Below are 72,089 nucleotides of genomic sequence, written 5' to 3'. Positions count from 1 at the left end.
TTCCGTCCATTCGTACTCATACTGATTTATGGACAACCCTGAAGCATTCATGGCATCAGTTCCCTCCAGCATTACTTCAGACATTAGTCAAGTCCATGCCACGTCGTGTTGCGGCACTTCTGAGTACTCGCGGTTGCCATACACAATATTAGGCACGTGTACCAGTTTCTTTCGCCCGCATCTCGTGGTCGTGCGGTAGCGTTCTCGCTTTCCACGCCCGGGTTCCCGGGTTCGATTCCCGGCGGGGTCAGGGATTTTCTCTCCCTCGTGATGGCTGGGTGTTGTGTGATGTCCTTAGGTTAGTTAGGTTTAAGTAGTTCTAAGTTCAAGGGGACTGATGGCCATAGATGTTGAGTCCCATAGTGCTCAGAGCCATTTGAACCAGTTTCTTTGACTCTTCAATGCAATATCATCTGAATTAAAAGCATATATACCAGTTTCTTTGGCTCTTCAGTGCAATATATATATATATATATATATATATATATATATATATATATATATATATGCTTTTAATTCAGATGATATTGCACTGAAGAGCCAAAGAAACTGGTTCATATATATATATATATATAATAGTTAAAACGGTTTTTCTGAGGGACAAAATTTCTGGGGGTACATTAAAAGCTCGAATGTGGCAAGATGTTTTGATTTAAAAGTGTTTGAAGCTTCCCAACACATCGAAAAGCTAGTTCCCTTCTTTTACCTTCATAAATCTGCCCAGAACATATTTTGTGCTATGAGATTGCTGATAAACATTAACATTATGCCATTAAAACAATATTTTCAGTAATCTCCGATTTTTCAATTCAGTAGATCGTGCAAACAGTTGACCATAGAGAAAAATAAAGAAAGGACCTTTTTGTATCAAATATAATGTACTTCAGTTCTGAATTGGGACGCGTTTTCGCTAGAAGCCGTTGTTTTGATGTTATTAAAGGGAAACGTAGAAAAGTGAACTGAAAATGCATCGCCACCCAATTGCTCATTCCTGTTGGTCAGGATTTTTTGTGTGTTGTTCGTGGCACTGTCCGCTACCACTAAAGAAAAATTAACGTTTGCAGTACTTATTTTTCCTATTCGTCCTTTGCTGACTTCGTTTACTGGGCTAATAGGATAAGTGGCATAAACGAGTGTGCAGAAAAAAGAATTAGTAAGACTAGTTGATAGGGACGGAGGTTACAAGCTCAGTACGGAGCGGAATCCCGTCACAATGACTGCACAGTGATAACGCGTCCAGGGTATGACGTCACGCGCGTTGGCTCATACATGTCCGCTTGCACGTTCTGCTAGCCCCGCCGTGGTGCTCCGTCGTCCCTTGTCTTGGAGAGTGGGCGGTCGTCTCTCTTGTAGAAATAAGAGGATTTACGCAGTGTCTGACCACTTCTCCAGAAGATGACGTGTTTCGGAATTTCAGTGCTCCCACGCCGCCAGAAGTTCGAAAGCTTTTCTACTTACCGGCAATTTGCGTTCCATGAAGTAGCTTGGTGTCTCGTACTATATGTTGTCGTAGATCTATTGTTCTCTTATTGATATGTATCTATTCAGAATTCTGTGTATTACATATCCAAGGTTGCAGTGACTGTTCCACGGCAGAGTCTTTGTGCTTCACATGCTTCCAGGGAAAGTAAGGGTAAAATTGTCTTGCAATACATAAAGGAAGAGAAAATAAGATGACCACCGATATGTTAGCCAGGTGGAAACGAAAAAAAGTCTTCAGGTATTTGCCATATCTCAGTAGAATTTTTTTTCCGTCCAAGGAATCCATAATGAATTAGCGTGGAACACGGAAACAGTAGAAGACGTGTATTTTATGGATGAAAAAATCCGTCGATTGTATATCAATGTTTCAAGGTTTTAAGACAGATATGTATTTTGGAGCGAAAGCTGCGTCGCAGGGATTTCTAAGATTCAAATCAGTCTTTCCGTCATGATCTGATGAAAGAATTGGACACTATAGTATCGATACCAAAAAATATGGTCTCTCGTAAAAGTGATCTACAGTGCTATTAAACAATTGCATACTGTGAGAGGCCGTTCACTGATGACCCATTGCAAAATCCCTCCAAGTTATCTAAATTCCATTGCGCATAAATTGTCAACAAACATATGTATGAATATAATGACAATAAACGATCTACGTGACCAAATGTTTTTTTAAGGGAAATCTAGCCTATAGACCTGATACATGGGAGAAAATAGACTACGGTTGAAGACGAGAAACTACATATATCATAGTGTAAGTGGTCGTACATAATTTTTTGTAATCAGTTAATTTTCGAAGGCGTAAAAGAAGATAAGCTAATATAAGAGTAAGCCCTAATTGCTCGACAACATTGAGAACTCTGATAACTGTTTTTTGGATAATATGTGCTTTCGCAGCACAGTTTTATGGCTAGTAGTTTTGTGGCTTTCGTTCTGTATATGTAGGATCTATGAGTCATTTTGAATAATGTCAGCAATGTGTTGAGTTTCAAGCAAGTGGGCAGCTACCACAGTTTTGTTTGATTTTTGGAAGTAAAACGCGGCAAGATATTCGTTAAACCTGATTCTAACACTCCTGGGATTTCGACCTGTGTAGAAATGGTCGTAGTTGTGGCACTTCATCTTACACATTCCTAAATGTGCTAACTTGTCCGTTTCTTTTGGTTTGTTTAGTGTCCGAAATGATAAATTTTTATGTAAAAAAATGCGTACTGAGTTCTTTGGAAATATTTGCCTTTTTTATATTACAAGTCTTTGTTGTTAACATTGTGCAACTCTTTTACACATTTTTTTTTTATAAAGGAAATGTATTTTGTCTGAAGTGTACCCATTACTTTGTGCAATTTGATAACAGTGTTTAATTCACATTTAAAAACTGTTGAACATGACTATAATTCGATAACCCTTTATATCATGGATCTGAAAACAGCAAGTTTATTTCAATCGGGATGGCATCTTGTGTTATTTGTAACAACTTGTATGCATCGACGCACTATCTGTTAACTCTATTTCTAATATTGGGACAGAAGGAATTAATTGTCTATTTATATTCCTATCCTTCTATAAATTTAATTTTCTCATATTGGGAACTGAGCAACTTGCATTATTTTAGTGACTTCTTCTGTCCCTTGTGAAAGCATTGCTGTGTAATCAATATAGCTACGGTAATACACAGTATTTTTAGTCAGAGGATAGATAAAAGAACTTAAGGTTATAGGTCTCTAAGGAAACAACATGCTATACTAACAAGTTGGATAAGCTACAGACCATGGCTAGACCATTAGTTACACTTACATTCTAACATTAAATTTAACTTAATTATGTTTTAGTTCTAATACGGAGAGATCAAGTAGTTCTGTAATTTCAGCACCAGATTTTTTTATGTTTGTAGACATTTTAATTTATAATTGATGTAGTGACAGTAGGAAGTCTTTGTAAAACGGTGAAGACTCTAATGAAAATGTGACCTGGAACTAGGGAATCAGTGTGAAACTGAATTTTTCTATAGGGCATAACTAATGAGAGTGTTATTTAACAAATTTCACCGTATTCAAAGATAGATTACAGTTACAGCTTATTTATAATTACATCTGAATATCAGATGTTCTACTAACGACGATATAGTAGTTCATGACTGAATATGAATTTAGATTTTCAACGACATACACCTCCGCGTTACGTTTGGAAACAAAGTATTAGTGTAATAACCATAACTATGTTAGTTATCTCACTGAAAAAAGATTTTTAATGATGTCACGGGAAATACCAAATAATATTAGAGAGAAAATTGCAATTGACAAAAAGTTAGGAGTAACTGAAATTTCTGGTGACAGGTAGGTCTTTTGAATGATGTTTAGTGCTGTAATATCAACAAACAGAAGCAGTATAATTGCATGAAAAGCTGCAGAGCACTTATATCTGTCGTGCAGTAATGTCTTTAGTTACTTAATGAAAAGTATGAAATTTCTTTAGTGTTTTGTGATCGTTATTTCACATGTGCGAAGAATAATGCTACTGTAGAGAAATACGCAAATAGAAAAAGTAGGGATAAAGGTCTGAAGCGTGTAAAGATATAGATTCTGATCAGCATATAATTAACTGTAGCTGTAGATGTGTGTCCAGATTCCTTAACCATTTGTGATAATTTTTTGAGACAGGTGTGCGTTTTGTAGACTAGTAGTTATTATATAAACATCCATAGAGGTGCCAGTTTTCCGTAGCTGCAGTGTCAAATAATGCTCTGATTTAAATCGACAAGACAATTTCGTGTTTTAATATTTAAAATGACAGGAATACCTCAGAGAATAGTTTATAAACCCCATTTCGAAGTGTTAAACGTAATTAATTGTATAAACTTATGCTCTCTAAGAATCTTGTATTTAAATATATTCAAACCATTTAATCTAGGAATTAGGTTTGTATTTTTTATTAAATGTCTACCAAAGACATGCATGGATGCATTTACCGCTATTTCAGGCGTATTTTAATACCAAAAAATGCTTTCTGCTTGTCTGTAGATCAGAAAACATGGACTATTATTTTAATAATGTCTCTAAGAACTATGCAACCAATCTGCTTAGGCCATCAGTCACCTAGAACTTAGAACTACTTAAACCTAACTAACGTAAGGACATCACACACATCCATTCCCGAGGCTGGATTCGAACCTGCGACCGTAGCGCTCACTCGGTTGCAGACTGTAGCGCCTAGAACCGCACGGCCACTCCGGCAGGCCATTGCGCTGTACCTCTGTGTATAGGGTGTACCCAAAATGAGTGAGACGCTATACACAACATTAGAAAGCAAGCGGTAAATAACGTGAAGAAATCTGAGCCAATCTACCTTAATGGTAAACATGTTACGTTAATCAGAAATGCAAAGAAAAGAAATGAGTTTTGGGGACTTGGTTGATAGCAAGCAACTGTGTGATGAATTAAGTATAAATATATCAAAGAAAACTGATGGAATTCCCTTTAAGACTAGTGATTTGAAGTTCTTACGTTTTGAGGAGTAAATAACCGTTAAACTGGAAAACTGGCCACTTTAAACCAAAAAATGGCGTTCTGCAGTTAATAACTAGGAAGTTAAAATTTTACAAACCAAAACAAATATTTGAAGAGCCTGATTTCTAATAATATGGTTCCTGAACTCTATAGCAGTTTTATTTCAATAATCTTCGTTAGTTTGGTTTGCAGATTAACGACTTTCAGCTGATTTGTGAATTTCACGTATTTTTGTTTAGTAGATGTATTTAGATTTATAACTCATATTTTAATTCCTCGCTGTAAGTTTTTAAAACGATATTATTCCCTTTTGCAGTAAATTCTAATGAACAAAGAATTAACATTACTGTTCCCGCAATTTTAATCCTTCTCCTTATCATTTAATATGTACCGCCTGACAGAAATTAAATGCTAATTGACATTTAATTTTTACAGAAACAGTTACTGAAATCAGTCTGATAATTAGTACCTCATTCCCCCTTAATTTTAATGCGTCAAATAGAATTACACGTTTCAGCACTATTTAGCACGTTGGACGTGTGGCCAGCGCTGCAACCTATAGTTCAGTTTGAGTCCCAAGAATTGTGTGTCTTTTAATTCTTTGTTTCTCTCGCGGATTTTGACGATGATTATATCCTATCATACGTGGATTGCCATGTGCTGCCCGGGCTCGTCTTCTGACTGCATTTTGGAGATGCATTAGTGATGATGCACGGTTCGAATCGGAAGCCCATCTGTCGCTTAACCAAAAGTTTTATCAAGAGACGACATGTTTTTAACCGCACTTATACCTTGGAATTTGTGGCATATGAAGTATTAGCGTTATGTTTCTTGAAGATATACCCCCAGGGAATGAAACCGGTCATCATAGTGAAAACACCATAAACAGCTATTGGCGATTTGAACTTTCACTCAGTTTTAATATTGAAAAAATGGTTCAAATGGCTCTGAGCACTATGGGACTCAACTGCTGTGGTCATTAGTCCCCTAGAACTTAGAACTACTTAAACCTAACTAACCTAAGGACATCACACACACCCATGCATGAGGCAGGATTCGAACCTGCGACCATAGCAGTCCCACGGTTCCGGATTTAATATTGACTGCTTTACCATGTCTTGCTTTAAATTCTTTGATTGTCCTTAAAGTTATGTATAAGTTTTTTAGATGTGGCTGCCCGACCTATAATGTTATTTGTACTTTAAGAACTGTTGCTGCTTTTAATAGAATAACTTACTTCGAGTGCTCCACGGGAGACACACTCAGAATGGTATCTGGTTGAATCCCCCGAATAAGATGATGCTAAGCCTACCATTTTTCCCCATTAAAATACGAGACAACTGAAAAGGCTGTGATCAACTGATCAACAATTTCAGAAATACTGTGGTAACAGAACTGTAGAGCCAGGGCATCAGAAGACCACTTCCTGTCACCAGGTTTGTAGGAGATTACTTTGAGTCAGAGGGTACGTAGTTGAGAGCCACATCATCACCAGTTCACATTTTATTTGTAAGCCGCAACTGGGGGCTCGTCCGGGATTTGTGTCCTGAAAAGTGGTAATTCCTTTGCTCTCTGTTATTCAGTGTACTATGCGAAGTGTAAAAACCTTTGCAAAACCAGTAGAGATGTGTGTAGAGTGGACCCCTCACTAAACACAGTGTGACATCGTTTTTTTACGCTAGTCGGTTTCTGGAAATAGTGAAATTACGCAGTAATTTTCACAATTAACACATGCCATCGATAGAGGTCGTAGTCTATCTAGTTAAAGACAATTTGAGTGGGGGCTCAGAGTCTAAGTAAGTTGACTGCAGGGAACGGTAGCGATTAGCGCGTTTAATGGACAGCGGTATCGGAGGCGGTTGGAACACGCAGCAACGGATGGCAGCTACGGTAACATCAGTCGACTTCTCCAGTGGCGGACGCAGATCAACAATAGTACGACGGCAGATTCTTCGAGTACTCCAGGGCAGCCTTCAATGTCGACTTACATTACAACTGCCGGCATAACCATGGCAGAGGGAACCATCTCAGATCAGATAAGTGGCTGCGCAAATAGTGAGATAGTGTTCGGCTCTGAAGTTCAAGCTCCACTTATAGATCTCGCGAATATAAAACAGTCAGCTGAAAGCGGAAGTGAGCCGGTCAGTCCGAAATCAGAGCGCGAGAGCGTGACTAGTAGGAATGTAGGCAAGGGAAATGAATGTGGGGGAGATATGATGTATCAGCTAATGCAAATGATCCATGGAATGGCAAATAATATCAGTACAATTCTAAGAGATATGGGTACAATGCGAATTGAAATAGGTTCTTCTGTGAAAGAGGAAGATGAAAAAATTATGGGTAACCTTGAAAAAGCAACTGATGATAAATAAAAATGTGTCCAAGTGGATATGAGGAAAATTACAGATGAAGTTGTAATAGTAAAATCTAAAATCGAATCAGTGGTAAAAGCTCTTGGGAAAAAAAATGGATGAGATACCGACAGAACTTGGGGGCAAGGTAACCGACTGTATAAAAGGGCAAGATGCTCATAAAACAATATAAATTTAGCAATTACTGACATTGCCAATCTTGTAAGTGAGGGAGAGAAAGAAGTGGGCAAAATTAAAGATAGCATAGAGTCCAGTATCACAAATGAAAATGAATTTAAAGGACAGATGCAACAGATAAAAAGTGATTTAAATTGGTCGCCTCCCAACAGGCCACGGTGGTTTTAAATATCCCTTGGGCAAATACCGGATCTGTGAAATGTTACACAAATGACAAAAGATATCACCCAGTAAATTTCTTGGCTGCATTAGGACGCTTTTGTTCAAAGCACGTCGGACGAAGCGAAAATAAAATACGTTATTCGTCATTTGGAGGGAGACCCACAGTCTTGGGCGAATGTTAAATATAGTGCGTGCGAATCGTACGAAGAGTTAGAAAAGTGTTTTTGAATAAATTTTGGATCGAGGATCAAAAATGTATTCTTAAAAAGGCCGAGTTACAGGTACGGTAATGCGACGATAGATTTTTGCAAGCGCGAACTTGGCAAGTTTATGCATGTGAAAAATCCGTTGGGGGTTTTGACGGAAGTCACCAGGTTAAAAAGGCGAATACCCCGAGATTTGCAGTGGGATCTTGCCCATAGTCCATGTGATTCCGTGGACGAATTTCTAGAATTTGTAGAAAAGTTAGAGAGGGCTTTGAAGTTCAAACATCAGGGCAATCCTGGTGGTAATTATCCAAATGGGAATCCAAATGATCGCCACCAAAATCATATTCATGAGAGAAATCAAAGGAATTCTCAGGGAGATAGTAGCTAGAATGAGCAGAACGGTCGGAGAAATAACAGGCGTGGTAACTTCAGTGAACCGGATCCGCGTAAAGAACGCAGATTTGAGGGGAGAAATTCGGGTGAAGTGCAGTTGCGTAACAACCGGTCGGGAAACTGATGTTTGCAACATCTCAGGTCTGGGGATGGCGATCTAAACAGGCGATGAAAAGGACTGGAGACAATGGTAATGGTAGAAATGTTGATTGGTTTGGAGAAAGGCAACAAATATGTAATATGGAATATGCGAAAGAGGAAGGCTATACAGGGTGTTACAAAAAGGTATGGTTGTATGCCCCCCCCCCCCCCCCCCCCCCAATGGGTAAACAGAAAGCGAAAGCTAATGAAAACTTTACCTTAACGTGAACTAGTCGTCTGAAGATGACCCTATCGGCTAGAAACCGGTAACGGCGCTATTTAAATAAATAAATAGCACTGTAAAATTGGCTGGTTGCTGTTGTCTTCTATGTAAGAGTTAACATATATTTTGCACACAACCAAGGGTTCAGAATGTCAGTTGTCGACAAAATACTATTAAGCTTATCTCGCCAGGCACCAAGAAACGTTCACGCTTTGTACCATTACCTGCTTTGTGCATACTTTTTGTGGTGTTCAATTAATTTACTTATTTCATGTAGGTCAGTGCAGATTGCTACGTGTGGTCTGACATACGCGTGATAATGTAACGTAGCAGCTTAGATTCAGAATACTGTTTTTGGAACGCCACGTATATTTTGAGCGATAGTAAATGCGTCTAAATATACGTAGCGTGACTTAATCTCAATACGCAGACAATAAGCTATTTACTATTAATGGAAATATTGCGCTCTCATTCAATGAATGACAACGTAACGTAATCTGCAACTAACCCAGCGATAATATAGAGCATGAAATGATTTCTTTTGCCCGCAATTTAATCTGATGTTACACAGAAAGAAAGAATGGTACAAGCACCTGCATATTTTTTTAATAATTGCAAAGAATTTCTTTAACTTTATCTCTTTAAGAATTGAGTTAACTTTTAATCCTTTGAATTAACTGAAAATATTTCAAACCAGAGATCAAGCCTCACCTAAGCCTTACGGTGTTCAATTTCTAAATAAGTTTTGTAGTCAAAAATATTAATTAACTTCAAGGTTGAAAACTGACTGTAAAATTTCATAAAAGCACTTGGAAGTATTTTCCTTTGCGATTGAAGCTCACAAACACTGAAATATTCTTTAGCACATGTAATGGCGTACTCAGCGCCACCGAAGCAGTCGAAGCCGGATGGGCAATCGACAGCAATATTATTATTATCTTAAAATAAATTTCACATAGAGGGAGGCGTATTTTTGAAAGGATAAGATACTTTCAACAAACAGTATATTCTAACATTAAAGCTCATACAGACAGCTAGCTATACCTACATCGATCAACGGGAGAGGGAGAACAAGCAGGAGAAAAACAGAACAAACAGGGGCGAGCAACATGACTCTTGTGGATATATATATTTCACTTAAAGTTGAAAGTATTGGAACATAGTATTCTTCATCTTTTAGATTAATGGAAAATATTGACAATATCACAGAATATTATCAGACTCGAGAAAATGATAAAATATTACATGCATTGTTTTCTCTGTTTACATTTCATTCACATCAGTTGAATAAATTGCTTCATACATTAGATAGACTTCCTGGTGACGCCACAACTTTTACAAGATGCAAAAGAAACCTAACGAAGACCAACCTCAACATCGAATATAACAAGAAATGTCTGTCAGCATAGATAACACCAAACTACATTAAAGTGAAGATTAATTCTAAAACCATTACCGCCAAAATAGTTGAAGCAAAATGTGAAATCGTGTGGTCCAGACAGAGATAAAAATGCAGTATAAAAATAAAGAACTTCTACACTTGCAACTTGGAAACTGCCTTCCCAGCCTACAGTTCTGCTACATCTTAGAATACATTGAAGCCGTCACTGAAAAAGAAAATCGGAAAATATTGTTTAGGCACAAAGAAAAACTTGATGCTCTGAAAGTGATTAAAGGCAACCGTCCCCCTAAAAAGTCACATGATAGCCAATAAAAGTCTCATGAAAGGACTACTAACTCAACTGACATCAGTTTTACAAATAATGAGCTTGCTCTCATAAACAAAGGTCTAAAACATAACACATAGCCCAGACTTATTGCCTCATTGCATCTACTAAGCTTACATATGATGCTGCACAATTAAATTCCACGGAAACCAATTCTTTAGTATTCAAAGCCAATAAAATAATAACAAGACACCTCATAAACAATAGTTCACACACAAACAGTGACCTATACATTCTAAATTTTATCAATTCTAAACATTCTGAGAATGAAGATTTTATAGTCAAAGCTGATAAATGTAATTTTACTGTGATAATGTATGAAAATGTTGAGAATACAATGCAATAACTGAATTATATTTTTATCCTACTTGTATATCTCAGGCCAAAATTAAGAAAACACTTAAGAACTGTAACCAGTTGGGAAGTACGTGACTGCATTTCCATGAACCCCACTGCACTTTAGTTCCAGCCACTGCCTAAGACCCATAAGGAGAACTGTCCTGTCAGGTCAACTGTAAGCTTTAGGAACAGCCCATCTTATAGGCTAAATAACAAACTGCTTGCTCTGCTGAATACCAACTGTATATTTGAAACACTTATGAACTCATTGAAAAAATTAAAGATGTTTACATTCCACCGAAAATCAGATTTGTATCACTTGACATGGTAAGCCTTTATACTAACATCCCTAAAGAGGACACCACAAATATAATCAGAAACAATCTACTCAAACATAAGAAACTAAGCATGGCAGAAATCTGTAGGTTCATTGAGTTACTGACCTTGGTACTGTCATACAGTAACTTCATTGTTAATAACGAAATATAGAACCAGGGAGATGGGTTGGCAATGGGTAGCAGCCTTGCTGGAATGTTAGTGGATATTTATATAAATCACTTAGAGCACATGTTTTATGAAGCTAACAGCAAAATCATCTGCTACAAAACGTATGTTGATGATACAATTATACTATTTGTTGGCACCATAGAGAAAATAGACATAGTAGTAATAAATCTGAGCAGCATACACAAAAACAGTAAATTCGCATTTTTACATTAGACCAACAACAGCACCAATTTCTTAGACTTAAAATTAGCAACAAAAACCAAAACATCATTTGAGATCTACAGAAAACCAGAATCCACTGATATATGTATCAACAACTCACCTTGTCATCCAAACCAGCATAAGATGGCATATTTTGGATGCACATTGGATTGCCTACATAATATTCCACTTGAACCAGTTCAAAAAGAAAAAGAAATCAATATAACTAAAGCCATTGCTTAGAACAATGGATACAGCCCTCTCATAATAAACAAATTATCACAAAATTTCAAAAACCGTTAGCCAACAAAGCTGAACTCCAGACAACCCCATAGTTAACACAAGAAACAGTAGAAAACAGTGGAAAACATGTTGCACTAAATTTCTTAAGGTGTATATCCTATAAAAATCTGGCATATACAAACACAGCTGCAAAGCTGCCCCTCTTACTATATAGGACAAATTGGGAGAAGCATTGAGACGCAGTTCAAAGACCATATAGATGCCATATATTTGAACAACATTTTAAAATCCGCATTTTCTATGCACACAGCTGCTAAAAATCATGGAATAAGGACTATTAAAGGTCATGTACAAGTATTGCAACATTTTGAGAAAGGTAGCTTTATGAATTTGCTTGAAGAGACTGACACATATACATATAAAAGCAAATCACCACAAAATCTCGTCAATGAACAGATCGAGTTAGCCATTACAGCCCCTCTTCAAAATTTCCGTCACTTGTTTCCTAATTTAAAGTAAACACTGCTATCCTCACAATAACAATATGCAGTCACTAACCCAACATAAAACAGTGAATAATAAATAACAGCTTGCAGTATCATGCAATAACTCCAACTAACTATAACTAAAAATCTATGAAATGTCCACTGTTGCAATTTTATTTATTCCTGTCCATCCCAAAAATTTACATTGCTTCCAGTGTATGCCATACTATTTATATAATATGTCCATAGTTATAGTAATATTTATTTATGTACATCTGTCCCTTATCATTTACTTTGGTTACAATGCATACCATAATATTTACGTAATTTCACTGCAGGTACACTTTTACAAATTGACTGCTTTATTTTTATCTGTTCTTCTTTATGTAAATGGTAAGTGATGTAACATTAGTAATTTGTAAATTCCTACTGTCACATACATGTACATAATGAAATGTCCCCGAGACTGGAAGTCTGTGGCATTGTACACATACTTCCATGTAGCGAAACTTCTTAGTGTGTGATTGGTAATTTAGATTAAATATAAAGTGCATCACACAGTTTTCGTTGCTGCAACTTCGTAAGCAGTGTGCACTGCAACAGAATGGTGAGGATTTTTCATCGTAAATAAACGAAACATCTTCTCTTTAATAATTTGTTTACATCACTTACAATCATTTTGAGGCCCATCTTGTTTTGGTTGTAAGGCACCACCAACCCAAGAAAATTCCATTAGTTGGGAAAACAAAAAGAGAAAGCTAATGTAAAATTTAACTTTACGTGAACCAGCCGTTTCAAGATGAACCTGTCGGTTCGAAACCGTTAACAGCGCTATTTAAATGAATAAATAGCATTGTAAAATGTGGCTGGATGTTGCTATGTTCTATGTAAGAGTCCATCTATATATTCAGATCTGTTTTACAACATGTCCTTATAAAATAAAGCCATAGTGCCATCGTGTGTATATTTCGTGATTATGTGACTGTGGCTTTATTATATTAGACTACGTTACAAAACAGCTCTGAAAATGATCATTGCTGACCGAAACCGGAAGTTTAAGGACCAAAACTTTTGTGGTCATTTACGGAAATAGAAGTAATTAACCATGCGAATATTTCGGAATGGGAACGTTATGGTGAGATATCGGGATTATTTTTCGAGTTTGGTTCAAGAGACTTGCAGTTGACAATTTGAAATCCAAGTTTTTCCCTTATCTCCTCCATTTAGACTTCGTATAATTCTACGAATTGCTGAGTACAGTAGAGAAAATGATGCAACTGAAATCAAACAAAGTACTTTAAACTAGCAAAAGAGCTGTAGACATTGAAGCGTCTCCTTAAAAAATTTTGTAATTGACAGTGCTGGATAACCTCTTACATTATTTGATTTTCAAACAGCTGGGCAAAAACTGAACGTATTCAGTTCTCTCTTTACGTATTCTTATCACCACTAAACTGACACACAATATTTTTAGCGCAACGCATGACATTCAAAGATGAGCTGGTATTGGTGCGTTAAGTAGCGCTTCTTTCAAAGAATTGAATTCCAACTGTGTCTGTTCGTTCCTGTTCCAAATAGTATTTTTTCCAGTGAGAGAACAAAGTTTTGGTGTAACTAGAATTTGCATATTCAGAAAACGACGGTAAAAATTTACGAGACCTAGAAAACTGCAGACTTTTTTTGTGAATGGAACTGGAATGGCTCTGAGTGCTAATTTTTCAGGATCTGGCTGAATGCCTTCAGAAGAAATAATGTGACCCAAAAACTTCACCTTTGTCCTACCAAATTCAGACTTTTCCAAGCTAACTGTAATTCCAGATTCTGCAAAAATACATAACACACTGTTGAGGATGCGATTATGATGTTCCCATAAGGCTTCTGCTATTAGAATATCGTCCACATATAAGGTGATGTGACGTTTTCAAAACTTAGGTAATATGGAATTTAGCCCACGAATGAATGCTAGCGAAGAAATGTTCAAACCAAAAGGAAGTTTCCGAAATTGATAACAAACACCGAAACAAAGAAAAGCTGTGTATTTGCTACATTCTGGATGAAGTTCGATCTGATAAAAGCTGAATCTGAGATCAATAGAAGACAACACTTTTACACCATTAAAATTTTGAGGCAGTTCTTCCAACGTTTGCGGCCTTTCAGGAATAATGATAGTATTGATTTGTCTCGAATCTAAGACAAGCCTGATCGGTCCATTTTTCTTCTCAACCACATGTAATGGATTGTTGTATGACCTTACTGCAGGCTCACTAATGCCCTCGTCAAGTATAGATTTTCTTTTCTAACACGGTCCCTATAATGTGCCGGAATTACGTATGGTCTAACACTAAATTTAGTATGCTCACGTACACGAAATTGGTATTGAAATCCCTTGGTTGAACCTGTTTTGTGAGTAAAAACTGTGGAATGTGCTTGTAAAATCTCAAAAAAGTCCTGCCTATCAGTGTCATTACAATTCTCAGTTGTCTGAATTTTATTCTGAATTAACTCATTAGCATCAAATACGCCGTCGATCTCATCCCTGTCAATACTTGCAGAGTGATTGTTAGTGTCAAGTTCCGTCGAAAGTTCCGAACTGTTCTTTAACAAGAGGTAAAGCCGATTCATTTCCTCGTCGTGGTTTGAGAGCCAATCTTCAAATTTCAAAGCTATATACTTACCTTCTTTCTCTCAACTTATTTCAGCATCATGAAAGTTTAAGATTGCTTTGTATTCATTTAAAAAGTCTACTCCCAATGTAATTGCTGTCGACAATAATGGAACGATAAGAAAGTTCATAGTGAATCTGTGGTTTTGACAAAAGAATTCTAAGTTTGTTTGTTGGTGTACATCTACACCTTTTCCAAAGATTGCACCTTGTAATTTAATCTTACGTAAAGGAAGTGTGAGGCAAATGTTCGATTTGTTGCATTTGCTAAAGGCGATTTCACTAATTATTGAAATGGGACTGCCAGTGTCAAGTACTGCCGTAAATTTTACGTCATTTACTGTAATGTGAATTACAGGATATGCAATATTATGTTTTACGTCGTGTTTCTGGGGTAAGATGTCCCTAATGTCTTCCACTTCTACGCAATTAATAGCCACGGCAGCTGCGTCGTCAGCTTCATAAGTACGTTTTGTGGCTGCCAGCGGTGTGAGTCATTTGTCTACTGTCTATTTGTTGTCTCGAGTCGTCATTAGAGATCTAACCTCTACAATTTCAGCTTATCGAGAGGGCCCTGCCCTCTTTGCATCCCTCCAGTTCTGATTAAATTCTGGTCTATTGTTAAGATTGTATCGTCCGTCGTCATGTCGGTAGTTTCTGTAATTTTTTTCTTGTCGGTCACGTGGTGGAGAATTTCTCCATGAGTCGTAACTACGCGGTGGACCGTTGCGTCTGAAGATGTTCTGTCTCCCTTGATATTAATTATTTTGCTTACCATATTGTCTGTTTCTCTGATTGCCTCTGTCATAGTCATTGCTGCGGAGAGGTGATCTTTCCCTGTAATTACTATTACTCTGGCAACGGTTGTTATACGGGTGGTGTCTGTTTTGGTCACGTGTCCAGTTATTATTTCTGTCGTCACGGTATTGTGACGGATGTGACCTGTAATTGTTGTTCTCCTGGTTTCGTGTCCCGCGACTCTCTGTGTCAATTTATAATTCTTGTAAGAGTCCCTCAAAAGCTTCAATGTCGTCTTTGCAACGTCCTGCCAAAATAATATGTCTTAAATGTTCAGGCAATTTGATTAAGCAGATGCGAATGAGTTCTGAGGGGCTATATGGGTTTCACAGGTGCTGATTTTTTTGCAACATATCTTCAAAATATTTGACAAGACTGGAGAATTCCGATTGCCCGAAGTGTTTCATCATTATGATACTATGTTTTACTCGGTCTTGAGTAGCTTGAGACCAATATGCCGAGAGGAAGGCATGATAAAATTCTCCTTCACTGTGACAATCGCGAATAATCGAACGCATTCTTACAGCAGGTTCATTTTCCAAATAGGGCATAAATTACAGTCTGTGTTCTAATGACCAGTTGGGAGAAAAACAATGACAGAATTGATGAAGCCATGCTTGTGGATGAATGTCATTGCCAGAATCCTTAAATGTTTTGAATTTACGTGTAGTAATGAAAAGCTTATAGTCAAAGTCTTCGTGTAGGCGAATCGCATATCGGTCATTTTTACGTCGTGCCGGCGGTTCCACCTCAAAATTCGGTGCACCATGCCAATTTCTTTCATAATTTCCAAAATACCCTGTGCTGTTACTTTGTGACTTTTCCTTATTTCTGAATCCCTCTTCCCGTGTCAGAGCGTGAATCTCCTCTAAAATATGTAAGTCTTGTAATACCTGTTGCAACTGATCTTGAACTTCCCGGATTTCTCTTTTATGTTGCGTATTAATTTGATTCTGATTTTGTTTGAATTTTCGAATTTGTTCGTATCCTTCTGTGTCAGTAAAGGCTACTGGTATTGTGTCATTCAGATCATCTGCCTTTGTAGATACGTTAGTGAACTGATCCGAAAGTTCGGCTACTTTCTCCGATAATGAACTGATTTCCTCAGTGTGTTTTTCTAAACCAAGTTTCAGAGTGTCCATTTGTGTTGAAAGCGTATCTACTGCGTCCCGTAAGTTTTCCTGAGTTTTTGCAAGTTGCGTAACCGAATCGGTAGATGCAACTGAGTCAATGTTAGCTTGCAAGGTGACGTGGTTTTCATATTTTGCAGCTCTTTTATGGCTGCTTCGTGATTCTGTAATGCATTTTCATGACGCGAAAAAATAGGTGGAAAATACTCATGAATTTGTATTTACGTCATTACAGACTTTTTTACATTTAAATTCAATTTTAAGTATCTCTGCAGCTAAATCTGCACGCGTTTGTCCAAGCTTTTGTTCCATTGGGTCTAACTTTTGAAGCTGTTGCTGTGTTTGTCTCTTATTTTGTTTCATTGTGTCTAACTTTTGAAGCTGTGCTTGCGTTTGTCTGTGATTTTGTTCCAGTTGTTTTTGATTTCGTTTCATTTGTTTCATTAATTGCAATATTAATATATTAGTGTCTGGAACCTGTTCCTCTATGCTTTTTGGGGGTGCATTTGCACCGGCAACATTCACATTTTGAAAAGCAGAAAATGTGTCTTGACTTAATTGAGAAAAAGGCGAGGACGCAAAACCTGAATCTACAGTATTTGCAAAATTTTGTCCTGTTATTTCGGATTCCTGAGGCGAGCTGTTGCCGACCGATCGATCGACAATACTACTCTGTTCACTAGCTGTTTGACTGTCTACACCATTATTTAATGCCTGGTCCATTTCCCTATGCACAATTACCAAACTACTATGTTGAACGTTAGTTAATTGATTACACGGTGGCGCTAACACACTACTCTCGTCTTCACTGTCATTTCTCAGTTTACTTTGGAACCTAGTATTACGTTTTTCACACGCCATAATTGTCACAATATTTCACACCACAACACAAAAAAACGCAATTTGAAAAGTCAAATAAAATAACACATTAACATAGCACTGAAAATAATATCTAATTGCAAGCACAGCTGCGAAATGTTTGGTGCAAATCTACATGCATGACATAACTGTTTTACAGTACAACAAAGAAAAACTACAACTACAAAGGACATTCTCTCTACAATTACGCGCTAGCAATAAACAATAGCTGCTCTAATTACACAAACTACAAGAAAAAATCAATAGATTCCAGTGAGGTATCCTCGGCGAAGGGTCGCTGTATGATATGTCCCCTTAAAAAAATTTTAAATGACAATGCTTGAAAACCTCTTACATTATTTGATTTTCAAACAGCTGGGCAAAAACTGAACGTACTCAAAGAGTTTTATCTTTACTTATTCCGATCATCACTAAACTGACACAAATATTTTTAGCTCGACGCAGTCTGACTTTCAATAACCCCAACAAAAGAATGGCCCTGACTAACAATAACCTATACCTTTCATGAATCACTTACCTCACAAAAATCTTCCTTACTCGAACTACTGCAGTACAGTGAGCAGCATCTCGTGGTCGTGCCGTAGCGTTCTCGCTTCCCACGCCCGGGTTCCCGGGTTCGATTCCCGGTGGGGTCAGGGATTTTGTCTGCCTCGTGATGGCTGGGTGTTGTGTGATGTCCTTAGGTTAGGTAGGTATAAGTAGTTCTAAGTTCTAGGGGACTGATGACCATAGATGTTAAGTCCCATAGTGCTCAGAGCCATTTGAACAGCGATTCTAACTACTTAAGGCACTGATTACTGATAGGTACTGGCGGTCACAGGTTCAGGTCGTCCACTTATAGCAACCTCTCAAAACTCTTTCATCTCTCTCTCCACATCCGCCACTGCTGGCGGCTCACGTCCAACTGCCCAACGCTATGCATCGCTCACATCCAATTGACCATAGCGAATATTGCAACAATGCCAACTATCCACAGACTGCACACAACACAGTCTGTGATTTTCATACAGAGCGCTACGTGGCGTTACCGACATAAAAACCAGCCTACTTACAACATGTGTGAAGAAAAAGTACTCTGCAAAGAAAAGGTTTTTCATATGCTGCCTATCATTGACTCCACTATTGTACCTTAATATGCAAAAACGACAATCAGGGCAATACGACTGATTGAGAGATGATCTACGTTCCTTTGACGACGAGAATCAATTGAGCGCATTACTGTGAACAATCAAAACCTCTATTGGGCTTAGAAATAGAGTCATATGGAGTCTTCTGACGCTCAGTATTTATTGTAGAAGACTGAGTATTTCGCAATAATAATAACGGTCTGAGAGCGGTACTGACGGTCTGCGCAGGATACTGAAAGAGACGGCAGAGTTTTAAAAATGTGTTACATAATATATTGTTCCGTGTAAGGGATGGTATTACGTGGCTTCCTGATTTTTGGACGTTTAACCAAGTGATACAGCGACGCCATGTCAATATAAATACGTAAGGAAAGACACATGGCACGAATCGTTAGGTGAAATGCAGTGAGGAGAATAGTTTGGTTATAAATTTTACGCTTAACAGTAAACAGCTGTAGAAATATACGACGAAATTGTTGAAGTGTAGGGACATAACACTGCCGAGGCTTATTTGTTAGTTTCAGAACCATGAATTATACATTGCAGAAGTATATAACGGCATACCTACCGATCCTCTACAATAATGCATTTTACATCTTTCATGTTTATAATTCGTTTCCAGGATTGTCGAAAATGGAATCCAAAGAGTATATGAACAAGATCTTTCCTAGGGAGTAACGTTGTTTACGGAATCGCTAAAGGTTTGTAGTTCATCCTTAAGTTACTCCAATAGTGATCTGACTCACTGCATGTTAATATGGCCGTGTGTAGCACGCCTTCCAAGCCACTTTTTCGCACATGTCGCTTACTCTTGCTTTTCTTTTTGCAGCGTGCAGCGACTGCAGTCACATTACTGTACATGCTATTTCTACATCCTCGAGCGCCGATATCTTCGCTACGAAGGCAGGGTTCCACTTTGCTAATCGTTACCTCTCCCTCTGGGAGTAACAGTTATTTGGGACTCTTAATTATATTCGACGCCACGGTTACGATTAGCAAAAATTCTTATCGAATGTCTGATGAGGTCTAGTATAGGCGAAACGCGTCACGTGTGAAGATTATATATATCTATCTTGTGCGACCAAGACTGTTTTTTCTGTTCTAAAGATCTTTTACGGTTGCTGTATGAGTGCCACTGTGGTAGCCATCGACTGGAGTGATCTTGATTTATCAGGGGTCCCCAAACTTTTTAGTCCGTGGGCCACATTGACTCCTCCACGAAGTCGTAAGGGCCAAGATCTACCTAGTGGGATTAATGCACCCTAGCACTCGATGATCACCGTAATGTAAGGCTAAAGGAAAGATGAAATCGCCAAAATCTATGGTTGTGGGAATAGCTAGCACTGAAACGAACTACGATTTTTATTTGACTACATAATTTTGATTGGTGGACGTACCTGACCGAAATTCTGGCGTATTTTATTGTGACGAATTTCACCGACAAAAAAGTATGCCACTGCACATTCTTTAGGAAAGCGACCAGCAAAGTTAACGAAATCTCAAAATCGCTGTTAGCAACACTATTACTGCAAGACGTAACGGAGGTAAAGTATGTCAACGCATTGTTATTTCAAGCGGCGCAACAATAAGTTTAGTTACGTAGTCTTGTAGCGAGTAGTAGAGCCAATGTCGAGTTGTATTGGTCGCGATAGGCCTCGAAACTCAATTGTTGGCAGTATAGGTACCACCTCAAATATTTGGCGGGTCGGATACGGGAGATGTCAGACCAGCTAACGCAGGCCGGTTTGCCGGCTCTCGTGCGCCGGTTTCGGTCCGAAGGGCGTAGTTTGGAGACCCCTGATTTATTTTAATGGCCGATAAAGTGACACCGGCCAAATCTGTGAGTCTAGCGTTTACTTACCGGCATCTACAACACACGACTGAATCACAACCCTATACTGGAATACAAATCCGTGCTCATGTCTGGACTAATGCTGCACTGCAACACATCAGCATAAAAAAGGATTCTCTCGTAAACTGAAGCTGAACGTGCTGCACACAGCAGACTTTTAACAAGACAGTGGAAGGAGTAGACGCATTCGCAAGGAACTAAATGTTAATTACGTGGAAACCGGAAATACCTACGGCGACGAAATCAGCAGCAAGGACGGAATTAAGACCTCTAACCGTAGGGGTGAAGGACCTCTGTTCGTTATTTATTGTACAGAGCTGCTCGCACTGTACGTTTCAGGACGTTCCGTGGTCGGGACTGCGCCCGCGGCAGGCGTGCGCCGTGGAGTCTGCTGTGCGCCACAACCCTGGACGACCCATCTACGTGCTGCACACGTGTGAAGCGCCCGCTTCGGACACGTGGCTGCCGGCCGGAGCCACAGCTGTACACGTGACGACGGAGGAGTTCCTAAGAGACACGCCACTCTACACTCCACTCATAGAAAAGGGCGCCCTCGCAGCCAGCAGGTGGCCCATCCACCACGCCTCTGACGTCATGCGGCTCGTCGCGCTATGGAGATACGGTGGCCTCTACCTGGACCTCGACTTCGTCGTACTGAGGTGAGGAAGCTACTGTGTAGCTACAACATATCGGGCAAAATATTAGATGCTCTCATAACTTTCAAATCACTGGAAAAGGATGGTGGAGACTATAAATACCATAAGTTTAGGAACCCCCCACCCCCCTCCCCCCAATTTCCTGCTCAAGCCTGCAGTGACTAGACCATATGACTGATAGCCACGAAATTCGGAACCCTGGAATCGTATTAGCTAATCTAGCGGCAGATATACCGTTGCTGAAAGAGGGGTTTCGTAAAAGTAATTGAAAGTTCTACCAGAGTCCAAGTTCTCACGAAACTCCTAAAGTTTTTCTGCAATACTGCAGCACCTCCCGGTGGCTGGCATGTGTAAACACAGTTCGAAACAGTTGTCTATATGGAGCGGAGAAGCACCTTGCCAATATAAATGATGTATTTCCAAGTTTATTGTGGCACTATAGACTGAAGCAGCTTCATTTGGATTTGGATGAGTGGAGTGTAGAGCGGCGTGTCGCGTAGGAACTTTTCCAGCACGACGTGGACAAAAAATGGTTCAAATGGCTCTGAGCACTATGGGACTTAACTTCTAAGGTCATCAGTCCCCTAGAACTTAGAACTACTTAAACCTAAGGACATCACACACATACATGCCCGAGGCAGGATTCGAACCTGCGACCGTAGCGGTCCTGCGGTTCCAGACTGTAGCGCCTAGAACCGCTCGGCCACCACGGCCGGCACCACGTGGACAGTTATTGTTTATGAAGTACGTAAAACTAGCACAATACGATTAACTGATGATAGAACAGTGGCCATCGAAGGAGCAGAAGAAATGCTATTTGTGCTAAATGTAAGTTGCTAGCTGTGGATTAAGATATGCGCCAAAAAAGAGCAAAACATCACAGGTGCACGTGTTGGAGGACTAAGTGTTAAAGCTGCGATATCTTGAAGATACACGTGGTGTTGGTTTTAACCTGAGACTGCTAAATATCTCCAAAACAGTGCGCCGTACGAAAACAATGTTCTAGATGAAAGGTTAATAGTAGTGAAGGGGACTTCTTTCTGTGCTACAACTGGTCATCTAGCCACACCTCCTGCTTGTGCGGAGTTAACTTAGTGTCTTCAAATGGCAACTTCCCCTCCCCCGCCCCCAAATTTGTACTGTATATTCGAATTCTTGACCAAAAACGACGTTCGGCTTACTCAAACCATTGTTTTCCATTTGTGGTAGATGGTGCTGTAATAGCAAATATCAAGTGTGCCTCTTTTTGCAATTAAGGACCAACGCATTTGAGTTCTAAGTTTCATTTACTATGTAACTGTAAGCCTTCGTGTTCTAAAGGTTGATATTTATGTTCAAAATTTACTTCAGAGTTGCAAATTTGGTAGTATCGTACAATACGGTTTAACCAATTCCGTGTCTACTTAGAAACTACGTTTTAGGTGATCCAAGAACGTGGATGTGAAAGTTTGCTGTTCCCATCGGGATTCCTGATATCAGTAAATCACCTTTCTTAAATATTATGAACATTTCGTGATCGTGTCAGCAACTGTATAAATATTAACTTTAATTTTAATAATCTACAGCCTCAGTTGCACCTTTTACCTAGAAATTACCCAGGTTTCAGTCCGGATAACCCAACCCTCTTCAGAATAAAACTACCGTTTGTCGATAGAGGACATCCTCAAGCTAAAACTACAAATCCTTACATTATCGTCAGACTGTAAAAAGTTACCTGATGCTACCTCGGCCCCACTTCGCGACCGCGATGCGGCAGCCACGAGTGCTGTACTGGAACTGACCGTAGCGTTATGGGGCCCGCCTAGGCAGACACAGTGCCTTGCGCCTGCGCATAAACTGTATGATAGTTACTTGTTGGGACAAGACGTGAACTTAACTCCTGACTTTGAATTTTTTAGTAAAGTGAAATAAAAGGTATAGCTGAGGAGACGGGCGTACATGTTATCCTGTGCAGAAAGTACTTAGATCGACTGTCTTAACATTTATGAAGTATTCATTGGTCATGATATGAGAAAGACATCATGTACATACAAAGTATGGCTTGTCTACGAAAATTTTGTGCTTAAGCACAAAGTTTAATCACCTAAAAAGAACTTAGTAGTGGGAAGGATAATATAAAGCCAACATCGGCATTATTATGACTACGTCTAGAAATTTTTAAGACGTAATTGTTAAGCACTTCCTTATCTATGGGGTTACAACGCATGAACATCCTATTGACTTAGCACACAAATGGTTGTGATTGAACTTATGAACAAGTCTATATCTAATCTGTAACATCCATCAACACGGGCCATATAAAACAGATAGTCATTATTCAAGATTCAAGATGTTCGCCAAGTCACACTTTAGCTTTTAAAAATAACTCCCCTGTCATTCCCTAAGTTCAGTGGCCGTGGTCACCAGGCCCGAATTTTGATGGCAGTGGTCCACACACAGTTTTTTACAGTATGTGTGTGGATCACATCCATGAAGGCAAATTGAGTACCACGTTGCCGCCACATTATCCCCTACTTTAGTGTTTTCTGCAACTCACAATCACAGCTTCCTCCAGAGGCTCAATCAGGTACGTGCATTAGTTTTTGACTTGATTCTAGACCATTTCAGTTCAAATATACTAATCTTGAATAATGACCATCTATTTTATATGGTCAGTATTACAGATTAGATATAGACTTGTTCATAAGTTCAATCATGACCATTTTTGTGCTAAGTCAATAGGTTGTTCATGCGTTGTAACCCCATAGCTAAGGAAGTAACTTTCATATAGTTTACGCGCGGGGCGCAAGGCATCGTGTCCGCCTAGGCGGGCCTCATGACGCTACAGTCAGTTCCAATACAGCACTCGTGGCTGTCGCAAAGTGGGGCCGAGGTATTTTCGGATACGTTTTTACAATCTGACGATAGCTTATGGATTTGTTGTTTTAGCTTGACGATGTCCACTATCGACAAACGGTAGTTACTGTTATTCTGAAGAAGGTTGGGCTATCCAGACTGAAACCTAGGTAAATCCTAAATGAACGGTGCAACTGAGGCTGTTGATTATTAAAATTAAAATTAAAAATCACATTTCCATTCACCACTGCAGTGCTTGATTTCGCTGTCCCCTAGCCTTTCAGCATACTCGTAATTCACAGTGCTTTTAAGCTCTGGACATACTTTCCATGCACGAATTAATAAATCTAAGTGGAAGATCGTCAGTTTGAGCATTTATTGTTAATTACAGCTATGGCGCGAGCCAAGGTGACTCTCCGAATTCAAGCTTCCCGACGATGAGAGGCGGTTACTTCAAGGACAGTTCCGAGCCAGACGTCTTGTATCGTACATTCTGATGTCCCAAAACCTCCGTCATTTGAGACTTCAATGGTTTCAAGCGAGAACCGACTGAAGGGCAGGGTCGTATTTTACTATTAAAGCTGGTTCTGCCCCGGTGCCTGTGATGACCGTGTGTTGGTTAGGAGGCTAGTAGATGACCTGTAACTGACCCGGCTGCCTGCTAGACTCACTGGAGCTACACCTCGAGTTATGGCCTGGGGTACGATTTCGTGAGACAACCGAGGCACTCTTGTGGTTATCCCCACACACTGTTAACTACAAATCTGTGCGTCAGCATGGTGGTGTTTTCCAACAGGATAACACTCACCCACATATCTCTGTTGTAACGCAACATGCTCTACGGAGTGTCGACTTTTTGCCTGCGTCTGCCCGATCACCATATCTGACTCCAAGCGAGCACGTATGGGACATCATCGGACACTCAGCGTCACACACAGTTGCATTAATGGTCCCTTTATTAGCCGACCAAGAGCAATAGGCATGGAACTCCGCCCCACAAACTGACATCCGGCATCTGTACAACACTGCAAACATGTTTGAATGCTCGCATTCAGCATCTTGGCGGTTACACCGCTTGCTAAGGTACCAGCATTTCCATTTACAACGATTTATGTCGCAATTAAATTAAACTGTGATCTTGCAATGTTTATCACTTAAATATGGTACCTAAACAAATGCATTCCCGAAATTTCGTAATTCGGCGTTATCTATTTTTTATTGTTACCTGCTTTCGGTCAGTGTATAATTCTATGGGCGTGACAGCTGTTTGATGTAAAAATTTCAGGGCGGATGCACAAACAACGTCCGAACTCTTAACGATGATCAGAAATCTGCCAGCAGGCGGTAAATGGGAGGAGGTCGCTGCGGTGCAACGAGAGGGAAGTTGGTAATTTGTGTCTGACCGGAAGTGTGTCCGGATCGCCGAGGCAGATAAGGCAACCATTCTGGAGAAGCGGAGCTTCAGGATTAGGGTCATGGCCCATCACAGATTTTCAACTCTTGCGGTTGCATACCTATAATGCCCTGTGTGTCGGGAAATCATTATCTCCTTCCTATTTGCTTCCCATTCTGTTCCTTTTCCTTTCTCTTACCTCATTTGTTCAGAATATGAGCTCAAACTAAGGGGTCAAACAGTATGAAATGGATAATACAACCTGGGCTAAGTTTACAATTAATTTACTAGCGGCGCCTAGCGCATTTTTTAAAATTTACATTGCTATAGTTTCCCACATTAATTACAACCAAGTGGAACTAGAACTAGGTTTACAACTAACTTACTAGCGAAAGCTAGTCAATGGGTTGTGGTTATCCAATATTTTTATTTGTCTTAGTAGCTATTAACATTTCAATGTATGAAACGTAAAATGAGGTATTTTCTGTTGCAATTAACTTGTTTTAGACCTGTAAAATGTCTTACTATATTTGCATGAACATTTTTACCTTTTGGGATTATAGCTGAAATTTACAAGTATTTGTGTGGTTCAACATGTGGTCTCTGTGAGAGTCAGAAGGTGGCTGTGAAGGGCCAAAGGTGATGTGTGCATTTTGTTAGCTTATGTCCAAAGGAACATTGCATCGTTCTCCTGAAGAACACAGGCTCTGCAATATCGTACTGATCCGCCAACAACCAGGCAAGCGACTTTCAATTAAAATGTCTCCCCTGTTCGGGAATATATATAATGGACGTACATGTACAGGTTGTAGACACATTGATGATAACATGTGGAAGTTTGGGACTGACTCTGAGTCGTGCTCGGATAGCGTAATGGTGCATTACCTCGCGATAAGCTAGAAACCCTAGTTCTAGACCCAATCCAGCACAAATTTTATCTGTTGCCATTCCATTATAGAGCTGATGTTTGTCCACATTCGCAGCTGCAAATAGATTCATGTATTGTTGGTGGGTATTTTGTTTTTGTGACACTGCTGTGCTAAGCAGCGTTAATACGTGGTCTGTGTTGTCACAGGAGTTAGTTTCCAGCGTCTATATCTACGTCTTCGTTCTTATCTGGATCTGACTCTGACTCGGATCTTTCTAGTAGGTGGGCTGTGTTGGGGATATGTTGTGTTAGCGTTTGGTTTTCTTCTGTCCTCAGATCGGGGTACATGCCGTGGGTGTTTTGCACAACGGTTCGGAAGTGGGGATCTAAATGTTTTTAAATCTAGGTGTGATTTTGATCCTGGGACGAGCTTTTAACGTGTATTATATTTTATCTTGTGGTGAGTGTGTGCTGGCCACAGCTTGCTCTCCGTTTTACGTGGCTTGTTTGGAGTGGATTGATCGGTACTGTGTCGCAGATAATGTCTGAGGGAATTCTAAACTCAAGTTTGAGAACACTTCGGGTAAGCCGTCGTTCGATACGATACGATATAGCAGTGCGTGTGTTGTTCTGAATTACGATGCAAAGCTCCTCTGGACTGTGGTTGCAGGGTCGGATGTACCGTATTCATGTTGGTCCTGGCACACAGGGCTATCCGCCACGGCAGTCCACTCTGTGTTTTGCGTAACATTCGTATTGTTTGAAGTTTGGAGTCGCGTTTTCTCCTGTCCGTGTTTCTGCAAATCTTGCACTGGCTATGTCGTGTGCCGCGAGTGTCATCAGTAGTCGTTTTAGTCTTTATTCCCCTTCTATTTGGGAAAAGGAGGCTCGTTGTCCTTCTGTTAGCAGCAGCGAACGTCACGATTTATTGAACTTTGTGGGTTCTAAATAAATGTCTTGTGACTAGGGCCTCCCGTCGGGTAGACTGTTCGCCGGGTGGAAGTCTTTCGACTTGACGCCACTTGGGCGACTAGCATGTCGATGAGGATGGAATAATGATGATTAGGACAACGCAAGATCTAGTCGCTGAGCGGAGAAAATCTCCGACCCAGACGGGAACCGAACCCGGGCCCTAATGGTTGACATTCTGTCGCACTGACCACTTAGCTACCGGGAGCGGACGGTTCTGAGTTGCGTATGTTGGAGACACTGACGCGAACGAGTATTCCTGTTTGAATAATTTGTGTGTGTCCTTACCTAAGGGGTCCCTTGTAATTTATCTCATTTTTCTTTGAATGTCCTTTCTGTATTGGGAATAAGTCGCGAAGAACATAGGTTTTTGTTTAAAGTAGATCACCTGCACTCAAGTGGTCCTCCAGTAGGTGGTTTATTGTGGCTACTTTGCTGATTGGGGATATGGCGACATTTTTGGGAGGGGGGGTGGGGGAGGGGCCTTGTAGGTTTTGTGCTTCCGGTGCCTGTGGTCTTTTGCGGCAATTGTAGCTGTGATGCCCACCATACGGTGCGCACTTGGGCGTTTCCTCTTCTATGTCGCAACGTCTAATGTAGTGATCGGCATTGTTGCACATGGTCTTGACTTTGACAGTCCTCCTGCCGATGGTCGAAGGACTGCCAGCGCAGGTATTGGGCTGGCATTGGAGCAGATGTGAGGTTTCGACCCGGTGATGGTGCAGGAAGAGTTTTACCCTGTAGTGGAATAGACGCTCGACTGTGTCAGCTGCTGAGGGCGCGAAATTGCAAGGTAGGCTTCCACGTTTCGCGTATCCAGACCCGCCATTCTATTCTGATGTATATAACCCTTGTATTACATCTTACTTTGATTACCAGACTCATCGTAGGTGGTCTGGGAGAAGCATATGTTTGGGGAAGGCGTGTGGTTCCGTCTTTGTAGGAGGTGCTGTGCTAATTGCTGTGAGGTTAGCATTACGCCTGATGAGCTTTGCTTGTGGTAACGAAAGCCGTCTCTTATCAAGATGACAGTGGCTGTTTTGACTTGACTGTTTGATCTGACTGGTTAGGATGGTTGCCAAGGTTTCCTGGTAGTATTGGCCAGGAGGTTGGAAATCTTGAATTCAATTTTTGTGCGCTATTTCGGGTTACTGGAATGATCACGGGAAGAAAAAAATGGGAAATTTGTGGTATGCTCTTATGGGACCAAACTGAGGAAGACATCGGTCCCTAAGCTTGCACACTACTTAACCTAACTTAAACTAACTTACGCTAAGGACAACACACTCACCCCTGCCCGAGGTAGCACTCGAACCTCCGAAGCGGTGATCCGCGAGAACCATGGTACGGCGCCCCTGACTACACGTCTACCCCTAGCGGCCGAACATGGAGAGGAGGTCTGCGGATCGTGAGGCTCTGTTCTGCTGCTTTTCGCCATTTTAGAGTACTGGATCATGTCCGTAAAGTCTATCATCTTGCGCTGTGGTATCGATTTGGCATCGTACTTGTTGGGTGTGCTGGCTTAGGTGGCTCTATAGTACGTGCCCACGTGTATCCAGCCAACTACTGGCGCCTGGAGGAAATATTTCCTTATTCTGCGCGGGAGGGGCCGAGAGGGTGCTCCGCGGCAGTTTAAACATTTGAGCTGAACACGACGAGTCGTTACCGCTGGTCGCTGCGTCTGCAGATAAGCGGTGGTCCTTGTGCGTCACGGGCGCTAGATGCAGTTAGAGGGCAGAGAGCCTGTATACAGTGAGAGTGGCCACAGGTGAAGTTGCCCGTCTTTGGTTGATTAGCTTTGGCAGAAAAATGGCGCCAAACGTATCTCGCGCTTCCTATGTTCGCCGTGCTTTTGAGTTGAATTGAAGTTCAGAGGACTTTTGGAAACGATTAAAAGGTATTTGAATTATTGAGAGACTTGTTATGCGTTGTGCATGCATGTTAGATTTAGTTGTATATCGTTTTTAGTACGTAATTAGTGTTTGCGATCTTAAATACGAATTGAAATAATGAAGCGTTTTGTGATGAAGTCGGTAGGCCTACATGTTTGAAGTAAACACGTTAGTAACTGTACAGTATTGTTTTTGACATCTGTAATTCGTTCTGCAGACGTTCGTAAACGATGACACGTTGTGCTGCATTTGGTTGTTCCAATAGAGGCGAAGGAGGGTTTCGCATGTTAGCATTTCCACGCAATGAAGAAAGACGAAAGCAGTGGGCAGTCACACTCAACAGGGCTGGCATAAACAGGAGCCTTGTGGAAACCAAACAAGTACTCTTATCTATGCGAAGTAAGTCGTTTTTGCTTTTTACTACATATAAAACAACTTGCAATATACATAGTTAAATTTGAAAACAGACCTGTAAATTGGCTGTGTGAAAATTATTATAACCCATTATTCTTATAAACAAAGGCATTTAACGAATGATTTCGCCATACTGTCTTGTGCTTTTGATTCGGTGAGTGTGTACTCCACTGCTGGCCATTCAAACGTCCCGCCCGCCGTTTGGCAGAAAAATGGCCGCCGTGTCGTCCGGTTGGACACTCTCCCCCAATACAGGCTCTCTATTAGAGGGCTCCGCTTGGAGCTGCTGTCGGCACGTGCCCCTTATGATGGCGGTGGAAGCCGCTCAATTGGAGCCCTGCATTGGCGGTGACAGGCCGCGAAGGTGGGTTACGTCGCTCTGATCGGTGTGTTAATCGGTGCTGCATGGAAAAACCCTACCCGGGTGGATTTTGAGGGGAGCTAATTTATGGATAGAGAACGTTATCTGATCGAAAATTTTTCAAATCACTTCTTTATTTTCAACACGACTATTTGCTTCTTAGTTCGCTTGCAACTGGCCGCACTCTCACTCCTCGGACTGCCACGCACAAAGAGGAGAATCGAGTACCCGAATCAATCAGTGTGCGCTCTACAGGGTGATTCAGCTGTCGTTTCAAGCAACCAGCAATGTTATAAGTGGCCTTAAAAAAGCATGCGCGACATTTTCATATTCTGTCGCTACGCAACAGAAAAATTAACAAATTTTTTTTTTGTAGGAATTTTGTTGTTGTGGTCTAAAGACTGTTTTGATGCAGCCCTCCATGGTACTCTATCCTGCACAAGCTTCTTTACTTCCAAGTTACTACTGCAACCTACATCCTTCTGAATCTGCAAGTGTATTCATCTCTGTCTACGATTTATACCCTCCACTATGCTCTCCACTACTAAATTGGTGATCCCTTGACGCCTCTGAACATGTCCTACCAACCGATCCCTTTTTCTACTCTAGTAGTGCCACAAATTCCTCTTCTCCCCAATTCCATTCAGTACCTCCTCATTACCCATCTAATCTTCAGCATTCTTCAGTAGCACCACATTTCGAAGCCTTCTATTCTGTTCTTGTCTAAACTATTTATCATCCATGTTTCCCTTCCATATATGAATACACTCCACACAAATTCTTTGAGATTTTTCTTCTCCAGAAACGCTTTCCTTGTCATTCCCAGTCTACATTTTATATCCTCTCTACTTCGACCATCATCAGTTATTTTGTCCCCAAATAACAAAACTCATCTACTGCTTTACGTGTCTCATTTCCTAATCTAATTCCCTCAGCATCACCTGATTTCATTCCATTATGCTCGTTTTGCTTTTGTTGATGTTCATCTTCTATCATCCTTTCAAGACACTGTCCATTCCGTTCAACTGCTCTTCCAGGCCCTTTGCTGTCTCTCACAAAATTACAATGTCATCGGCAAATCTCAAAGTTTTTATTTCTTCTCCATGTATTTTAATTCCTATTCCTAATTTTTCTTTTGTTTCCTTTACTACTTGTTCAATAAACAGATGAAATAACTTCTGCGATAGGGTACAACCCTGTCTCACTCCCTTCCCAACCACTGCTTCCCTTTCATGCCCCCCGACTCTTATAACTGCCATCTGGATTCTGTATAAATTGTAAAAAGCCTTTCGCTCCCTTTATTTGACCCCTGCCACCTTCAGAATTTGGAAGAGAGCATTCCATTGAACACTGTCAAAAGCTTTCTCTAAGTATACAAATGCTAGAATCGTAGGTTTCCCTTTCCTTAACGCATCTTCTAAGATAAGTATTGCCTCACGTGTCCCAACATTTCTCCAGAATCCAAACTGATCCTTCCCGACGTCGGCTTCTACCACTTGTTCCATTCGTCTGTAAGGAATTCGTCTTAGTATTTTGCACCTGTGACTTACCGAACCGATAGTTCTGTAGTTTTCACACCTGTCAATACCTGCTTCCTTTGGGATTGGAATTATTACATTCTTCTTGAAGTTTGAGGATATTTCTCCTGTCTCATACATCTTGCTCATCAGATGGTAGAGTTTTGTGAGGGCTGGCTCTCCCAAGCCTACCAGTAGTTCTAATGGGCCTTGTTTCGACTCAGGTCTTTCAGTGCTCTGTCAAATTCTTTAGCATTATCATATCTCCCATTTCATCTTCGTCCTCTTCCATTTATACAGTATCGTCCTCAAGTACATTGCCCTTGTATAGAGCCTCTGTATACCCATTCCACCTTTCTGTTTTCGGTTATATGCTTGGAACTAGTTTTTCATCTGAGATCTTGATATTCATACAGGTGGTTATCTTTTCTCCAAAGGTCTCTTTAATTTTCCTGTAATCAGTATCTATCTTACCCCTAGTGATATATGCCTCTACATCCTCACATTTGTCCTCTAGCCATCCCTGCTTAGCCATTTTGCCCTTACTGACGGTCTCATTTTTGAGATGTGAGGCAAGGGTACCTCCCTCCAATATTTCAACAAAGGCTTAATCAGTCGTATATCAAACAATTAAATATTATATGCGGAGATAGGAAATCACGGGAACAACTGAAATAGCGCATCACTTTACTGCAATTTGGATTTATTGTAACACTTGATAACAGACGAAGGAAATGTCACGTGTTACACTTGACAGATAATAGCACTAGAACAATAATAAACACCTGATTCAGTTTCTGCACTTTAGTCAATGTTCTACAGGCGAACACAATTTAAGTTCTCCAATAAACATAAACTTGCGCGTAGGCGCGTTAAAGAACTGGTTATGAAACAGTCAGTTATAACATCAAGGCAGGCACATTCCTTTTAAAGGGAAAATAATTAGTAAGTTTTCACATTGACTAGAACATTAAGGTGAATAACAGGAAAGTGCACCGTCCACTACACCTTACGGCGACAGTTAACCTCCAATAAGTTCCTTTCTTTCCAATATGACATTAATCACAGCTCAATAGTAATAATCACAGCTCAATAGTAATAAAAACATTTAGAATGCACCGTATATATATATATATATATATATATATATATATATATATATATATATATGCTTAGGAATAAATAACACATACCCTCCTTCTGACGGCCGACAAACTGTGTTGGACTATTGAGCAGTGTAATTTAAGCTAGCCACAACATACGCTAACCAGGTTAACGGCTTATTTAAAGACAAGCGTCGAGCAAGATCCCTGGTCCGAAGGTAGTGGAACCAGTACAAATTTACAACTAATGACAGCATTGAAACAACTGATGACAGGTTGACCATTACCGATGTGGTGCAAGATGGACAGTCAATAGAATGAACACTCAGCTGTAACCCAAGTGTAATGCTGAGGGGCGAAATGCCCCAACGAAACAACGATGAAACAACAGGATTATGTTTCAGCTTGCAGTACAAATGCCAGAGCCCGAATATAGCCTCAACTCAAGGCAAGTCTAAAGCACACTAGTTTCTCGCTCAATTAAAGTTTCCAAAACAACCAAAACTTGCAGGATTCCCTTACACGGCAGACGTGCCAACACTTTTGTTCATACACCAGGGTCAACTAGTGCAACATGAATCATTAACACATTTCAGGTAATATTTTATAACAACGTACTTAAATACCTTTGTTTACCACAAGCCATAATTAGAGAACAAGTTAGGCTCTGTTAATGATGCGAAGCAAATGAGGTAACAAGTTAAGGTCTACAATTCTACTCTGCCATTTAACACGTGTCGTGACGAGGAAAGACAGAATCCAGCTAATTAACTGAAAGTCACTACTTGGATTCAGAATTTTACGATGCGCTTACAGTCAACAGACAGAGGTTAGACTCAAGTCTACACTCGCAAGCAGCACACACAGAACACGAGCATAAGCTGAAGATTAAATAACTACTCCTTGTTCAATCGTTTACGCACCGACGAAACAATCTTCACCGAATTATTCCAAACGTTGGAATCCCCAGTTGACTGCCAATACGTAAATAATGGTCAAAACGTCTTACTTTAAGTCCGATGATATCCGTAGGATAGAAGTTTCAATGGACAACCAGGCCTCATCCCATTAGATCCACCTGCGCCCAAGACAGTGACATTGGCTGCTATCACGGCTTTAACGATGCATCACACCTGACACGAGTCACGCCAAACCATCAACAAAACGGCGTGGCCTCCTGTTCCCCCCCAGACGTCCGCAATCAGAGTTCCTCCTTCCGACCGACACTCTCCCGCAAACACGGCAGGCAGCCGGCCGCAGCAACGCCACAGCGCCCTCTGGCCAGGGCAAGTAAACAGCAGGGCGCGAAGCGGGAAAAGGGACGCGCTACAGACAAGGAGCAAACGCAGAGAACCAACAGTGACGTTTCGTCACGATTCAAGACGTTTGCATTCCTTTTTGCCTACTTCATTTATTGCATTTTTATATTTTCTCTATCCATAAGTTAAGTTCACTATCTCTTCTGCTACCAAAGGATTTCTACTAGCCTTCATCATTTACCTACTTGATCCTCTGCTGCCTTCACTATTCCATCTCACGAAGCTACCCGTTCTTCAACTGTATTTCTTTCCTCCGTTCTTCTCAGTCGTTCCCTAATGCTCTCTCTGAAACTCTCTACAACCTCTGGTTCTTTCAATTTATCCAGTTCCCGTTTCCTTAAATTCCCGCCCTTTTACAGTTGATTCAGTTTTAATCTACAGTTCATAACCAATAGACTGTGCTCAGAATCCACATCTGGCCCTGGAAATGTATTTTAATTTAAAACTTGGCTTCTAAATGTCTGTCTTACCATTATACAATCTATCCCAAACCTTCGAGTGTGCCGGCCGGGTTGGCCGAGCGGTTCTAGGCGCTACAGTCTGGAACCAAGTGACCGAAGGTTCGAATCCTGCCTCGGGCATGGATGTGTGTGATGTCCCTAGGTTGGTTAGGTTTAAGTAGTTCTACGTTCTAGGGGACTGATTCTAAACATTCATGGTGGTGTCTGATTGTTCTATATCGTGTCTCCCTACCACTTTCGCGCAACGATGCTCTGAGAGTGTTTTTTAGGGAATTAACTAGTTTGAACCTGGGACTTGTTGCTGGTAAGGAGATGCCAGACCACACATGACATGTAGAATTCAGAAGAGTTCAGTGAGACTAGCGATGATATAACCAAATACTAAATGATCTCAGCGTCAGCTCCACTGCACTCCCTGTAAAAAATATTAATACTAACTAAATTTAGTGGAAAGCGTTCAAGGCTTTCCTATTTTTAGTTAGCTGGTAAAATAACGTCGAAAAAGCAGTTAAGTTTACAATTGGAAATTTTATTCTACTCACAAAACATCGTTTATAAATTGCACTATTGATAAAAGGAAATGTTTTAATACAGGATGGTAAAAACCAACTGTGTTCAACAAAAATGTGAACGAATATTCCCTGAGTGGTTTTCCAAGTTCAACAATGGATCGAAGGATGACCTATGCCATATCACATTTATAATCTCGGTTTAAATTAAGTTTCACAAAAGAGCAAACTATCCGGCGCACCAGCCATCCAGCTCGCCGTCTCGGAACTAACTCTCTTAACTTCTCCTTCCTACAATTTACCGAAGTTAGTTTAAAAAAACTATCTGGCTATGTTTTCATCTGACCAGTCAGGGTCTCAATGTTAACCTTAAGCTCCGCTTACAAAAATTCTGTCTATCCAATGAGAAACGTTATACTTTTCGTGGTGGGGCAATGTTTTTTGAAGTTTGCAACGTAACAGAGACGCTAAAAAGTCTCACGCTAAAACTTGCAGCTGGTGTGGTCCTTTTAGCGTTATCGTGAGATCTATACTGTTCTTCTGGAAGGCTCTGTCTTTTAACATGGGCTGGAGGATTGTCCTAATGTAACAGACACGCGAAAAAGTCTCACGCTAAAACTTGCGGGTGGTAGTGGCCCTTTTTGTGCTATCGTAAGATCTGTACTGCTTTTCTGGAGGCTCTAGCTTTTAACATGGGCTGGGGGTTGTCCTCGACGTACCTGAGACGCGAAACAGTCTCACGCTAAAACGTGCGGGTGGTGAGCCCTAGTGGTTAGCTGGAGACGTGGCTGTCCGTCCCTTATCGTAGGGTCGTAGGGCCTTCTAGCTTAACACGGTTCTGCTCTCGGTTTCTGTCCTCGTTTCTCCCCTCAGAACTGCGTCTGCCTCACGGTGGGAAGGTACGACATGCATTTAGGCATTCTTGTGTTAGTCTGTGGTATTCCATTTGCTCACTCGTTACTTGTATTACTTTGGTTAATTTAATGTCACGATTTATTCGGAGCTATGTGACATACTACTGGATTTGCTTATCATGTCAGGGTTTTCATGTAAGGTGTTGGATTTGCCTGACACCTTACATATCACCACCCTTCGAACTTAATTTTTGCACTGAATTTAGGCAATGATTGAATCGTTGTCTAAGTCAGTCAAAAATTTTGTAATTTATCTAAATTTTGTTGCATACTGTTCAGCCACGTTATTCTGTTCTATGCTTGTTTGTATTACTAATTTATATTTTTATATTCTTCCACATTATAATTAAAAATGACAAGAGAAGAATATTTTTATGCTATCATTAATTTTTAATTATTTTCTTTCTTTATTTAAGTGTGTAGTTTGTTTTTTAAGAATTTTTTTATCGAAAGTGAGGAGTCTTTCACATCGATTTTCTTAGAAATATTGTTTTTATAAACGTAGTAATTAAGTAAAATCTATTCCTAACACATTTTCTAAATATCATGTGCAAGTAAAAATGTTTTTGTTTCTAAACACTCATTTCAGCGTTGTTACACTAACAAATAAGAATTATTTCCAAGAATTGCTTTGACAAAGAAATATACATACACAAGTGGGGTGTCTTCTTGTCTGTCTGTGCAAGCAGCCCCTTCTGACGTTCAGCGTGTCTCTGCAGGGCTCTGTCACTGTCCATCCCAGCAGGGTTCCACCTAGCGGGTAAATTTATTGCCCACTTTCGCTACAAGGGCCTTCAGTTGGTTTCGATGTCCATTCCCTTCTCTCGACTCTCCTGCTATGTAGGAATCGTGTCTTGCTAATTACGTCCTTTTCTTTCTTGATACATCTCGCGTTGCAACTTGTGGGTCGTTGCATCTCTTCCTTGCTGGAGTTTTTACAATGGTTCTTACAAAAAGTTTTACTTATAATCATCTAACATATATCTAGTACCTACTTGTTATATGCCTTCTTAAAAAGCTTTACAAATTTCGGCGCCCTTTCCATGTTACAATTCTAAGATATTTGGAGTCTTAACGTCTACTCAAGAATCCTCAAATTCGTTTTTTTTTATTTTTGTGTACTGTCGTGATGTATAGTATTTTAGTATTTCATGCTGTTAGACTATCTACGCTTTATCCCTTCACCTTAAGCTATGGTACTATTGGTGTTATTATTGAAACTACTTTCTTATTCCCACCTTCCTCTCTCTTCATTCTTCTTTCACCTGACGATCTTATCTGCAACATAATCTTGAAATATTGTGCTGATTATGTACCAATAATAAAATTAATCTTCAAACTTTTTTATATGGCTCAAATGGTGAAGTCCTAAGGTTTTGCCTGTTTTTGGGTTCATTAGTGCCACAGCATTATCATGAGCAATTCGGCTAATTATGACAGGTCCTTTGTATGCAGCGTATAATTTATGTATTTTGTGTTTCTGTTTGCTGCAGAGATGGTGTGTTGTTACAAATACTTTCTGGCCTACTGAGAATGTTCTTTTAATTGCTATTCTATCTCCTCTTTCTTTTCTTTTAATGGCTGCCTTTCTGATGTTGGAGAGTGCTGTTGCTATGATTTGTCTGTGCTGTCTACATGGTACAATAGGAAATCTAGTATTTTCTCTGGTTATGTTTGGGGGTTCAATATTTTTAAGTACAGTAACTGGAGGTAATAGTGTAGTGCTATGTGGCATTTCATTTATTACTTCTTGAAAATCGTTTAAGATATATATCCCAAGTGTTGTGTCTTTTGCCTGCATATAATCGGCATAAAGTGCCTATGTCCTTCATAGATCGTTCTGCTGGATTTACGCTAGGTTTGTACTTAGATATGTAGATGGGTTTTATTTTGTGTTGTTTTAACGTGTTCTGCCATTGCACTGATTTATATTGTGGGCCATTATCAGAAATTATTCGTTTCACTCGACCTACTTGTCTGAGAAAATCTTGTCTAAATGCTTTACTTATAGCAAGTCCTGTTGCTCGTTTTAATGGTGTCAAGGTAACATATTTAGAAGTAAGTTCCAAAACGACAAATATGAAAATATATCCATTTTTTGTGCGTGGGAGGGGCCCCATCGAATCTGTTGCAGCTATTTGTTTTAATCTTTTTGCATTTCACTAATACTGTTCTAATTCGTCTTTCCATATTAGGAAAATGGCTTGTTGGTTTTATTTTTAAAAATCATTTCTTTGGTCCAAAGTGGCCATTAGTTAAATGTGTATACCATATGTACTTATTAATTAGTTCATCTGGGATATAAATTAGCCATTCATTCGTTGCAACATTTCGTCTAAAAAATAAAACATTGTTTTTTACGAGATAGTGCTGTCGAATGTCTGAAAAATCCTTACTTCTCCACTTGTATTTGATTCCTAGTATTTCGGGATCCTTGTCCTGTTCTTTGCCTATGTTTTTCAATGCTGTTGTAATGTAGTTTTCGAAAGGTACTTGTTTCATATAATACATTGTAAACTGGTCTTCTGCTGCTTCCAAACCTATGTTTTTGGATGCACCCTGTGGACATCGTGATAAAGCATCTGCTAATACATTCGCTGGTCCTGGTATGTGTGTAATAATGAAGTCAAATTCTTGTACTATTAACATCCATCTGGCTAACCTCCCATGAGTTAGTTTGGCGGATAACAGAAATTCTAATGCTTTGTGGTCAGTATATACTTTTGTTGTTCTTCCGAATAGGAAGTGTCGAAAACGTTGGAAGCCCCATACAATGGCCAATGCTTCCAGCTCTGTGACTGAATAGTTTTTCTCGCTTTTTGTGAATACCCGACTGGCAAAGGCAATTGTCCTATATGATCTTAGCCCTGCCTGTTCGTATTCTTGGAATAAAACAACTCCTAAACCCGTTTTCGCGCTATCAGTGGCCATACAAAAATTTTGTGTTAGATCGGGATGTGCTAAAATTGGTGCTGTTGTTAGTGCGTTTTTCACTTTTAAAAATTCTTCATTGGCTTGTTGATCCCATACCCATGGCGTGTTTTTTTCCAGTCAATGCACATAGGCGTGGTGTTGCGAGAGAGTCGATCCAAATAAATTTTTTATAGAATCCGGTGAGACCTAGAAATCCTCTGAGAGTTTTCTTATTATATGGAGTACAGAATTCTTTGATTGCCGTTAGTTTTTCTGGGTCAAGCATTACCCCTTTCTCGGAAATTATGTGTCCTAGAAATTTGACGTCTCGCCTTCCAAATTTAGATTTTGTTATATTTACTGTGACCCCATGCTCTTTCATGATCTGTAAAAACTGATTTAATGTGTCATTGTGATGTTCCCAAGAGGGTTCTGCTATAATCACATCATCAACATAACAAGTAATTTTTTGTAAAATTTCAGGACTGAGTATAGTATTAAATCCCCTAATAAATGCTGCTGATGGTATGTTTAAACCAAATGGCAATCGTTTAAACTGGTAACATCTACCGAATACGATAAGTGCTGTAAATTTTCTACATTCTGGGGCCAATTCTATCTGCCAGAAACTACTCCGTAGATCAATTGATGAAAATATCTTAGCACCATGGAAGTTTTGTATCAATTCCTCTAATTTTTCTGGGCGATCTGTCTCAGTGATTATGATTGTGTTGATCTGTCTGGAATCAAGCACTAACCTGATGCTCCCATCTCGTTTTTGTACAATATGGAGCGGGCTGTTATATGTGGAGATAGCTGGTTCAATAATATCGTCATCTAACATATTGGATGTCTCCTGGAATACTTTATTCCTGCAGCTTAATGGGATTGTATAGGGTGGCACTCTAAATAGTTTGTGCTGTTTTACGTCAAACTTGTACTGAAAGTGTTTAATACTGCCAGTCTTAGGTAAAAATACCTCAGCTTTATCTCGTAAAATACCCTCTAATTCTCTTTTACTGTGTTCCGAAATACCTTGAACTTCTGGTAGTTTTTCGTCGATTTCTGTATGGACTTCTAACATGAGTTGAGGCGATTCCCCCTTTTGTGCATACCATTCTAATTCTTCATCCTCTTTACCTCGCATCATTCTTAATTGTTTGTTTATAACTGGTATCTCTTCTAATTTTAGCTTTTGTTCAAAGAGAAGTGTGACATTCCCGAATGTTACGCTACCTTTCCCCATATCTATTATCGCACGTCTCTCATTTAAAAAATCTGCACCTATAATCAAATCTACATTTAGTTTAGGTATAATCACGAAGTTGGCTTCGATCTTTTGACCTTGGCACGAAAGAGTTAACCTTGTTTGTCTCGTAACTTCCGCAACATTGTTTCTAATAGGACCTCTTACTTTAATCTTACGTGTTTTCAGAACTGGCAATTCCTCATTGGCATTACACTGCATGAATAAATTTTCTGAGATCGCAATCAGTTCACTTCCGCTATCAATTACAATATTGACTGGGATATGCTTTACCATAGCCTTCACAATTGGTTGAATTTGAAAGGGTTGGTTCTGTTCTTCTTCTTCTTGCATCAACGAATCCTCCACTGAGTCATACATGAGTCTTTTTAGGAATTTCCCTTGTGAATTCGAACTTTCTGTAGGATAAGCTTCGACTGCTACTTCTCACTTTTTTGTTTCCTCTTCTCTATTTCTTCCTTCATTTACACTTTCTTCAACATCCTCTACTTTTTCCTCATCCTCATCTATCTTCTCTTTCTTCGTCGCTACTTCCACATAATCGCATCTAAATGCTCTAATTAACGCTCTATAACTTCCTTCATTATATACGTTGGGTTGTGTGCCCACTTGTAACTTATTTTCAACTTCTGTCGACTGCGCATTATCCTCATTGAATTCGCTTTCCCTGGTTTCCATCTCAAATAGCTCTGCAATACTCATTACTTCGTCCTTTCCTCCTACATTCGTTGTGCATGCCTCTGGTAATTCATCTTCCTGGTCAGTATTCTCCCAGTTAATTTCGTCCCAACACGATATTGTTATTTTCTCTTCTTCGTTTTCATCTGGTCCCTGCGGATTTGTTTCTTCCTTCTCTTCTCGTGATAAGATTTTGATTTTTCTGTTCAAGGTGCTGCAATTGTCCTGGGTCGGTGCGTCATTCTCTTTGGCATGGGCGCTTGGCTGTCAACTCGAACGTTTATCGGGTTTTGATGGTCTTACCTCAACCTCTTCTATCTGTATTCGCTTTTCTTGTTCAGCTTGTTGATAGTGGTTTCTTTGTTGATAATTTGTCGGTCTATTGGTTCTCCAGTACCCGTTCCGGTTGTCGTTATTCCCTCTGTAATAGTTGTTGCCGTTCCTGGGTGAATTATAGTTATTGCCATATTCTTTTCTAAATCCATAACCGGTTCTTTGTTGAAATCTATTGTTGTTTCTTGGTGCGAAGTTATCACATGGTTCGTAATTATTGTTTCTTCGTACTGTGTCTTGTGGATTCCACTGCTTTTTGCTTTCGTTTTCACGTGCGCTTCGTATTTTTCTTGCGTCATCTTCCGAAAATATGAATTCTAGTTCCCTTAGAATACCTTTAAATGCTTCGACGTCATTGCCTCCGCTACCTACTAATGATTGCTGGTATTTCAATGGTAGCTTCATCGCGCATAATTTAATCAACTCTCCGTCACTGTATGGTACATCTAAGCATTGATTTTTGTTTGCCATTACTTCCAAAAATTTCACGGGGCTCTTCTCTCCTGAATTTTCAAAATATGGAATCTGTAATAATTCGTACTTCACTCTGTTCTGTGCTTCGCTGGAACAATATCGTGAGAGAAACTTCTCTCTGAAATCTTCGTACGATCGGCATGTCGCTGCAACATTTTGCATGATTTCTGCGACTGTTCCTGACATGTGTGCACATATAAAGTCTAATTTATGTGCTAGCGTCCAGTGTTCTGGTAATCCTACTCGGAATTGATCAATAAAAGCTCGTGGATGTAATGAGTTTCCTTCTCGAAAGTGTTGAAATTTTCTGACTGTGAGGAAATGATCGTTGTCGTACTTCGTCATAGTTCAATATGAAATTCGCGATTCTTCGCCACTTTTGTTTCTGATCATTTCTCCCGTCGTTCTTTCCGGTTGTGGTAGATCCATTGGATATTGTCCACTGTAACTTTCGCCTACCCGCGGTGCAGGCTGTCTGATTTCACGTATGTTACTTTCCGTCTGTGATTGGAATCGAAAATGCGTAATATCTTCGGTAATTGCGTGTTTTTCCGGTGCTGTTACAGATACGGATGTGGTTGCAGACTCTGTGCTTGTTCGATCCTGTTCACTACGTCTTCAATGGTTTGCAACCACTCTCTTCGCAATTTCTGAAACTGTCGCTTCGTTTGCGCTTCTATTTTGATTATGCGGTTATCATATCTTTTCAGCGCTGCTTTTGTGATACGTTTGTGTAACACACTTTTTTCAACAATTTCACGCGCTGTACCTGCTGCTTGTCTAGTAATTACGTTTATCTGTTTCTTTAGTTTCTTGACTTCTGCCTCGGTGTTGTTACGTAATGTTTTGATCTCACCCTGAGTGTCATTACGCAATGTTTGTACGTCCACTTGTACCTTGTCAATGTCTGTTCTCAATTGATTGTGACCTGTTATTAAGTTTCCTATCACTTCTCGAGGTTCTTTTGCCTCGTTTTCAATATGACTTAGGTGTAACTGAATTTTTTTTGTTTTGTTCTTTAATCTCACGCATTTGTCTCGTGGTTTCTGCATTCTGAATTTGAATTTGGTTCACTATTTCTTTATTTTGCCTTGTCATAGTTTCCGTAATTTGTTGTAATAATTCAGCCAGATTGGTGGGTCCTATCGCGTTTTGTTCCGACGTCCTACGCTCTGTGTTTTCGCCCAAGTGTTGGTTCGCAACCGATTGCATTGAACTGTGCTGTGACACGTTTCTGCTCACATTCCTTGTACTCTGTGGTGAGGGAGCTCTGATTACTTGTACTGTGGGTTCTACGTATTGAAGACGCAAGTTAAAATCCTCGTCGACTGTCTCTCTAATTTCCTGCTCCTCTGTCGTATGCTGACCTGTGCCTTGGCGTACATTATCCTCGTTACGGTGCGTTATCTGTCCTACTTCTCGCGATACTGCATCGTCTGTTGTACTGTCCTCTGTTCTCTGTCGATTTTCATGCTGGGTGTCTACCTCAATTCGGTCAAGGTCTCGATTTGCCATTGCTAACCTTTCCGTATCCCTTATTATCTGTTTTAAAAGCAATTCACGCGGCCTACTTCGCGTCAAAATGCGCTCATACGATCTTCCGCGTTTCATAAACTTTTTGTTCACACGACTTGACACTACCAAGACTGACAATCCATTCACTTACTTGTTGGATCAGAACCAACTTGTCAACGACGTGTCCGCCACCTGTGCGCTTGCATTGGAGAGAAAACTTAATTCTAACAATTTTCAAAATTCATAACTTAATTATGCTATTGTTTCTGCTAGACTCATTTCTATTTTATACATTTACTATCTATCGCTGCAGCTACTGTTTTACTATGTATAACTTCAGAAATATTTTTTTTTACTACGAAAATTTTTCAACAGGTATTTTTCTGACCTACTTAGGCAATTGGTCGACCTTCAATCATGGTATTTTACCATCCTGGCAGGATCGCCATTTTCTAAACATTCATGGTGGTGTCTGATTGTTCTATATCGTGTCTCCCTACTACTTTCGCGCAACGACGCTCTGAGCGTGTTTTTTAGGGAATTAACTAGTTTGAACCTGGGACCTGTTGCTGGTAAGGAGACGCCAGACCACACATGACATGTAGAATTCAGAAGAGTTCAGTGAGACTTGCGATGATATAACTAAATACTAAATGATCTCAGCGTCAGCTCCACTGCACTCCCTGTAAAAGAATCTTAATACTAACTAAATTTAGTGGAAAGGGTTCAATGCTTTCCTATTTTTAGTTAGCTGGTAAAATAACGTCGAAAAAGCAGTTAAGTTTACCATTGGAAATTTTATTCTACTCACAAAACATCGTTTATAAATTGCACTATTGATAAAAGGAAATGTTTTAATACAGGATGGTAAAAACCAACTGTGTTCAACAAAAATGTGAACGAATATTCCCTGAGTGGTTTTCCAAGTTCTACAATGGATCGAAGGATGACCTATGCCATATCACATTTATAATCTCGGTTTAAATTAAGTTTCACAAAAGAGCAAACTATCAAAATGGTCTACAGTGACCCTCAATTACCTTTAATTACTTATCTCACTTGTCGTAAATTACAGTGGCTGATGTGGCTTCTCAATAACTATATAACAGAAAAATTATCGCGTTTCAGACTTTTACTTCAAGTGGCAAATGTGAACACCATGAGTTCTAATTAACGATCGACACTAGTATTACGCAAAAAAGGGGTGTAACAGATGAGTCTTCTGCAGTTATGAGTGAAGCCTTATGCGCTCAAAAATGCGGCATCGCGTGCGTTCATTACCTTGTCGGTGTTCAGGCAGCGTCAGGGCGACAGCGGCCGGCGCAGCAGCCATCCAGCTCGCCGTCTCGGAACTCACTCTCTTAACTTCTCCTTCCTACAATTTACCGAAGTTAGTTTAAAAATAACTCTGTGGCTATGTTTTCATCTGACCAATCAGGGTCTCAATGTTAACCTTAAGCTCCGCCTACAAAAATTCTGTCTATCCAATGAGAAACGTTATACTTTTCGTGTTGGGCAATGTTTTTTAAAGTTTGCAACGTAACAGAGACGCTAAAAAGTCTCACGCTAAAACCTGCAGCTGGTGTGGTCCTTTTAGCGTTATCGTGAGATCTATACTGTTCTTCTGGAAGGCTCTGTCTTTTAACATGGGCTGGAGTATTGTCCTAATGTAACAGACACGCGAAAAAGTCTCACGCTAAAACTTGCGGGTGGTAGTGGCCCTTTTTGTGTTATCGTAAGATCTGTACTGCCTTTCTGGAGGGCTCTAGCTTTTAACATGGGCTGGGGGTTGTCCTCGACGTACCTTAGACGCGAAACAGTCTCACGCTAAAACGTGCGGGTGGTGAGCCCTAGTGGTTAGCTGGAGACGTGGCTGTCCGTCCCTTATCGTAGGGTCGTAGGGCCTTCTAGCTTAACACGGTTCTGCTCTCGGTTTCTGTCCTCGTTTCTCCCCTCAGAACTGCGTCTGCCTCACGGTGGGAAGGTACGACATGCATTTAGGCATTCTTGTGTTAGTCTGTGGTATTCCATTTGCTCACTCGTTACTTGTATTACTTTGGTTAATTTAATGTCACGATTTATTCGGAGATTTGTGACATACTACTGGATTTGCTTGTCATGTCAGGGTTTTCATGTAAGGTGTTGGATTTGCCTGACACCTTACATAATGACCTCAGAAGTTAAGTCCGGTAGTGCTCAGAGCCATTTGAACCTTTGTGTGTCTCCATGCCTCTTCCACGCATACAACCTTCTTTTTAATGGTTTTTAAACCAAGTGTTAGCTGTGATTAAGTTATTCTTTGTGGAAAGTTCTTCCTCTTTCATTCCTTACTCGCGTTCCATACTCACCTACAACTTTTCCTTGTCTTCCTTTTCCTACTATCGAATTCCAGTCCCCCATGACTATATAATTTTCGTCTCCCTTCACTATATGATTAAATTCTTTTATTTCATCATACATTTCTTCAATCTCTTCATCCTCTGTGGAGCTAGTTGACATATAAACTTGTACTGCTGTGGTAGGTGTGGGTTTCCTGTCTATCTTCGCTACAATAATGCGTTCACTATGCTGTTCGTAGTAGCTTACCGGCGCTACTATTTTTTGTTCATTACTAACTCTACTCCTGCATTACACCTATTTGACTTTGTATCCACCTGGCCAGAAGTCTTGTTCGTCCTGACACCGAACTTCACTAATTCCCACTATATCTAACTTCAACCTACCCATTTGCCTTTTTAAATTTTCTAACTTACCTGCTCGATTAAGGGATCTGACATTTCACGCTCCGATCCGTAGAAAGACAGTTTTCTTTCTCCTGATAAATAGAAATTTAGTGTAGTTAAATTTTGTAGTAGGATACGTTTTCGATGGTGGCCATGATTTTACAGTTATCCAAGAAAACGCACGAATGTGACCTTCAAACGCATCTCCACACCACACTCATCCCTCACCAATCAGGACTTCTAGTACAGTATGCTGTTCGTGGTACTCTTTCTTACCACTGTACAAAAATTTCCGACTACACGAACGTTTCCCAATATTTAACCTTCTATAGTCTCTGTTGACTGGGGTATTACACCACAATCATAGTCGGACACTTCTTTAACATTATGAATTTAAACGTACACGTGAAGATAATGACCTAAAATAGACTTTTGTGATCGTTATGCTAAAATTAATTTGTCAATTCGATCCATACTTGATCCTTATAAGCAAAATAATTCCGTATTCAGAACATCTGAGGAATACAACGATGTTACTGTTTATTTAAAACTTTTATAATTCACAAGATTAACAGGTAAAATTTACACAATCGTCAGTTTCACACTTCGAAAGTACTCGACTAAGCTGGTGCCGTAATAAAGCCAGTCAATGAAAAACAAAAAAAGGTCGAAATTGGAAAATAATTCGTGCAGACGCGAATGTACAGCCGTATGAGGGAGTGCCATGAGAGAACGGCGGAATCGTCTGAGAACGGCCAGCACTGTCGAACGTTGGTTGTCAAGAACGTCGTCTTGCTTGTCATCACACAATGACCTGTCGTTTTCGTCCGCGAAATGTATAGGAATCAACGCCCCAAGGGAAGGGGTGGTGTCTTTGATGCAATTTATGCCACCTCCTGAAGCCTTTTCATGTCAATTAGAGAAAGAAAAAAAGACACACTACGAAGGCGTTACGCAGATTGCTCACAAGCTAATAGTCATACAGGTACAATTGCAAAATTTTAAACTTTGGCGGCCAATGAATGAATGTCTGATGCTGCATCACAATTTTACCTCGCAACTGGCAAGAATAGGTACCAGGGGACATGTCGTTACCAGAGCATAATGGCTGTGCGAATTTCGTTCCATGTATTGGACGGTTAGGCGCGTGAACAATGTACGCAGATGTCAGAATTTTACAAAGGACATCTAGTTGGACTCGAAGAAGCCGGTTGGAGTATCCGGCGAAACGCTCGACATTTGAATAGAAGTGATGCCACTGTACGGCGATGTTAACAGGAATGGGTGAATCATGGCTGAACACAGCATCAAGAAGAAAGCATCGACCTAGAGAGACGACAGACCATGAGGCCCGGACAATCGTTAGATGGGCACTCAGAGTCCTGATTCATGATTTCCATCTATCCGAAGTGCAACTGATGCTTCAGTCACCACAAGGACCATTAGGCGGTTCGCAGAATGGGAGGTGAGCTCACTTCTGCCCTTGTATCGACTACCATCGACCTCCGTATACCAACGAGCCAGTTTTCAGTGATGTCATATACAATCGGACTGCAATCTCACTGACTGAAATAAAATGTCTTCAGTGATGAGTCCTGCTGCGAAATGACCAGCGGGGACGCCTGTGCAGAATCCCTGGACAGCAGTGAGACACCAACGTGGCTGTCACCCACCATACGGCTCGACAGCCGGAAGGGATGGTCTAGGGTGCCATTTCATTTCGTAACAGAACCCCTTTGGTTGTCATCCTGTTGTGTACATAATTCCGCGTAGTCAGCGCGTACACAACTTTCCCACTAGAGCGCGCCCCACTAAGCACAACAGCGCAGGCGCAGCGCTCGTCCGTCTCCGCACTACGAGATGGCGCTGTCTTAGAGACGGACTAAATTCTGCCTCCGCCGATCCGTGTGTTAATATGTAATGCAGCCAATGAGATTGCTGCTAACGTAGAAGCTTTTCTCCTGGCGGATCACACTCGCGCAGTGATACCTGAATGCGCGAGGTATTATAACGACTGCACAGACCTCCGATTAGTCAGTCTGCATTAGTCTGTACCAGTATATAGGCAAGTTTCAGTCTGCACCTAACAAGATTACCATATTCCTGTACATAGCCATGAAGATAAATGTATAGACACTTTTCTCAAGTAACAGCGATATGTGAGAATAAGATTAACGTACCAATACCAAAGGAACTTCAGATTGTCAATTGTAAACAGCATCCAGAATCAAATTACGTAATGTCTATGTTTTTTATTATTTTAATAAATCTCTGTGAAAATTAATCAAGTTCTGTTTAAAGTTGGTCACCGTCAATCTGCTACTCTAAGTGTGTGAGTGGCATTTCTATCGTTTGACCTAACAGCAGAAGATAAACACGCTACGATAAGACCACGAGACATATTTCTGACACTCGCCTACTTCGTTAGAGCGACGAGTCAAATAATCTGATGGTGTGTACCGAAGGTCTTACACTGCGCACACCACACATCCGCGCACCCTTGCAGCACAGCAGCGGTACCTCGACGATGTTCCACACCCTGTGTTGTTGCCCTTCACGGCGAGCCATTCAGAACGTACATTTCATCAAGACAATGCCCACCCGCACACAGCGAGAGTTTCTACTGCTTGTCTTCCTGCTTGTCAAACCTTAACTTGGCCAGCAATTTCACCGGATCTCTCCTCACTTGCGCAGTTGAAAAAGCTTGGAGTATTACGGGCAGGGCACTCCAACCAACATGAATTTTAACAATCTAACATGCCAGTTGGGCATAGTTTGACACGATATCCCTCAGGAAGCCATCTGACAATTTTGTCAATCAACACCACGCTGAATAACTGCTTGTATAAGCCCCTTGGGTAAACCAACTAGTTTTTGACGTGCTAAGTTTACAAATCTCTTTCTCTTGAAGAAATCATCCAAATTCTCTGTAATTTTAAGCTTGTTTGCGTGTACACGTACATCACATCTACCGATGTCCGTTCCATACTCACAATTCCTTCGTTTCCCTTTTTCCTCTTAAAATATATGTGCATATATGTACATACAGACTTAGACTCTATATATATATATATATATATATATATATATATATATATATATATATATATATATATATATATATATATATGGTGGTCTATTGATCGTTATAGGGCTAAATATCTCACGAAAAAAACGAAACGAACTTGTCTAGTTTGAAGAGGGAAACCAGATGGCGCTTATCAAATGCGTTTGTTTTATATAGTAACCCCCATATTTTATTACATATTCGCGTAGTATGTAAAGAAATATGAATGTTTTAGTTGGACCTCTTTTTTCGCTTTGCGATAGATGGCGCTGTAATAGTCGCAAACACATGGCTGACAATTTCAGACGAATACTTGGTAACAGGTGGGTTTTTTAAATTAAAATACGCAACGTAGGTACGTTTGAACATTTTATTTCGGTTGTTACAATGTGATACATTTGCATTTGTGAACTTATCATTCCTGCGGACGCATGCTGTTACAGCGTGATTACCTGTAAACACCACTGAACTGTGATTTATTTACTAGTGATTCATCAAGAACATTAGCACATTTAATCACACTATGTGACCGTGGAAGTAGTTGTCGGGAGTAACTGATGAAATGAAAATGAATTTGCTTTTAACAAATGGGAATTTTATTCCTATAAGCTTTTTTTTTTTTTGAAGAAACAGATTTAAAATTATAAGCAGAAAGCACCCTCTAAATACACTCCTGGAAATGGAAAAAAGAACACATTGACACCGGTGTGTCAGACCCACCATACTTGCTCCGGACACTGCGAGAGGGCTGTACAAGCAATGATCACACGCACGGCACAGCGGACACACCAGGAACCGCGGTGTTGGCCGTCGAATGGCGATAGCTGCACAGCATTTGTGCACCGCCGCCGTCAGTGTCAGCCAATTTGCCGTGGCATACGGAGCTCCATCGCAGTCTTTCACACTGGTAGCATGTCGCGACAGCGTGGACATGAACCGTATGTGCAGTTAACGGACTTTGAGCGAGGGCGTATAGTGGGCATGCGGGAGGCCAGGTGGACGTACCGCCGAATTGCTCAACACGTGGGGCGTGAGGTCTCCACAGTACATCGCCGTTGTCGCCAGTGGTCGGCGGAAGGTGCACGTGCCCGTCGACCTGGGACCGGACCGCAGCGACGCACGGATGCACGCCAAGACCGTAGGATTGTACGCAGTGCCGTAGGGGACCGCACCGCCACTTCCCAGCAAATTAGGGACACTGTCGCTCCTGGGGTATCGGCGAGGACCATTCGCAACCGTCTCCATGCAGCTGGGCTACGGTCCCACACACCGTTAGGCCGTTTTCCGCTCACGCCCCAACATCGTGCAGCCCGCCTCCAGTGGTGTCGCGACAGGCGTGAATGGAGGGACGAATGGAGACGTGTCGTCTTCAGCGATGACGATGAGAGTCGCTTCTGCCTTGGTGCCAATGATGGTCGTATGCGTGTTTGGCGCCGTGCAGGTGAGCGCCACAATCAGGACTGCATACGACCGAGGCACACAGGGCCAACACCCAGCATCATGGTGTGGGGAGCGATCTCCTACACTGGCCTACACCTCTGGTGATCGTCGAGGGGACACTGAATAGTGCACGATACATCCAAACCCTCATCGAACCCATCGTTCTACCATTCCTAGACCGGCAAGGGAACTTGCTGTGCCAACAGGACAATGCACGTCCGCATGTATCCCGTGCCACCCAACGTGCTCCTAGAAGGTGTCAATCAACTACCCTGGGACTGGATGAAGCGTCGTCTCACGCGGTCTGGACGTCCAGCACGAACGCTGGTCCAACTGAGGCGCCAGGTGGAAATGGCACTACAGGACTACATCCAGCATCTCTACGATCGTCTCCATGGGAGAATAGCAGCCTGCATTGCTGCGAAAGGTGGATATACACTGTACTAGTGCCGACATTGTGCATGCTCTGTTGCCTGTCTCTATGTGCCTGTGGTTCTGTCAGTGTGATCATGTGATGTATCTGACCCCAGGAATGTGTCAATAAAGTTTCCCCTTCCTGGGACAATGAATTCACGGTGTTCTTATTTAAATTTCCAGGAGTGTATCAAGTTACAGTTCGTTCAGAGGCAGAAAGAAACAAAATTTTGAGTGTATGGGCTTTCGGGCTGAGAACCTTGCCACTCCCTTTTGACACGGCCGTAGTCACGACCGCTCACAACAACCTCTGGAAGACTACACAGGTGCAAATCTGCAACACACCAGATTACCTTAAAGTAAAATTTTTAACAATTCACACAAGCACACAAACTACGCACCTCGTAGGAGGGATGTAAAAGGTGCAAAACACTAAAATTAAAATATTAACTTGCCACCGAAGGTCGCAACTTGATTTTAACTTCTAAGACAAGTCTTACGGTGGAAGAGTGGCAACTTTATATACTAAAATGACCATTTAAATAAAAACCCATGAAATGCAATCTTACATAAATTATACAAGGTTGGCCAAACATGCTCTACAGTACACATATACCGCCTCTCAAGATGATAGGCAACATAAAAACACATTTCAGGGACTACGCCGTTACACTTCAAGCAATAAATTCGTTAACGTACCGAATCCGACAAACATGACAGAGGCAGCTATTAACGTACGGCAGATTGATAGGGCGATTACCGAACAACCTGTACCGCAGGTTGCTCTAACCCGTCCCTACTCCACAGGGGGAAAATGGACCACCCAATTCATAAATAACCACCCTCCCGCTGGTGGGCAAATGGAGAAGAATGGTGGGACGACCCCAAAACAAAGCGGCTGGTGACCTCACCAAGAAAACAAGTAGAATTTAACAAGTAAATGAAACAACATATCACCAACCACTTAACTTCTAACAAACTGCGATTTCTGGCGAAGACCTGGCGCAGTACCCCCAGAACGCTCTTCCGAACCGTCCGCTGCCAGCTGCTTCAACGGACGCAGGAAGGCGCGCCGATCTCCCGTCTCACGGCGTCGCAGCTCGCGCTGGCCAGACCGATGTCGTGGGTTGACTCCTGTTGCTCTCGTGTCGGCCGCGAAGCCACTACCCCTCGGTATACGGCGCGGCGTCCTGGACTCACGTGGCGACCTGAAATGCGCCGACGCTCAAGGCGGTCATCTTGTGTCTCAGTGCGCGACCGACCAACCGATCGATCCAACCGCCAATTACCGTTGCCTGAGCAACTCGAGCAGACTGGTGGCCTAACGCGCAGACTCAGACGCAGGAACTATGTCCCCGACTGGGCGACCACTCCTTGAGTTCTCTCACTGCGCCACAAATTCGGACGAGAGACAGACTAGCAAGCTGGGGACGAGAGACTGACCCCAGACTGAATCCAGACTCACCCAGATTGACCAACCGGCGAGCTCATAGCGCCCGCACGTGAACAGGCAGCCTTTCCCCTTTCCCACCAGAGGGAGACACCAAAGCTGCGACTGCCCCAGCGGCGCCACCGCCAGAAACGGAGGGCGACTGCTTCACATCACGCATTGCGGCGCACTCTTCAAAAGAGTAATTTTTACCACGGCTCAACCACATTAATGCAATAAAAGCTCTAAATGATGTCCGTTAACCTCAATGCATTTGTCAATACGTGTAAAGACATTCAACAGCGAGTAATTCGCCTTCCGTAATGTTCGCCCATGCATTGACAATGCTCTGACGCATGATTGCCATCAATAAAATGAGGACCAATTATCCTTCCTCCCATAATGCCGCATCATACATTAACCCGCCAAGGTGGCTGATGTTCCACTTGTTGCAGCCATCGTGGATTTTCCGTTGCCCAGTAGTGCATATTATGCCTGTTTACGTTACGCTGTTAGTGAATGACGCTTCGTCGCTAAATAGAACACATGCAAAAAAAATTTCTTCGTCCCGTAATTCTCTTGTGCCCAGTGGGAGAACTGTACACGACGTTCAAAGTAGTCGCCATGCAATTCCTGGTGCATAGAAATATGGTGCAATCGATGTTGATGTAGCATTCTCAACACTGACGTTTTTGAGATTCCCGATTCTCGAACAATTTGTCTGCTACTGATGTGCGGATCAGCCGCGACGGCAGCTCAAACATCTACTTGGGCATCATCATTTGTTGCAGGTCGTGGTTGACGTTTCACATGTGGCTGAACACTTCCTGTTTCCTTAAATAACGTTAACTATCCGGCGAACGGTCCGGGCACCTGGATGATGTCATCCAGGATACCGAGCAGCATACATGGCACACGCTCTTTGGCAATTTTGATCACAATAGCCATACATCAACACAATATCGACCTTTTCCGAAGTTGGTAAACAGTCCATTTTAACACGGGTGATGTATCACGAAGCAAATACCGTCCTCACTGGCGGAATATTACGTGATACCACGTACATATACGTTTGTGACTATTACAGCGCCATCTATCACAAGGGGAAAAAAGTAGTCCAGCTAAAATATTCATATCTCTTTACGTACTACACGAATATGGAATAGAAAATGGGGGTTCCTAGTTTTAAAAGCGCAGTTGATACCGTTTGACCTATGGCAGCGTCATCTAGCGGGCCAACCATAGCGCCATCTGGTTTCCCCCTTCAAGCTAGACGAGTTTCGTTTTTTCGTTCTTTGTAGTTTTTTCTTTTGATGCTTATTTCGTGAGATATTTGGCCCGGTCACTATATATATATATATATATATATATATATATATATATATAAACACAATAACATTTTAAACCCGCCATGGGTCGTTCCCAAGCTGATTTTGGAATTTATTACTCACAGGAACCTTTCACAGATGGGTGAAAACTGGATTGCTGCAGAGAGCGCTTCTTCGATCGCCAACGGTGCAATGCATATGTCGTTACGGCCAGGCTCAGCAGGAGAGGAGTTGGCCAACACCTATATGGAAACTCTTCGGACGGACTTCAACGGCCAGCAATGGACGTCCAACGGCGGCGCAATACTCAAGAAGTTGCTGACTCGACGTTGCAACGTCAACAAGGTAAGTGAAGAGCACAGAACCACATTACACCAGTTCTAAACATTCATGGTGGTGTCTGTTTGTTCTATATCGTGGCTCCCTACCACTTTCGCGCAACGACGCTCTGAGCGTGTCTTTTAGGGAATTGACTTGTTTGAACCTGGGACCTGTTGCTGGTAAGGAGACGCCAGACCACACATGACATGTAGAATTCAGAAGAGTTCAGTGAGACTAGCGATGATATAACCAAATACTAAATGATCTCAGCGTCAGCTCCACTGCACTCCCTGTAAAAGAATCTTAATACTAACTATAGTGGAAAGGGTTCAAGGCTTTCCTATTTTTAGTTAGCTGGTAAAATAATGAAGAAAAAGCAGTTATTTTATTCTACTCTTAAAACATCGTTTATAAATTGCAATATTGATAAAAGGAAATGTTTCAATACAGGATGGTAAAAACCAACTGCGTTCAACAAAAATGTGAACGAATATTCCCTGAGTGGTTTTCAAGTTCTACAATGGATCGAAGGATGACCTATGCCATATCACATATATAATCTAGGTTTAAATTAAGTTTCACAAAAGAGAAAACTATCAAAATGGTCTACAGTGACCCTCAATTATCTTTAATTACTAATCTAAGCTGTCGTAAATTACAGTGGCTGATGTGGCTTCTCAATAACTATAAAATAGTAAAATCATCGCGTTTCAGATCTTTACTTCAAGTGGCAAATGTGAACACCATGAGTTTTAATTAACGATCGACACTAGTATTACGCAAAAACGGTGTGTAACAGATGAGACTTATGCCGAAGCCTTATGCTCTCAAAAATGCGGCATCGCGTGCGTTCATTACCTTGTCGGTGTTTAAGCAGCGTCAGGGCGGCAGCGGGCAGCACAGCTCCGCTCACATCGCCATCTCGGAAGCAACTCTCCTCTAACTTCTCCTTACTACAATTTACCGAAGTTAGTTTAAAAAAACTATCTGGCTATGTTTTCATCTGACCAATCATGGTCTCAATGTTAACCTTAAGCTCCGCCTACAAAAATTCTGTCTATCCAATGAGAAACGTTATACTTTTCGTGGTGGGGCAATGTTTTTAAAGTTTGCAACGTAACAGAGACGCTAAAAAGTCTCACGCTAAAACCTGCAGCTGGTGTGGTCCTTTTAGCTTTATCGTAACATCTATACAGTTCTTCCGGAGGGCTCTATCTTTTAACATGGGCTAGTGGGTGGTCCTTGACGTACCTGAGACGCTAAAAAGTCTCACGCTAAATCGTGCGGGTGGTAGTCTTACAGGTAGGCTGCCAACGTGGGTGTCCGTCCCTTATCGTAGGGCCTTCTAGCTTAACACGGTTTTGCTCTCGGCTTCTGTCCTCGTTTCTCCCCTCGGAACTGCGTCTGCCTCACGGTGGGAAGGTACGACGTGCATTTAGGTATTCTTGTGTTAGTCTGTGGTATTCCATTTGCTCACTCGTTCCTCGTATTACTTTGGTTAATTTAATGTCACGATTTATTTGGAGCTATGTGACATATTACTGGATTTGCTTATCATGTCAGGGTTTTCATGGAAGGTGTTGGATTTACCTGACACCTTACATATCACCACCCTTCGAACTTAATTTTTGCACTGAATTTAGGCAATGATTGAATCGTTGTCTAAGTCAGTCAAAAATTATTCCAGTGTCTAAATTTTGTTTCCTACTGTTCAACCACGTTATTCTGTTCTATGCTAGTTTGTATTACTAATTTATATTTTTATATTCTTCCACATTATAATTAAAAATGACAAGTGAAGAATATTTTTATACTATTATTAATTTTTAATTATTTTCTTTCTTTATTTAAGTGTGAAGTTTGTTTTTTAAGAAGTTTGTTATCGAAAGTGAGGAGTCTTTCACATCGATTTTCTTAGAAATATTGTTTTTATAAATGTAGTAATTAAGTAAAAGCTATTCCTAACACATTTTCTAAATATCATGTACAAGTAAATTTTTTTTGTTTCTAGACATGCATTTCAACATTGTTACACTAACAAATAAGAATTATTTCCAAGAATTGCTTTGACAAAGAAATATACATACAAAAGTATTGAGATATTATCCTAACAAATGGTACAAATGTTAAAAAAAAGGGAAACACCCAACAAGATATTTTTTTATTCTTTGTTTTTATAAGGAGAAAATAAGTAAAATTAGTTATTCTTTCATTTTTATGAGGAGAAAATAAGTGGTATATAGTTTTAGCGTTTATATTGCCTTACTTTGTGTTCTTTATATACTGTCCATTTCAGAACTAATGACTTGTTTTTATCGACAGTCTATTTTTTGCATAAGTCAATGACTTATTTTGTAGTTTATTAGCTGTCTGGTGTGCTTAACTTCTTTAGTCTCTTACACATTTCTTCTGCACAATTCCTACATCACATAATTTGATTTCACATTCACATAATCCTATGAATGTTCAAGCATGAGGATGGTTTTTGCACAAAGGTGATGGGCTTGAGCGAGATGGATGAGGGGCAAGTATTTGATGTACAGCTTCGTTCGTCGTTCCTTGTTGGCTTTGCAAGTGTGTGTTGCTGTTGTGGAGGTCTCATAATGGAAAGGAGCTGTGAGTGCTGAATCTCGTGGTTTACTGGCTTTGTATGAGTGAAAGTCATCGTTATATGTCGCTGAAAGGGGTCGTTTTTCGTTGTAATACTTTGCAGACGACTAGTTAACAATAGGATAGGCATTTGGGAAGGTATGTCGTCTATTCTTCACCCATCTCATTTCTTGGTCTCAATCTTGCGAATCTTCAACTTCTGTTCTTCTTGCTTTTTCTCTGCTTCTTGGTTCTTCTCTGGGCAGGATATGGAAATATTTATTGATAACTAGTCGCTTTGAAGTTCTCCTCCTAGTAACAGTTTGATAAATTGTTTGGGCGTGTCATTTATACTTTGTGGAAGTTTTCTTCAGTTTCAAGCATCTACGTGCTGTTTAATAGCAGTAGTGTGACTTTTACGCATATTTTTTGCCAGCGGTGGCTTGCCCAAGCGGTCTTCTCGTCGGGCCGTTTTTTGCTCGCTCCGCTGAGTCGGGGGCGCCCTGGGGTTTACGTGCGGCGAAAGTGAGGTGTCTTCTTGTCTGTCCATACTGACGTTCGGCGTTCCGTCGCGTCTCTGCAGGGGTCTGTCACTGTCTGGCTCGGTGTTCCATCCCAGCAGGGTTCCTCCTAGTGGGCAAATTTATTGCCCACTTTCTGTATAAGGGCCATCTGTTAGTTTCACTGTCCTTCCCCTTCTCTCGACGCTCTTGCTATGTAGGAATCGTGTCTTGCTGATTACGTCCTTTTCTTTCTTGATACATCTCGCGTTGCAACTTGTGGGTCGTTGCATCTCTTCCTTGTTGGAATTTTTACAATGGTTCTTACAAAAAGTTTTACTTATAATAATCTAACATATATCTAGTACCTACTTGTTTTACGCCTTCTTAAAAAGCTTTACAAATTTCGGCGCCCTTTCCATGTTACAATTCTAAGATATTTGGAGTCTTAACTCAAGAATCCTCAAATTCGTTTTTTTTTTTTTTGTGTGTAGTGTCGTGGTGTATAGTATTTTAGTATTTCATGCTGTTAGACTATCTACGCTTTATCCCTTCCCCTTAAGCCATGGTACTATTGGTGTTATTATTGAAACTACTTTCTTTTTCCCACCATCCTCTCTCTTCATTCTTCTTTCTCCTGACGATCTTATCTGCAACATAATCTTGAAATATTGTGCTAATTATTAACCAGTAATAAAATTAATCTTCAAACCTGATACTGAAAGTGTTTAATACTGCCAGTCTTAGGTAAATATACCTCTGCTTTATCTCGTAAAATACCCTCTAATTCTCTTTTACTGTGTTCCGAAATACCTTGAACTTCTTGCAGTTTTTCGTCGATTTCTTTATGGACTTCTAACATGAGTTGAGGCGATTCCCCCTTTTGTGCATAAAATTCTAATTCTTCATCCTCTTTATCTCGCATCATTCTTAATTGTTTGTTTATAACTGGTATTTCTTCTAATTTTAACTTTTGCTCAAAGAGAAGTGTGACATTCCCGAATGTTACGCTACCTTTCCCCATATCTATTATCGCTCGTCTCTCATTTAAAAAATCTGCATCTATAATCAAATCTACATTTAGTTTGGGTATAATCACGAAGTTGGCTTCGATCTTCTGACCTTGGCACGAAAGAGTTAACCTTGTTTGTCTCGTAACTTCCGCAGCATTTTTTCTTATAGGACCTCTTACTTTAATCTTACGTGTTTTCAGAACTGGCAATTCCTCATTGGCATTACACTGCATGAATAAATTTTCTGAGATCGCAGTCAGTTCACTTCCGCTATCAATTACAATATTGACTGGGATATGCTTTACCATAGCCTTCACAATTGGTTGAATTTGAAAGGGTTGGTTCTGTTCTTCTTCTTCTTGCATCAACGAATCCTCCACTGAATCATACATGAGTCTTTTTAGGAATTTCCCTTGTGAATTCGAACTTTCTGTAGGATAAGCTTCGACTGCTACTTCTCTCTCTTTTATTTCCTCTTCTCTATTTCTTCCTTCATTTACGCTTTCTTCTGCATCCTCTACTTTTTCCTCATCCTTGTCTATCTTCTCCTTCTTCGTCGCTACTTCCGCATAATCGCATCTAAATGCACTAATTATCGCTTCATAACTTCCTTCATTATATACGTTGGGTTGTGTGCCCACTTGTAACTTATTTTCAACTTCTGTCGACTGCGCATTAACCTCATTGAATTCGCTTTCCCTGGTTTTCATCTTACACGGTTCAAACGTTATGAAAACGTCGGTACCGTCACTCTCTCTTTACATATCCGTCTACACTTTGCAAGCCATCTTACAGTCTTTGACAGAGGGCGATTTGTGTACCCATATCACATTCCCTCTTTCCTGTTCCATTGGCGAATGGTTCACCAGAAGAAAGAGTGCTGGTCCTCTATGCTCCATCAGTTTGGTTTTATGAGGAGCTCCACGAATTCCTCTCCCATGCTAAAATCTTCATCTCAGAGTATCACTTGCAACCTACATCCTCAATTATTTGTTATATGTATTCCAATCTCTGCCTTCCCTTACAGTTCTTATGCTCTTCAGCTTCCTCTAGTAATGTGGAAGTTATTGTCTGAGGTCGAAAGACATGTCCTGTCATCTTGTTCCTGGCTCCTGTCAGTGAATTGAATTATTCAGTAGACCTACTTAGTTCTCAACAGTCCACATAATGTTCAACAATGAGCAGTGCGTCATAAATGCTTCCGTTCTGCTTTTCGCACAGTTTATGATTCACTACCATACAATGCTGAGCTCCAAATGTACATTCCTAGAAATGTTTTGCGTAAATTAAGGCCTATGTTTGATGCTAGTACCCTTCCTATGGCCAGGAATGCCCTCTTTGCCTGCGCTAATCTGTTATTTATGACCTCCTTGCATCGCCCGTCTTGGGTTATTTTGCTTCTGAAGAAGCAGAATTTCCTAACTTTGCCTACTTCGTTATCACCAGTTTTGATATTTAGCTTATCGTTATTGTCATTTATGCTACTTCTCATTATTTTCGTCGTTGTTCAGTGTACTCTCAGTCCATATTTCATGCCCATTAAATTGTTCATTCCACTGAACGCCACCTGTAACTCCTTTCCATTTTCACTGAGCATAGCTATGTTATTAGCGAAATCCTTTCGATACCCGGCCTTGATGAGGGCTTTCTCTGCCCAGGAACTGGGTGTTTGTGTTGTCCTCATCATTTCATCTTCATCATCTCCATTCGTGACAGTGGCTAGATTGGACTGTGAAAAAAAATTTGGACTGTGTAAAAATTGGGAATTTGTGAGGCGCTAATGACCCTGCAGTTTAGCGCCTCACAAACCAAACATCATCATCAACATCCTTTAAGTCTCAATTTGAATGGCGCTCTTCAACATTTCTTTTATTCCTGTCATTGCTTTTTCGCTGTATAGATTGAATAGTACGGGTGAAGGACTGCATCATTGTCTTACCCCGTGTTTTGTCTGATCACCTCTACGTCTTCCGGTCTTACTGTTACCCCCTGGCTCTTGGATATATTGTACATTACCCATCATTCCCTATTGCTTAGTCCTATTTTTTCTCAAAATTTCTAAAATCTAGCACCATTCTACGTTATTGAAAAGGTCGATAAATCCTAAGAAGGTGCCATGATTTTCTTCAGTCTTGCTTCCATTTTGAAGAGTACCGTCAAGACTGCCTTTACCTTCCTGAAAGCCTCGCCTCTGTTTGCTTGAACCTCTCTAATTATATGTTCATGATCTTCCACAAGATATACGTAGGAAGAAGTAATATATTGATTGACCCTTCTAGGAATGTACACTCTTAGAACTTTAACAGTTAACCACAATGCGATACAGAACGCCTCTGTTAAAGTGTCTTCCACTGGACTTGGCTGTGCATCTCTTTGACACTTTTGCAATTACTAAATGTACCTGTAGCGAAATGTGCTGATGGTTTTTGTATCTTCTCTATATGTTTTCCTGTATTTCAGACCCTAGACTGTTCAGAAAGAGTCAAGCACTCGTTGAACGGCGGTTTGTAAGCTACCTCATTTGTTGACGGGTTACAATTCCTGATGATTCTTCCAGTAAATCTCAGTCTGGTAACTGTATTAAATGCTATTAGTTTTACGTGGTCGTTCCACTTTAAACCGTTCCGTTAACACTCGTGCTTAGATGTATTATGAATGTGACTCCTCCCAGTGATCATTCTTACAATTTACGAACGCAAGGACTCACAGAGATACTAAGTAATATTTTTTTTTTTTTTTTTTAACACCGAGCCGTGCCAAGTGCATAAACATTCACAAGTTTTTGCACGAGTGTTCCTGGGTATTGTATCTTTCTCTATCTTATCCTCTGGCCACCTAAATTTCTAATAAACAGTAGGCCAGTGGTGCCGTCCATAACATGTTTTCCTTTTACGACTTGCTTTCCATCTGCTACAAACTACACACTGAGCTGTATGTTGGGTTTCTTAGCAGCTGATATATATATAAGATTACATGGCTGCTGGCAATAACTTGTAAGTTCTTCTGCATATACTGCCATGTTAACTGATAAAATACTAGCTGTTACTTGCACCTGAGCTCCCGTATCAGCAGTTTTGTTATGATAAGTGATGGTAAGTAAGCTACTATATGTGTAATAACGTCAGCTACCATCTCATGTCTGCCTTTTTAGGTAACTATAGCTCATGATCTCCTCCCCCTTCCTCATCACTCCACTGCTCCAATGCACGATGCCGTGGTATGTGCTGCATCACTTGCCGTGCATTGTCTGCAGAGGGGTGTGTGTTACGGGAGAATATGGGCTTGGGACAAGGAATGAGAGAGAAGAAAAACTAACTGATTTCCGTAATAAATTTCAGCTAGTAATAGCGAATACTCTGTTCAAGAATCACAAAAGTAGGACGTATACTTGGAAAAGACCAGGTGATACGGGAAAATTTCAGTTAGATTACATCTTGGTGAGGCAGAGATTCCGAAATCAGATACTGGACTGTTGGGCGTATTCAGGAGCAAATATAGATTCAGATTACAGCGTAGTATTGAGGAAGAGAAGGTTGAAGTTTAAGAGACTAGTAAGGAAGGATCAGTACGCGAAGAAGTGGGATATGAAAGTATTAAGGAATGACGAGATATGATTGAAGTTCTCTAAGGCTATAGACATAGCAATAAGGAATAGCTCAGTAGGCAGTACAATTGAAGAGGAGTGGACATTTCTAAAACTGGCAATCTCTGACGATGGAAAGAAAAACACAGGTACAAAGAAGGTAACTCCGAAGAAACCATGTGTAACAGAAGAAATACTTCTCCTGAATCGATGAAAGAAGGAAGTACAAAAATTCAGAAATACAGAACACGTTGCTGAGGAATGTAATAAAAAGGAAATGCAGGGAAACTAAGAGGAATGGCTGCATGTAAAATGTGAAGATGTCGAAAAAGAAATGATTTTCGGAATGACTAACTCAGCATTTAGGAAAGTCAAAATACTACCCTTCGACATTAAAAGCAAAGTCCTCTATGAGGGTGAAGATTTGCATGATGTGATAGAAGAAGAAACAGGAGTCGATTTAGAAGAGGTAGGTGATGCCTAATTGGAGTGAAAATTTAAAAGAGATTTGGAGGACTTAAGATCAAATAAGGCAGAAGGGGTAGATAACATTCCATCAGAATTTCTGAAATCATAGTGGGAAGTGGTAAAAAACGACTATTCACGTAGAGAGTGTACGAGTCTGGCGACATACCATCTGACTTTCGGAACAACATCATCTACACAGTTCCAAAGATTGCAAGAGCTGACAAGTGCGAGAATTATCGCACAACCAGCGTAACAGCCCAAGCAGCCAAGTTACTGACAAGAATGATATACAAAAGAATGGGAAATAAAACTGAGGTTGTGTTAGAAGACGATAAGTTTGGGTTTAGGAAAGGTAAAGGCAACAGGGAGGCAATTCCGACGTTACGTTTGGTAACGGAAGCAACAATGAAGAAAAATCAAGACGTGTTCGTAGAATTTGTTGACCTACAGTAAGCGTTATACAACATAAAATACTGCAAGATGTTCGAAATTCTGTGGCAAAATGGGAGTAAGCTGTATGGAAATATGGGTAACATACAATATCTACCGAGGGCGTGTTGAAAATTAATGCCTCCGAAATTTTTATGTGAAAAGTTGTTCAGCATATTAAATAAAATGTACACTAACATTCCACATCTTTGCACTTCATTTCTACATATTTTCCGTCCTCTGCCGCTAAAGGACACCAAATTGTAGCATTTAGGATGAGACATATAACCTAACTGTGTCGTTGGTGTGGAACAACGTGCTGTCATCGAGTTTCGAATTCGAAGAGTTCGTCCTCATTTGGAGTACACTGTCCTTCAGCAATAAAATGAGAGCCCATATACGCGCACTTCGACACTTGCAATAATCCTATGCTTTGGGTTTACTGTCATCAACCATCTACAATACAGCCACGGATTTTCCCCATCTGATTTCCAACTTGTTTCCAAAACTTAAACCACACCTTCGGGGTCTTCACTTTGGTAGTGATGAATCCGTGCAAGGAGAGATGAGGTTGTGGTTCCGTCAACAAAGCCAGACATTCGATCTGGTCCCTCGTTGGGAAAAATGCGCTCGTCGCCTGGGCGACAACGTTGAGAAATAAAACTATAGACATGAAGAATGTTGGAATAAAATGATTCATCGAAATAAAATTGCAACTGCGTGGTCGCTTAGGGCCAAGAACTGCATCAAACCGCCTCCACCGTCACACTAGACGGCTAACAGGCCAAGGCGGCCACGGGGTGGACACGAAAACAAATTCGAGCCATCTAGCAAGGAGTGATCGAATTACAGACAAGAGCAAGTGAGGCACTGCATGTACAATTTAACATTACAGGCAACAACAGTAACTAGTGCATGAAATTTACAACATACTGCAACGGTCCTATATTACAAAAGAAATATAGTTCGAAATCTACACAGAACATATAAAATTGAAAAGGAATACGATATTCAAGAGTCTACATTGAGAAGAGTATCGCAATTCAGACCATTTTTAATTAGCGGCTCTATACCTAAAAAAAAGTTTTATTGTGTAATTGCAACTGTTGTTAAGAACGAGACTGTCCTTCAGAGACAGGTCACTTGCTAGTGAATCTGCTTCAAAAATTCGAATTTTTTTCCGTCTTAAATTATTATTTAGAGTTTTTTTAACAAAGCGGTGATAAAATGAATCGATTCGGACATTGGGAATATCTTTAAAAATTTAAATATATGTCGGTATGCGGCAACGGCCGTGTTTGCGCTGCGGTCGGTTGTCAAATGGTGTCATTGTTATTTTGCCACTTCGAAAAGATACACTGCGTAATCGTTTTTTGAGTTTGTTAGCCCTTGTTAGCACACACACTTTCCGATGCTCTTTTGTTTTCCTTTGTATATCTACGGTTTACGAGAGTTGTTTGTGTTTAAACTTCTGTACGTTGCTGAGTTGTTGGTGCTGTGTCATTCTCGGAAGAAGTTATGCCTGCAAAAAAAGTGTTTTGGAATGGGAATACGTAAGTTTTATGGTAATCAGTTTACATCGTTGGAAAGTAGAGACTGTTTAATTACATCCGCAAACCAACTGGATGTTATGTCGACTCCGCCAAGTGCCTCAAGACAGAAGCTAAAGTATTTGAATACCTACAAAATATGTTCAAAACACTGTACGGAATGTGCTTCCATAATTGCTGAAGTGAGTGCTTTGTGTTCGCTTCTAAAGAATGCTGCTGTGTGTGCACTTTGTGGAAAAGGTGGCATTAAAATCGTCGAAGATTCTTAAGGCTGCAAAGCGATTTAGAAAAGATTGCTGTATGGTGTGTCAGGTGGCAGTTGACGCTAAATAACGAAAAGTGTGAGATGATCCACATGAGTTCCAAAAGAAATCCGTTGGAATTCGATTACTCGATAAATAGTACAATTCTCAAGGCTGTCAATTCAACTAAGTACCTGGGTGATAAAATTACGAACAACTTCAGTTGGAAGGACCACATAGATAATATTGTCGGGAAGGCGAGCCAAAGGTTGCGTTTCATTGGCAGGACACTTAGCAGATGCAACAAGTCCACTAAAGAGACAGCTTACACTACACTCGTTCGTCCTCTGTTAGAATATTGCTGCGCGGTGTGGGATCCTTACCAGGTGGGATTGACGGAGGACATCGAAAGGGTGCAAAAAAGGGCAGCTCGTTTTGTATTATCGCGTTATAGGGGAGAGAGTGTGGCAGATATGATACACGAGTTGGGATGGAAGTCATTACAGCATAGACGTTTTTCGTCGCGGCGAGACCTTTTTACGAAATTTCAGTCACCAACTTTCTCTTCCGAATGCGAAAATATTTTGTTGAGCCCAACCTACATAGGTAGGAATGATCATCAAAATAAAATAAGAGAAATCAGAGCTCGAACAGAAAGGTTTAGGTTTTCGTTTTTCCCGCTCGCTGTTCGGGAGTGGAATAGTAGAGAGATAGTATGATTGTGGTTCGATGAACCCTCTGCCAAGCACTAAAATGTGAATTGCAGAGTAGTCATGTAGATGTAGAAGGCAGGAAAGGTGTGGCTAGTAAGTTACAAGTGTTTTGTGATTTCTGTGGGGTAACTAAAACTGGGTATTCTTCTGGATTATGCAAAGGAAGAATTTATAACACAAATATCAGACTTGCATTTGGAATGAGGTGTGTTGGGAAGGGTAGAAAGGCAGTTCAAACATTTTGTGCTATCACGAATTTGTCCCCACCTAGAATATTTGATTAGTACACACAGTTACTTCTTAACAGTCTTGGTCAAGTGAGTGCTGTGAGTGCTGTGTCAGTGAAGAAAGCAGTAGAAGAAACTATGTTATGCAGTGAAGGTGACACTGATATAGCTGCAGCCCTTGATGGTGCATGGCGGAAGCGTGGTCACCTATCATTGAATGGTGTTTTCACCGCAACATCCGTAGATAATGAAAAGGTGACTGACATAGAATGTATATCAAAGTATTGACATGATTGCAAAGGAAATAACCAAGATCATGTTTGTGTTCCGAATTTTTCTGGGTACAGTGGTGGAATGGAATCAGAGGGAGTTCTCAGTATATTTCAAAGATCAGAAGAGAATTATGATGTACAGCATGTGAAATACCTTAGAGACGGACACACCAAAGACTTTGCAAATGTGTTGGAAAATATGCCTTACGTAAGAACTGTAAAAACTGAAAAGTTAGAGTATGTTGGTCATGTCCAAAAGAGGATGGGCACACGTTTACATAAGCTAATAAAAGATATGAAGGGGAAAAGCTCAGTGTTGGCAAACAAATTGCCAGTCGGGGTCGTCTTACTAAGGAAGAGGTGGACAAACTGCAGCTCTATTATGGTTTAGCCATAAGAAGGAATCGAGACAATATTGAGGCTATGAAGAAGCAGTATAGGTTACCTTTTTCCATAAAGCTTCTACGGATGTCCGTCCACAGCATGTTCTCTGCGACAGTAGTGTAGACACACGGTGTGGATACAGTTAACAAATATTTCAACCATGTGATATGGGAAGGCCAGAATAGCACAGAGGAGCAAGAACAGTAAGAGAGAAGACGAGGAACACACAAACCAAGAATATTATGTAACTGGAGGGTTTTAAGAACAACAGAGGTGAGTAACAGATGAAGTGTACCTTTAAACTGAATTTCCCAAGAGTAAAATTTTCTCACATATTTATTTTAGATAAAAAGTTTTTCAGCTGGAGGTCTGAAATTTTTTGTGATATTTCAGGCAACCATTTGGAGAAAAGTAGACTACAGACACCAGCTTACTATCACAAGAACGAAAAATATCCCATTATTAATTATAAAAAATTACCTTAATTTTAATTGTCTGATTTATGTAGTTATAGTATAAAAACTATTTATTGAAACCATTTGATTGTAGTCTACCTTTTAGATAACAATGGCATAAATGTGTGCATTAAGAAGAGTAGTTAATAAGTCTATAGACTTTAGACGTAGACTGGCAGGAAAAATTTTAATTTACTGACCGCCATAAATGTTTATGTAATAAAGTTTATATCGAAGTTATTCTGATTGTTCTTATACCAAAATCGTCATCCCTAAAACACTTCCATTGTCCTAAAATATCTTTGTATTCAGAGCTCATATTATGTGGTTATACCCTCATAAACTTTATGAAAATTCTTACTGTTTATCCAGCTGTTCACTGGCAAGTTACCTTAAAAATCTCTAGCTCTTCTCGTTTTTTCTCCGAGTGCAAGATCTTGACGTCTTTTACATCTTTAGGATTATGTCCTGTGATTAACAAATGGTCAGCGAAAGTTGAATTGTGAACATTGATGCCTTTTTTTTTTTGCCGTGAATGTGTTCCTTAAATGTTGTCGAAATAGCTCGAGCTGTTTGGCTTATGTAATAGGCAGGACAACTGCCGAAAATAATTTTAAAACACCAGAATTCTGCAGAGGGGAAAGCATAGGTTTCAAGTTATGCATGATGTTACTTTTTAAAGAATTGTTAGTGGAGAATGCTACTCTACATTTATATTTATTTTGAAGTAAACGCTGTATCCTGTAAGAAATTGGGCCCAGAATTGGTATAGAGCAAACTTTTTTCTTTTCATTAATTTCGTTAGTAGAAAGGCCTAGGTTGGTGACTCTCTTACTGATTTTCCTGTTAAAATTGTTGACAGCAACAGTTTCAATCAGATTGCTTTCAGAACTGGAATTTTTAGAAGAAAGGGGAGGGGGGATGTGAGTTTTCTAGATCTCACTCTTACAATAGTAGACGACAAAATTAGCTTCAGTGTCTTTCGTAAAGAAACCAGTTCTGATTATGTTATTCCATTCACGTTAGAACACCTTCATTCTCATAAGACGGCCTTTTTTCTTTCAGCTATTCATAGAACCACCCACACCCCTCCCCCCTATCTCTTCTATATCGATTCCTGTTCCTTTTTCTGTCACATTTTTCCCCTCACAGAGGCCTTCAATGTGCTCTTTCCACGTACCTGCTCTCTCCTTTGCATTTTGTCGTGGAATTTACGTTACGCTCTTAAAGCTACCACCCTTGCTTTTAATTTCACCGAAGGTTTTTCTTGAATTTCCTATATGCTGAGTCAGACCTTCCGACGATCATTTATTTTTAGATTTCTTCACAATTTTCATGGAGGATTTCGTCTTAGCTTCACTGGACATACTATTATTTCATTCCTCAGCGACTACTATTTTGTATTCCTGAATTTCCCCGAACATTTTTGAACTTCCTTCTTTCATCGATCAACTGAAGTATTTCTTCTGTTACCAATAGTTCCTTCGCAGTTACCTTCTTTGTACCTATACTTATATATACAAATTCTGCGAGTGCCCTCTTTAGAGATGTCCATTCCCCTTCAGTCTGCCTACTGAGCAATTCCTTATTGCTATATCTAGAGCCTTAGAGAAATTTATTCGTATCTCGTCATTCCTTAGTACTTCCATAGCCCACTTCTTTGCGTATCGATTCTTCCTAAACAATCTTATAAACTTCAGCCTACTCTTCCTCTCCACGATGTTGCGATCATAGTCTATATCTGCTCCTGGATACGCCTTACAATCCACAAATCCACTACTTGATTTCGGAATCATTGTCTGACCATGACGTAATCTGACGGAAATCTTCCAGTATCACCCGGCCTTTTCCAAGTATATCTCCTCCTCTCATAATTCTTGAACAGAGTATTCGCTATTACTAGCTGAAATTTATTGCATAATCCAATGAATCGTTCCTCATCTCACTCCTTGTACCAAGCACATATCCTCCCGTAACTCTTTCTTCTATTCTTCCCCTATAACCGCATTCCAGTCATCAGTGATTATCAGATTTTCATACTCCCTTACATACTGGTTAACGCGTTTAGTATTCTCGTATACTTTCTCTGTCTCTTTATCTTCATCCTAATTCGTCAGCATACATGATATATGGATTCCTGTCGACTATGATGAGAAAACCCCTATCACTGAGCTGTTCATAGTAACACCCACTCTGCCCTACATTGGTTTCTCAGTATATATATATACTGAGAAACCAATGTCAAAATACCAAGACTCGTGAACAAGGGTCGACTAGAGGTTCGTGAACTTACACCACTTATTGCCCAATCCACCTGCTTCTGAGCCAGAAATATCCTTTAAAATGAGAAGAGTTACCCCACAATGTAATACCATATGACATAAGCGAATGAAAATAAGCAAAGTAGACTAATTTTTGTGTTGAACAATCACTCACTTCAGATACCGTTCAATTAATAAAAATGGGAATATTAAGTCTTTGAAAAAGATCCTGAACGTGGGCTTCCCATGACACTTTACTATCTGAACACCTAGAAATCGGAACCATTCAGTTTCGTTAATCGTATGTTCATTCTGTAAAATTAAAACGTCAGGTTTTGTTGAATTGTGTGTTAGAAACTGTAAAAACTGAGTCTTACTGTGATTTAGCATTAGTCTATTTTCTACAAGCCATGAACTTAGGTCATGCACTGCACTATTTGAAACCAGGCCAATGTTGCACACAACATCCTTTACTACAAAGCTAGTGTCATCAGGAAACAGAAGATTTTAGAGTTATCTGTAATACTAGACGGCATATCATTTATATAAATAAGAACAAGAGTGGTCCCAACACGTATCCCTGGGGCACAACCCCCTCTCTCTCTCCCCCCCCCCCCCCCCCCACTTGACTGTACCCCACTCAGACCCCAAACCACAGCCATTCTATACACTGTCAATTACGACCTTTTGCTGTCTGTTGCTAAAGTAGGAGGTGAACCAGTTGTGAGCTACTCCCTATATTCTGTAATGGTCCAACTTCTGGAGCAATGTTTTGTGACTAACACAATCAAACGCCTTGGTTAAATCAAAAAATATGCCTAGCGCTCGAAACCTTTTGTTTAACCCATCCAGTACATCACAAAAAGAAAGAGAATATAGTATTTTCAGTTCTTAAACGACTTCTAAAGGCGAACTGTACGTGTGACAGCAAATCGTGTAACATAAAATGATCAATTATCCTTACATACACAGCCTTTTCAATAACTTTAACAAACACTGATGGCATAGAAATACCTCTAAAATTGTCTACATTTTCCTTTTCTACCTTTTTATGAAGTTTCTTTACTACTGAGTACTTCAATCGTTCATGAAATGGACCATACCTAAAGGAAAAATTACAAATACGGCTAAATACAGAGCTAACATGTGTAGCACAATACTTTAATATTCTTCAGTGATGTAATTACTGACTCGAACTCCCCCTTGTGTGTATTACAGAGGATTATTTCAGACATCAACCTCGGAAAGGCATTTGCCAAGATAGTTATATGTTTCCCTGTACATACTAAATTTTTATTTAATTCACCAGTAACGCTCGGAAAATGATTATTAAATACTGTACATAGATCTGATTTATCAGTAACAGAAATATTTTTACTATAGACTTACTTTATATCATCGGCCTCGTGTTGCTGATCAGGCACTTCCTTCACAGCTGACCATATGGTTTTAATTTTATCCTGTGAATTAACTGTTCTATTTGCATAACACAAACTCAGGTGATTCAGGTAAAAAGGTTTCCGACGTGATTATGGTTGCACGACGGGAAACAACAGATTTTGAAAGCGGTTTGGTTTGGAAACTTGGAAATTTGTGGTAAGGTCCAGTGGTCGTTAAGCTTACAGACAATTTAATCTAACTTTAACTAACTTACGCTAAGGAAAACACACACACACACACACACACACACACACACACACACACACACACACACACACACACACACACACGCACACACACACACACACACACACACACACACCCATGCCCGAGAGAGGACTGGAACGTCCAACGTGGGGGGACCGCGTGTACCGTGACAAGGAGCGGATTGGTGCTTGGAGCTATAGGCACTGGACATTTCATTTAGGAAATCGTTAGGGAATTCAGTATTTCGAGATCTGCAGTGTCAAGAGTGTGCCGAGAATATCTCTCACCACGGACAACTCAGTGGTGGACGGCCTTCACTTAACCACTGAGAACAGCGGCGTTTTCGTGGAGTTGTCATTGCTTAGAGACAAGAAACACTGCGTGAAATACCGCCGATATCAATGTCGGACGTACGAAGAACCAACGGGTTAGGACAGTGCTACGAATTGGACGTTAATTGGCTGTGAGAGCAGACGACCGCCTCTAGTGCCTTTGCTAACAGCACGTCATCGCCAGCTGCATCTCTTCTGGGCTCGTGACCATATCGGTAGGACCATAGACAATTGGGAAACTATGGCCTGGTCCCGATTTTAGTTAGTAAGAGCTGATGGTTGGTTCGGGTGTGGCGCAGACCCCACGGAGCCCTTCACCCAAGTTGTCCACAAGGCACTGTGCAAGCTGGTGGTGGCTCCATAATGGTGTTGGCAATGCTTACATGGAATGGATTGGCACCGCTGATCCAACTGAACCGATCATTAACCGGAATGGTTATGTTCAGCTACATGGAGACCATTTGCAGACAATCATGGACTTCATGTTCCCAAGCAGTGATGTTATGTCACTGAGCCACAGTTGTTGCGATTGGTTTGAAGAACATCCTGGACAGTTTGAGCAATTGATTTAGCCACCCAGATAGCCCGACATGAATCCTATCGAACATTTACGGCATATAATCTATAGATCACTTCGTGCACAATATCGTGCACCGGCAACACCTCCGCATTTATGGACGGCTATAGAGGCAGCTTGGCTCAATATTTATGCAAGGAACTTGCAACGATTTGTTGAATCCATGTCCAGCAATAGGAAGTCCGACACAGTATTAAGACGTGCACAATGACTTCTGTCACCTCAATGTAAATTACTTGTATCATTTTACGGATGATACAAATCCTATTTAAAGTTGCTTACACCGGTCCTGTTTTTAGCCCGTCGTCCAGTTTATTTTTGTAAGATCTGCCCCACATTTAATTGCTTTTCACGGCGAGAATAGACCGTAAGTTATTTCATGCTATCAGGGGTGGATTTTATATGTATTAGTGCATAACTGTGCCACTCTGCTGCCGAATCGCTATGTCCTGCCTTTCTCCATAAGTTCACTGGTTAAGACGCTTCTCGTGTATCTGCCCTGTAGATAAAGTACGGAAAAATAGCAAAAGAGTAAGGTTTCAGGCCTCGCTGCGTCTTTTTATATGTTTGCAGGTAACACATATGAGGAACTGTCGTGGTTTCCGAGTCCTGAGGCCGCTGCTGCTGTACCCAGTGCCCTTCGAGAAATGGAGGAGGTACTTTTCTGAGGAGGACACCAGGAGCACGCTAGCTGTCATGCACCGAGCTTACGCAGCACACGTGTGGAACAAGGTCAGCGCGGAAGCTGACGTCGTGCCACAAAACTCAGTCTACGCTACACTCGCCCGCAAAAATTGTCCTAACTCCTTCAGGGCCGCCGCGGGTCGCTTCTAGACACTTCTAATCATGCTTCTCGTTTCATACATACTAACCGTTCCAGTAATTCGTAAACGCGATGCTGCCCAAAATTATTCAGATGCACTCTGATGGACTTCACCTTGTGGCGATACGACATTAGACATCTGACCTTCTTGACTTGCCTAATATTCCTACCCTCCATTTGAGAAGTAATTTGCTACTTTTGTGCCGAAATAGGTGAAATGCAGTAATTGAAAAAAAAGTCTATCTCAGGACTCAAATCCAGTACTTCTCGGGTGAAATCTGTTATAGAGGAGTGGT

General features: G+C 40.6%; 1 protein-coding gene across 1 annotated transcript; it reads left to right on the top strand.

The window, feature by feature from the left end:
- Positions 1-21,149: 21,149 nt before the first annotated feature.
- Positions 21,150-71,804, top strand: LOC126335701 (lactosylceramide 4-alpha-galactosyltransferase-like; the record flags this gene model as incomplete). The annotated part of the gene is made up of 3 exons (XM_049999159.1): positions 21,150-21,274; positions 53,533-53,752; positions 71,544-71,804. Coding segments are annotated over 3 exons (606 nt in total), but the record flags the coding sequence as incomplete, so codon positions are not given.
- Positions 71,805-72,089: the final 285 nt, after the last annotated feature.

The sequence above is a fragment of the Schistocerca gregaria genome, chromosome 2 (genome assembly GCF_023897955.1).
Source record: "Schistocerca gregaria isolate iqSchGreg1 chromosome 2, iqSchGreg1.2, whole genome shotgun sequence".
NCBI lineage: Eukaryota > Metazoa > Arthropoda > Insecta > Orthoptera > Acrididae > Schistocerca > Schistocerca gregaria.
The sequence above is the reverse complement of the archived record's forward strand: the minus strand, read 5'-3'. Positions and strand labels throughout refer to the sequence as shown.